The sequence below is a fragment of the Carcharhinus amblyrhynchos genome, chromosome 15 (genome assembly GCF_965287045.1).
Source record: "Carcharhinus amblyrhynchos chromosome 15, sCarAmb.v2.hapA, whole genome shotgun sequence".
Lineage (NCBI taxonomy): Eukaryota > Metazoa > Chordata > Chondrichthyes > Carcharhiniformes > Carcharhinidae > Carcharhinus > Carcharhinus amblyrhynchos.
This window is the reverse complement of record NC_137338.1, coordinates 78153647-78224911: the sequence shown is the minus strand read 5'-3', so window position 1 is coordinate 78224911 and position 71265 is coordinate 78153647. Positions and strand designations below refer to the sequence as shown.

The 71265-nt window shown below is 49.7% G+C and overlaps 3 protein-coding genes across 7 annotated transcripts in view; all 3 read right to left on the bottom strand.

The window, feature by feature from the left end:
• The window catches only part of slc35a2 (solute carrier family 35 member 2), a 15228-nt gene extending 9537 nt beyond the window's left edge, over positions 1–5691 (bottom strand). The window contains exons 1-3 of one of the 3 annotated variants that reach the window (XM_080204304.1): positions 5584–5691; positions 3110–3292; positions 584–735 (exon numbers count right to left, since the gene is read on the bottom strand). In XM_080204304.1, coding sequence (XP_080060430.1) covers positions 584–735; positions 3110–3292; positions 5584–5647 — 399 coding nt within the window. In that variant the 5' untranslated portion in view covers positions 5648–5691. Of the gene's footprint in view, positions 1–583; positions 736–3109; positions 3293–4500; positions 5136–5434; positions 5562–5583 lie in introns of those variants that run through there. The other 2 variants (XM_080204305.1, XM_080204306.1) reach the window with 2 other exon arrangements.
• A 2935-nt stretch (positions 5692–8626) lies between these two features.
• Positions 8627–13928, bottom strand: LOC145353496 (serine/threonine-protein kinase pim-3-like). The gene is made up of 6 exons (XM_080204303.1): positions 13781–13928; positions 13021–13127; positions 12612–12662; positions 10784–11150; positions 9923–10099; positions 8627–9056 (listed from the first exon to the last, which is right to left on the bottom strand). The coding sequence occupies exons 1-6, from the start codon at positions 13839–13841 to the stop codon at positions 8884–8886; spliced, it is 936 nt and encodes a 311-aa protein (XP_080060429.1). The 5' UTR covers positions 13842–13928; the 3' UTR covers positions 8627–8883.
• A 4592-nt stretch (positions 13929–18520) lies between these two features.
• On the bottom strand, positions 18521–56421 carry otud5a (OTU deubiquitinase 5a). Of its 3 annotated transcripts, none has more exons than XM_080204300.1 (9): positions 55471–56421; positions 37224–37317; positions 28776–28840; positions 28500–28674; positions 27376–27524; positions 26516–26704; positions 25873–26080; positions 24875–24982; positions 18521–18878 (listed from the first exon to the last, which is right to left on the bottom strand). In XM_080204300.1, the coding sequence occupies exons 1-9, from the start codon at positions 56272–56274 to the stop codon at positions 18754–18756; spliced, it is 1917 nt and encodes a 638-aa protein (XP_080060426.1). In that variant the 5' UTR covers positions 56275–56421; the 3' UTR covers positions 18521–18753. The 3 variants fall into 3 exon arrangements, with proteins under 3 accessions (XP_080060426.1, XP_080060427.1, XP_080060428.1); XM_080204301.1 differs by having other exon boundaries at positions 37224–37314; positions 55471–56420; XM_080204302.1 differs by lacking the exon at positions 24875–24982.
• Positions 56422–71265: the final 14844 nt, after the last annotated feature.

Below are 71265 nucleotides of genomic sequence, written 5' to 3'. Positions count from 1 at the left end.
GGAACGCAACGTCTTTTCACACCAATAATCTAACACACGGATTCTTGCCCACATGGAGGAGGATTCAGCGATGGGAGGCCAGCGCAGTTTCAATTCCCTCCCTCCTGGCCCAAAGTTCCTATCTAGTGGAGTGGAAGCGATGCCTCATGCGTCACAGTACAGAAGGAGGCCATTCAGCCCATCGAGTCTGCACCAACCACAATCCCACCCAGGTCCTAGCCTTGTAACCCCACACATTTACCCTAGCTAATCCTTCTGACACCAAGGGACAATTTATCATGGCCAATCAACCTAACCTCCACATCTTTTGGACTGAGAAGGGAAACCGGAGCACCCGGAGGAAACCCGCGCAGACACGGGGAGAATGCGCAGACTCCACACAGACAGTGACCCGAGGCTGGGAATCAAACCCAGGTCCCTGGCGCTGTGAGTGCTCACCACTGTGTCACATCAAAGTGCCAGCAGGTGAAGGCTCTTTGGGGGAATGAGGGGGAGGGGGGTAAAAATAGGTCAGCAGAGGATCTAACCGGCGGTGGGGGAGGTGTGAAAACCGAGCACCGCTGGTGAAATGCCTACAGCGTACCTGGAATGTGGCGGCTGGGAGGTTGGAGATGGCCACGTACTGTAGGTTGTTCTGCAGAGTGTAGATCAGCGATGGGACCGCCATTTTCAACATGTCCACATACTGCACGACAAGACCATTGTACAGGTAGATTACGAGCTCCTTCACGTTTCCTGGAAGATGGAAAGACCTTTTTGTTAACCCCCATTCCTCCATCCAATCCTACAGCTCCCCTGGAAACAGGCCATTCGGTCCCTCTGCTCCATACCGGCGTTTCTGCCCCACACCCATACCCCCTAATTTATCCCCCCTCCAGCATCCTCCATATTCCTTTCTCCCTCGTGTGTTTATCCAACTGTCCCACCCCCACTTACACACATCAACATGCTATCGTTAAGAAAACCCACCAACGCCCCTACTTTCTCAGAAGACGAAGGAAATTTGGCATGTCCATTAGGACTCTCACCAATTTTTACAGATGCACCATAGAAAGCATTCTTTCCGGTTGTATCACAGCTCGGTATACCCCCTGCTCTGCCCTTGCTACCTTTTGTAGCAAGGAACTACAAAAGGTCTTGAATGAAGCCCAGTCCATCACACAAACCAGCCTCCCATCCATTGACTCTGTCTACACTTCCCGCTGCCTCAGCAAAGCAGCCAGCATAACTGAGGTCCCAATGCACCCCAGACATGCTCTCTTCCACCTCCTTTCATTGGGAAAAAGATTAAGTCTGCATCGACCACAATCCCCATCCAGGCCCTTTCCCTGTAACCCCTGCCAATCTTCTGACATTCGGGTCAATTTTAGCATGGCTAGTCAACCTAACCTGCACATCTTTGGACTGTGGGAGGAGACCGGAGCACCCGGAGGAAACCCACACAGACACAGGGAGAACGCGCAAACTCCATACAGACAGTGACCCAAGCCAGGAATCAAACCTGGGTCCCTGGCACTGTGAGGTAGCAATGCCAACCACTGTGCCACCCCAGTGTTGTGAGGGAAAGGGTACACAAGTTGGAGACTCTTCTTGCTGGAATTTGGAAGAATGCAAGATGATCTCATCGAGATGTAGAGAATTCTTAAGGGGCTTGGCAGAGTAAATGCTGAGAAGATGTTTCCCTTCCTCATGGGAAAGTCTAGGCCCAGGGGGCACAGTCTCAGAATAAAGAGGCTCCAAGTTAAAACTGAGATGAGATATTTTATTCTCTTGAGAGTTGAGAGCCTTCGGAACCTCTTGTCACAGAGAGCTGTGGGGCAGAATCATTGTGTATGTTTAAGGCTGAGATAGATGGACTTTTGATCAGTAAGGGAATCGAGGGTTACAGGGAAAGGACAGGAGAGTGGATGTGTACAGTATGGGTGAGACCACATCTGGAGTATTGTATACACTATATATGAGACCATATCTGGAGTATTGTGTACAGTACGGGTGAGACCACATCTGGAGTATTGTGTACAGTATGGGTGAGACCACATCTGGAGTATTGTGTACACTATATATGACACCATATCTGGAGTATTTTGTACAGTATTGTTAAGACCACATCTGGAGTATTGTGTACAGTACGGGGTCTCCTTATTTAAGGAAGGATGTAAATGTGTTGGGAGTGGTTGAGAGAAGGTTTCCCAGACCCATCCCTGGAATGGGCGGGTTGTCTGATGAGGAAAGGTCGGACAGGTTAGGCTTGTATCTGCTGCAGTTTAGAAGAGTAAGAGGCAACTCGATCCAAACCTTTAAGATCCTGAGGGGGTTTCTTGACAGGGTGGATGTGGAGAGGATGTTTCCTCTTGTGGGAGAATCTAGAAGTAGGAGGGGGTGGGAATGAGTCTTTAAAAACAAGGGAGTCACCCATTTAAAATAGAGATCAGGCTTTTGCTCAGAGGGTGGTGTGTCTCTGGAACTCTCTTCCTCAGAAGGAAGAGGGGGAAGAAGTAGAGTCTTTGAATATTTTACGGCAGAGGTGGATAGATTCTGGATTAGCGAGGAGGTATGAAAGGTTATGGGGGAGGGGAGACTGGGTTGCAGACTTGAGGTTATAATCATATCAGCCACGATTTTATTAAACGGCAGAACAGGCCCCAGGGACTGAGTGGCCTCCTCCTGACTCTTGTTCATATCCCACCACCTTCAATGATTCGTGCACATCTGCCCCGGGTCCCTTTGCTCCTGAGCCCCTCTTTGGGGCTTGTCCTCTTCCCCCCTTGGGCGAAGGTTGGGTCATTCTACACCTGGCCATTCATCATCGCAATGGCAATTATGCTCCAGATGACCTTGAGGTGGGCCGAAAAGAACTCTGGTGCTTGCAGGGAGACAGATGGCAATTTCGCTGTAAGTGACCACAACATGCAGCATGGCACCGAACTTAAGCTTGGACAGAATTTTGGCAACAGAACCTCATACCCGAGAGGTGGAGGGGGAAGAGTTAGCGCCACCTGCGCGGCAGAATGATTGGTCCCTTACACACAGTGTAAACACTCTAATGGGGAGCAACGCCATGGGACAGATGAGAGAGTGTGCAGACAAAAAAAACGTGGCGACGGCTCACCTCTTTTCTGCCCGAGAATCAGAATCAGGCAAGTTCCGAGCTTGACGAGTTCCACCATCACCACGGCAGAGGTGGAAAAGAATTTGTTCCCGGGAATGGTGCGAACATAGCGGATGCACAGGATGACCGAAGCGTTCTGGATCACCAGGACGGCCAGGCTGGCGTACTTCAATTTCTCATTGGCTGCAGGAGAGGAAGAATACAACGGCGAGGCATTAGTGAAGGGTTGAGTACCAATCTTCCCAGCTGGTCGTCAAACATACTGCTGCTCACGGGATCTTCCTGTGTGGCAGATGACCTCCCATGTAACGAAGGCCACCCAGGCTCCACAGCTGTGGAATGCTTCAGGTAATTTTTTTACACCATTTGCCTTTGGAGTGACAATTACGCTCCGGATGACCCCGGGAGAAGTTGACACTCGGAGACAAAAGGCAACAGAATGCAGAATGTGATATGGCAAGGCCAGCCCTAATTGCCCTTTGAAGAGGGATTCGCATGAGGGTCCATTTCAGGGTACGATTAAGAGTCCACACATTACTGTGTGTTGGGGGCTGGGACTCAACTGGAGTCACGTGAAGACCAGTCTGGAATAAGGGTGGCAGATTTCCTTTCCCCTAAAGGGAACATTAGTGAACCAGATGATTTTTTTTACAAACTGATGATAGTTTCACGGTCATTGTTACTGAGACAAGCTTCATAATTCAAGATTTCATTAACTACATTTAAATTCCACCAGCTCTGCTCAGCAATCTTTCTCCAGTATTCATCATTTAACAGGCCATCTAACCCCGTGCTGTACCTGTCCTAGGAGTGTTTGCTGGGACAATGTAGAGGGAGCTTTATTCTGTATCTAACCCTGTGCTGTACCTGTCCTGGAAATATTTGATGGGGTCAGTGTAGAGGGAGCTTTACTCTGTATCTAACCCTGTGCTGTACCTGTCCTGGGAGTATTTGATGGGGACAGTGTAGAGGGAGCTTTACTCTGTATCTAACCCTATGCTGTACCTGTCCTGGGAGTATTTGATGGGGACAGTGTAGAGGGAGCTTTACTCTGTATCTAACCCTGTGCTGTACCTGTCCTGGGAGTATTTGATGGGGACAGTGTAGAGGGAGCTTTACTCTGTATCTAACCCCATGCTGTACCTGTCCTGGGAGTATTTGATGGGGACAGTGTAGAGTGAGCTTTACTCTGTATCTAACCCCATGCTGTACCTGTCCTGGGAGTGTTTTATGGGGACAGTGTAGAGGGAGCTTTATTCTGTATCTACGCTATGCTGTGAATAATGCAGGAACATCAGATTTGTTTGCCATTGAGTAGTACTTAGGTGTGTTCCATTCTATTGTAATTCAGATATCATCATGTCATCTTAAAGCTATTATTAACCATTTACCAGAAACTAAATTTTCACTGCTGATCTTCAAGATCTCTGCACTCCTTTAATTCGAGCCTCTTGAACATCCCGCGATTCTCATCACTCCACCATTAGCAGCAGTGCCTTTAGCTGCCGCGGATTCCCCAAGTTCTGGGATTCCCTCTCTCACCTGTCTCTCTCTACGAAGACTGTTTTGAGCCAGTACATTTTATGATATGTGATGATGACATTGGTTTGATTCCTGACACACCCTCAGACATGGCTTATGGGATCTTATTGAGCAACCTGCTGGATGGAAAACTGCCGCTTCTCCTATTCCGTCCTCCCATACGCAGAAAACATCAGTACGGTCAGTCAGTCAGTCGCAAACAATGTTAACACAGGCCACCCCCACATCCTCCATTGTTAAATACAACATTACCATGGGATCTTACTGTGCCAACAACCACCCACCAAAAATATAAAAAGGCTGGACTCCTATCGATTTGTAACACCGCCCTTGGGATTATCACTGGGCATCTCTGACCCTTCCCAGCACCCCCCATTAAAAAAGGCTGCACACCCATTCCTTACCCTGCGCGTGGGATCTTACTGTGTAAATCCAATACACTTCCTTTCCAAAATAAAACACCTCCCCACCCATCCATTGGGACATTGCTGTGTATCTACAACATCCTTACCCCACCCCCCCAGCAAATGTCAACTCCTCACCCACGCATCCCTTACCCTGCCACTGGAATCGTGTGAATCTCCAGCATCCTCCCATTCCGTTACCCTGCCTGTGGGATCTTACTCTGCAACTCCAGCACACCCGCATTCCTTTACCCTGCCTGTGGGATCTTACTCTGCAAGTCCAACATTCCCTGCCTGTGGAATCTTATTCTGCAACTCCAGTATTCCCCCCATTCCCATACTCTGCATCTCCAGCATCCCCGCCCCCAAAATCCCTTACCCTGCCACTGGGATCTTGCTGTGCACCAAGGGGACATCACCAGGGTAGAGGAGGAGGAGGAGGACTAAAAGTGGTCCCAATTGCCGGAAAATGGATTGGAATGTCGTGAAGACGACATTCGCCCCCCGTGCCCTTTGACCTCCCCTCACCCGTCAGCCGCCGAGACGCCGGCTCGCCGCTCTCCACCGCCTTCTCCACCTCGGCACCTGCCATGCTGGCGACTGGCAACTTCCTCCACCTCGGTCCCTTCCCTTTCCTTCCCCTCCCTTTCCCGTCCCCGTATTCCCTTCCTTCTCTCCTCCCAGTTCCGGGAGAGGCGGGCCCAGAACCGGAACCAGTCCGATGCGCGACGACGGCAGCAGCGCCACCACCAGGCTGGGAGTGTCGAAAAGTAGATGCTCAGGCTGCTCAGTCCGCATGCGCGACAATGGCAGCAGCGCCACCACCAGGCTGGGAGGGTCGAATAGTAGCTGCCGAGGCTGTCCAGTCCACAGGCGCAGAGGCTTCCGGCAGGCATGGAGGGGCTAACAGCAGGTACACTGAATTGTCGAATCCGCATGCGTGGCGCCGACGGCAGCGCCTCCGGCAGGCCGGAATGGATAACAACAGGCAGCCTTGTCTGCCTAGTGCGCATGCGCAAAGTCCGGCGGCTCTGGCTGCGTAGTCCGCATGTGCAGTAGTGCCTGCAGCGCCCTCCAGTGTACAGGAGGAGTCATCAATATGCTCAAAACAAACGCCAATGTCTCCCGGCACTACGAACGCACTGAACTAACCACAGCGCCGCCTGCCGACCAGGATGAGCAAATTTAAACATCAGTGAACCTCCCGTGGCGTTGCTCATCGCGAGGCAGTGGCAAATGTTACCTTGAGTCTCGAAGTGGGTTGGGAGCAGCAGCAGGGGGGTAGAAGGGTGGGTGCAGAGGCAGAATTGTCGGAGTGTTTGGTGTCCATTTTTGACCCTACCATTACCTGTCGCAATCCAACTCTACCTTTTGCTCAACGCTTTGATCACATTTCCCTCTCTCCCCCTCCCTCTCTCCCTCTCAGGAGGAAATGTTGAACCCCAGGCCCCCAGCTCCCCTTTTGAGTGCATGTAAAAGATCCCACAGCAACTACTGGAAGAAGAGCGACTGTTTGGGGGGGGGGGGGTGCATGGAGACTCTTCCTCACATTGGCTGTTTGGGAGCTTGCTGTGCACAAAATGGCAGCCACTTTTCCTGTGTTACAACAGTGGCTGCCCTCCAAAAGATAGCTCATTGGCTGCGAGGTAGTTTGAGATGTTCACTGGTCATAAAAGGTGCTAAGGAAATGCACATCTTCCAGTCAATTTGTCAGTTATTCGCATTCCCTTCTCTGGGAAACATTCAGGGTGGGACTTATTACAGAGCTCTTTCAAAGGGGGAGCCTGGGCTCGATGGGCTGAATGGCCTCCTAAGCTGTGCCATTCTGTGTTGATAGGGACAGCTCCCCCTTCATTGCTGGCCTCCTGTTCCTCCAACCTCTGCCTTGACTGCGTCCGAGTCACTGTTGCTGAGCCGAGATTTAGGTGACACTGTTTGCCAGCAATTTGTACTGGGCATGACACAGGAGAAAGGCATTCAACCCTCAAGGCTTGAGAGGGGCTGAATGGCCTCTTCCTGTTCCTCTAACAGTCTCAAGAGGGGCTGAATGGTCCTCTTCCTGTTCCTGTGTAACACGCTCGAAAGAGAGGGGCTGAATGGCCTCCTCCTGTTCCTGTGTAACAGGCTTGAGAGGGGCTAAATGGCCTCCTCCTGTTCCTGTGTAACAGACTTGAGGGGCTGAATGGCCTCCTCCACTTCCTGTGTACACACACACACTCACACACACACATCATACCGCAGATTGAAATATAAACTAGTGTTTAATTGTATTAAGCATGTACAAAGCACCATAAATACACGTGTAGTTCATTTGGCAGGTGATCGATGGGCTGAATGGCCTCCTTCAGTGCTGGGAGGACTCTGAGTACTCAAACCGACACGGTAATTCAGAGTTAGTCTCGGCACCAACGACCGCCTCGTACCGACGGTCCCCGGGTGTGTGCCCCACCATCGTGCTGACCCCCGGCCATCCAGCAGAACCCGCAGCCCGCCTCAGATCCCCCGAAGATGCAGCCCCAGCGAGCACTCACACCCACTCTGTCCCTCCACCACCACTTCTTCCTCGGCCATTCAACCACAGGGTGCATCACAGTGTGATCGAACCACTGCGCTGTCACCCCCCTCGAATCTGTAAACCTGCCCAAATCAGTGCAGGCGAGGAGAGAAATCGCCCAACGTTCCCCCCTCCCCCCCCACCACTGCCTCCAGAACTGTAATACAAGTGGGGATAGGGGGAGATAAGAGGATACAGAGGGCAGAGAAGGGGGTAATTTTAAACAGTATATTTTCTCCCAAATTGGGAACCGTGCCTCAGAGTCACCACTCAACAGTTACAATATTTCGTAAGTTAGATATACATTTAAAGAGACATATTTCTGATTGGATGGATGGTGATGGCTGATCAGCCATGGGAGGCGGTCAGTTAAAGTAACTTCTCATTATCTCTGTCCCTGCAAATTCATCAAACTGCACTTAAACCCCCAGTCATGCCACACTGTGGGAGGGTCAGTGCCGAGGGAGCGCCACACTGTGGGAGGGTCAGTGCCGAGGGAGCGCCACACTGCAGGAGGGTCAGTGCCGAGGGAGCGCCACACTGCGGGAGGGTCAGTGCTGAGGGAGCGCCGCACTGCGGGAGGGTCAGTGCTGAGGGAGCGCCGCACTGCGGGAGGGTCAGTGCCGAGGGAGCGCCGCACTGTGGGAGGGTCAGTGCTGAGGGAGCGCCGCACTGTGGGAGGGTCAGTGCTGAGGGAGCGCCGCACTGTGGGAGGGTCGGTGCCGAGGGAGTGCCGCACTGCGGGAGGGTCAGTGCCGAGGAAGCACCGCACTGCGGGAGGGTCAGTGCTGAGGGAGCGCCGCACTGCGGGAGGGTTAGTGCCGAGGGAGCGCCGCACTGTGGGAGGGTCAGTGCTGAGGGAGCGCCGCACTGTGGGAGGGTCAGTGCTGAGGGAGCGCCGCACTGTGGGAGGGTCGGTGCCGAGGGAGTGCCGCACTGTGGGAGGGTCAGTGCTGAGGGAGCGCCGCACTGTGGGAGGGTCAGTGCCGAGGGAGCGCCGCACTGCAGGAGGGGTCAGTGCTGAGGGAGCGCCGCACTGTTGGAGACACCACCTTTTGAGACAAGACATTAAACCCGAGACGCAGACCTGTCTCCTCTCAGTCAGAGATGTAAGATCCCAGGCACCATGAAGTGCCATTTCAGGGACCATCAGTCACTATCGACGCCTCGTTCTCTCACTGGGAATCTGGCGAGCCCATTCTCAGTGTCTTCCTGCTCCTTATGCACAGAGGCGAGAGCAACATGGGAGTGTCCGTGTCCAGCCCTTCTGCTCCCTACGGGCTCTCCTCGCTGGAGTTGCTCTCCGACTCTCCCCCGGGCACCCACACGCCCAGGGCTTTGTGCCTGGCTGACTCCCTCTGCAGCCACGGGTGACAAAGTATCTGCTCGAGGCTGGGCCGTTTGGAAGGTTGCTTGGACAGGCACCACCTTACCAGCTCCTGGCACTCTGCGGAAGCAAGCAGCGAGAGAAACAGAAAATAGCCGTTAAAAAAAAAGGAAAAATCTCATCGTGGTCAAGAAATGATGGCGAAACAAAGGGAGGGAATGTGAAACTCTGCGGTGCAGAGGGACCTGGGTGTCCTGGTGCATGAATCCCAAAGGTGTTATCACACCGATACAGTAAGTGATGAGAAAACAAATGGGAATTTTGTCCTTTATTGCGAGGGGGGATGGAGTATAAAAGTTGGGAAGTCTTGTTCTAGCTGTACAGGGAGTTGGTGTTTCTGCAGCTGGAGTACTGCAAACAGTTCTGGTCTCCTTACTGAAGGAGGGATCTACTCGCATCGGAGGCCATTCAGAGAAGGTTCACTGGGCCGATTCCTGGGGTGAAGGGGGGTTTTTTTTGTCTTATGGGGAAAAAGTTGAGTAGATCAGGGCCTGAACCCATTGGAGTTTAGAAGAATGAGAGGGGATCTTAGTGAAACATCTCAGATTCTGAGGGGGTGGTTTAACAGGGTGGATTCTGAGAGGATGATTCCCTCCCCCTCGTGTGGGGGAATCTAGTACAGAGGACACAGTTTGAGAATGAGGGGGTCTCCCATTGAAGAGGAAGGTGAGGAGGAATTTCTTCTCTTAGAGGGTGGTCAGTCTGTGGAATGCTCCCCCTCCCCCTCCGTCCCAGAGGGGGCTGCGGCTCACTGAATATATCCAAGGCCAAGTTACTCACAGCAACAAGGGGGGTGGGGGGGAGGTGGGCAAGGGGCTAGATGGGGAGCTGGTGCTGTGGAGACAGGATGTGATAGAATGGGGGAGCAGGCCTGAATGGCCTCCTGATCCAGCAAACCGCTGTCACCCACCCTGCCAGCCACTTACCATGCGAGACACCAGCAGGGAAATGGACCTCCCCTGCCAGGATTTCCTCATCTCGTTCGAAGGGGATGTCACCACAAATCATATCGTAGAGCAGTATCCCCAGGGACCACACGGTGGCAGAGCGAGCATGATAGTGATGCTGGCTGATGTACTCCGGGGGGCTGTACACTCTGGTGCCTGTCATTCCAGTTAGAGAGAGAGAGGCAAAGAGGAGATGAGATTAAAATCAAACAAGGTTCACCCTGAAACTATTTACCCCACTCTGTATTGTTTAATCCTCAACTTGCCCCAAAAAAATCCAGCACTGACACCCACCCCCAACCCAATCCCCCACCACGATGTCAGCACTGAGGGAGCGCCTCCATTTTCCCTCAGCACCGACCCACAGTGCGGCTCTCCCTCAGCACTGACCCTCCCGCAGTGCGGCGCTCCCTCAGCACTGACCCTCCCACAGTGCGGCGCTCCCTCAGCACTGACCCTCCCACAGTGCGGCGCTCCCTCAGCACTGACCCTCCCCACAGTGCGGCGCTCCCTCAGCACTGACCCTCCCACAGTGCGGCGCTCCCTCAGCACTGACCCACCCACAGTGCGGCACTCCCTCAGCACTGACCCTCCCACAGTGCGGCGCTCCCTCAGCACTGACCCACCCACAGTGCGGCGCTCCCTCAGCACCGACCCTCCCGCAGCACTGATCCTCCCACAGTGCGGCGCTCCCTCAGCACCGACCCTCCCACAGTGCGGCGCTCCCTCAGCACTGACCCACCCACAGTGCGGCGCTCCCTCAGCACTGACCCTCCCACAGTGCGGCGCTCCCTCAGCACTGACCCTCCCACAGTGCGGCGCTCCCTCAGGGAGACTCACCGTTGAAGTTGGTGCAGACGGTGTCCCGCAGGAAAGCCCCGGAGCCGAAGTCAATGAGTTTCACCTCGCCGGTGCGGAGGTCGACCAGGAGGTTCTCGTCCTTGACGTCGCAGTGGGTGACCCCGCAGGCATGGCAGTGCCGCAGTGCCTCAATGGTCTGACGGAGGAGGGTGCGTGACCGCTCCTCGCCCAGCGGACCCTGCTCCGTGATGAGGTCAAACAGGTCCTTGGAGCAGGCTGGCCGTTCCATCACCAGCAGGAAGCCGTCAGGCCGGGTGAACCAGTCCAGCAGTCGGATCACTCCACGGTGTTCCGGGAACGCCACCTTCTTCATCAGGACAATCTCCAACGGCACGGGAATGTCGTTCTGTGGACGGAAAAGCATGGAGACGGTCAGCACAGGAGGCCCCTGGATAATCCCACCCTCTACCGTCCCAAATCATTGCTGCCAACATGGATAATCAAGGTGCCCACATCCTCACAGTGGGTGCTAAGGGAGTGCCGCACTGTGGGAGGGTCAGTGCCGAGGGAGCACCGCACTGTGGGAGGGTCAGTGCTGAGGGAGCGCCGCACTGTGGGAGGGTCAGTGCTGAGGGAGCGCCGCACTGCGGGAGGGTCAGTGCTGAGGGAGCGCCGCACTGCGGGAGGGTCAGTGCTGAGGGAGCGCCGCACTGCGGGAGGGTCAGTGCTGAGGGAGCGCCGCACTGCGGGAGGGTCAGTGCTGAGGGAGCGCCGCACTGCGGGAGGGTCAGTGCTGAGGGAGCGCCGCACTGCGGGAGGGTCAGTGCTGAGGGAGCGCCGCACTGCGGGAGGGTCAGTGCTGAGGGAGCGCCGCACTGTGGGAGGGTCAGTGCTGAGGGAGCGCCGCACTGTGGGAGGGTCAGTGCTGAGGGAGCGCCGCACTGCGGGAGGGTCAGTGCTGAGGGAGCGCCGCACTGCGGGAGGGTCAGTGCTGAGGGAGCGCCGCACTGCGGGAGGGTCAGTGCTGAGGGAGCGCCGCACTGCGGGAGGGTCAGTGCTGAGGGAGTGCAGCAGTGTCATGCTAACTCTATTTTGGCACCTTTCCCAGTGTTTCCATGATCCCTTTTAATATATTGGGAACGAGAACTGTCAGTGGGACTGTCAATCTGAGACAATCAGTAATAAATCCAATGGGGTGGGAGGGGGGATTGAGGAGAAAGCTCTTTCCCAGAGAGTGGGGAGAGTGTGGAAGTCACTCCCACTGGGAGTGGTTGAGGTGAATTGTGTCAATGTGTTTAAAGGGGGGAAGCTGGATAAACACACGGGGGGAGAAAGGAATAGAAGGATCTGGGGAATGGGGAGGGGGGGCGTTGGTGAGATGAAGCAGGCAGTGTGGGAGGGGGCAGAAACACAGTGAGGTGTGAGAATTGAACAGGAAAAAGTACCCAACATTACAGCCCAGCTCCAGCTGCAGGGGATGCCCCGGGCGGTGGGTTCACCTTTAACTATGATATTTTTTGTTGTGTATCAATTTCCCGGGGTTTTCCCTCCGGACAGACGTCACGGAAGTAAAAACAAAGCAAATGTCAAGAATATTGTGATCGGAGGGTGGGAAATACAACTCCAAAACACAGAAAAACACTGAATGCTAAACAGACAGACTCACACTGCATTGAATTACAAACTCTGATCAGGACATCACATCTCACACTGACACACACACACTATCTCATACTGACACTGACACACACACACACACACACAGACGCACTCACTAATACACACATACACAGACACACTGACACTCACACTCACACTGACACAGAGTCAGTTTCACAAACCCTGACTGATGTTATTGGAAACTTACCAGACGCCCCCATGTTATCACCTTCTCCCTGGCCACATATTTAACTGCCACCTGTCAGTGAAACAGGATCCCAGGTTAACCAAGCGAGCTGATTTTAAACATTCCTTCAATGTTTCAACATTTTAAATCAAGTTTCATTTACAATCAGCCCTCACTCCGACCTCCAACCCACAGACAAACCTCCACCAGACCCAAACATTTCCTTCTGCTAATTGCAGCAGCTCTCTCTCTCACTCCTCCCACCGCACTCGGAGTGCGACACTTGTGTTTACTAAATGATTGCACTAAAATGAAAGCTCGTAGATGATTGTATGTGTGTGAGAGAGAGCATGCATGTGTGTATGTGTGTATATGTGTATGTGTGTGCTTGCATTCATGTCGTTACTTAAAGAAGATCCCTGGGTCTCACCGGTGTCCCGTCGGAGATCCTGACCGCGGAGTAAACTGTTCCAAAACCACCACTGCCCAGCTGAATGCCCAGTCTGTACAGCTTGTCGAAAGGTTCTCTGCCCTTCACTGCAGGAGGCAAGTCAGAGAGAGAGAGAGAGAGGGAATTACATTCTACTCAATAATCCCAGCCTCAGTTTAACAACATCATTAAAATACAGAAATCCAAACTGTACCAATATGAAGTTATTCATTCACAAATACTGCTCCCTCTGCCTAACCCCTAAAACCTAATGAGAATTAACTCCTACTTTTCCAGCACCATACACATTTAGTCTGTGTCCCTTTCACTGTCTGTCTTTATTTCACTTACTCTGTCTCCCCCTCTGTCTCTCTCTCCCTCTGTCTCTTTCTCTCTCACTGTCTTCCCCTCTGTCTGTCTCTCTCCCCTCTTTCTCTACACTGCTTTTTTCTCCTTCCCTTCTCTTGGATTTTCTACATGATCATCCATTCCCTCCACATCTCTCTACCTCCTCCCCCCCCTCCCCCCCTGCCTGGCCACAACAGCCTCCCCGAGTCCATCTCTTGGCCGGTGCCCCTCGCCTTCTCTTCCTGTGCATCCATCCCACTATCTGTGACAATTCCTGTTCCACCCCACCCTCCACCCCATTCCCACATCACAATCCCCACTTACGTCCCAAATACCAACTAGCAGTGGAAAACACCCCACCACCCCCAGGTGAGTGCTTGGGGGAACACACAATACAAATGGTGGTTGGTACCTGGGTGCGGGTTAATAGCAGTCGGCTGACAACACACTGTCCTGAACTTGGTAGGTAGCATAGCTTCGGAGAGACAGGGCAGCTAGAGGTTCTCTGTGAGGCAGGAAAAGCAGAGCGAGAGATGTCAACCCTTGCCGTAAGTGCGAAGGTTTCCGATAGCGAGTGGATCCTTGTGCGAAGGTTCCCGATACGAGCGAGACTCGAGGTAAGTTCCCCTCGGTTGTTGAGTTTGAGTTGTGAGTTCCCCTCGACTGTGTTGTTGACTTTAGGTGGAGCCCCTCGGTTTCCCTCCGCGTGTATCAAAATTCCGGCCAATCAGGAGCCTCCTCCCTTGTCTTTTGAAATGACGCTCAGACCAATCACAGCGCTCGCCTGTGCCGCAAAATTCTAAGAACTCGTTGTGGTGAATTCCAGATACAGGACCAGAAATTCGACCCTGTGCGTGTGTCCCTCTGTGTCCTTCCCCGTTCTGTATCCCTCTCTCTCTGCCTGTCTCTTTCTCTCTCACTCTATCCCTGTTCTCTGTGTCCCTCTATCTCTGGGGCTGGATTTTGATTTGATTTATTATTGTCACATGTATTAACATATTGTGAAAAGTATTGTTTCTTGAGCACTATACAGCAAAATATACCGTTCATAGAGAAGAAAACGAGAGAGTGCAGAATGTAGTGTTACGGTCATAGCTAGGGTGTAGAGAAAGATCAACTTAATGCAAGGTAGGTCCATTCAAAAGTCTGCCAGCAACAGGGAAGAAGCTGTTCTTGAGTCAGTTGGTACATGACCTCAGACTTTTACAGAGATAGGGAGGGTTGTAGAGGCTGGAGGAGGTTACAGAGATAGGGTTGTAGGGGCTGGATGAGGTTGGAGAGATAGGAAGGGTTATTGGGGCTTGGAGGATGTTAGAGATAGAGAAGGTTGTCAGGGGTTGGAGGTGGTTACAGAGATAGGGAGGGTCACAGGGGCTGGAAGGTCACAGAGTTAGGGAAGGTTGGAGGAGGTTAGAGAGAATAAGGGAGTCATATGGGCTGGAGGAGGTGACAGAGAGAGGGGGTTAGGCCATACAGCCCATTGAGTCTGCTGCACCATTCAATCATGGCTGATATTATTCCCATCCCCATTCTCCTGCCTCCTCCCTGTAACCCTTGATCCCCTTATTAATCAAGAACCTATCTGTCTTAAAGACACTCAGTGACTTGGCCTCCACAGCCTTCTACGGCAATGAGTTCCACAGATTCACCACTCTCTGGCTGAAGAAATTCCTCCTCATCTTTGTTTTAAAGGATCGTCCCTTTCACCTGAGGTTGTGCTCTCGAGTTCTGGTCTCTCCCATTAGTGAAACATCCGTTCCACGTTCACTCTTTCCAGGCCTCGCAGTATTCTGTACATTGCAATTAGATCCACCCTCATCCTTCTAAACTCCATCAAGTACGGACCCAAGTTCATTAACCGCTCCTCATACAACAAGTTCTTCACTCCTGGGATCATTCTTGTGAACCTTCTCTGGATCCTTTCCAAAGCCAGCCTCAGGTATGGGGTTCAAAATTTAGGTTGCAAATGAGATCTGACCAGAGCCTTATACAGCCTCAGAAGTACATCCCTGCTCTTGTATTCTCACCCTCTTGACATGAACGCTAACATTGCATTTGCCTTCCTAACTTCCAACTGAACCTGTAGGTTAACCTTAAGAGAATCTCAAAAATGACTCCCAAGTCCCTTTGATTTCTGATTTCCTAAGCCTTTCCCCAGTTAGAAAATAGTCTATGCCTCCATTCTTCTTACCAAAGTGCATAACCTCACACTTTTCCACATTGTATTCCATCTGCCACTTCATTTTCTCACTCTCTGAACCTGTCCAAATCTGCAGCCTCCCCAATCTGTAATCTCTAAGACTCGGGACTGGAGAAGGTTAGAGATAGGGAGGGTCAAAGGGGCTGGAAGAGGTTAGAGAGATAGGGAGGGTTGTAGGGGCTGGAAGAGGTTACAGAGATAGGGAGAGTTTTAGGGGCTGATGGTGGCTTTTGAGATAGGGAGGGTTGTAGAGGTTGGACAAGGATACAGAGATGGGGAGGATTGTAGGGGCTGGAAGAGGTCAAAGATAGGGAGGGCTGGAGGAGGTTACAGAGATAGGGAGGGTTGTAGGGGCTGGAGGAGGTTACTGAAATTGTTGAGGACCCCAGAAGGATTTGAAAATGAGGACGTCAATTTTAAAACAAGAGTCTTTTCCAGACTGGGCGTCAGTGCAAGTTTGTGAAGTCAGGGGCGCTGATGGGTGAACGGGAGTTAGGACATCACGGGGAAACAACAGGGATTTATCTTAAATATCAGGTGGTGGGTGGAGGAAGCGGGCAGGAGCACACTGGAAGGGATAAGTGTCGAGGGAACACAGGGATCGGAGGGACAGGTGGTGAGAGATTAAATTTAGAGAGGGGTCCATGGAGTTTGATGCTGGACAGGGGTTTGGGGATGGAATCAGGGGCAATGAGAGATTTCAACCCCAAGCACTAGATTCTTTTGTTGGGGACTCGTATCCAGGGAGAGAGAATTGAGGCGGCTTAGGGAGTGTTGAGTGCGAGGGGCTGAATGGCCTCGCCAACCCTGAGAGATGTGTGAAAATCAACACAGCGACAACCAGCCCAGAGCTGAAGAGTTTATTGCAATAGGAGATGGCGAGATGGGGAAGACACTTCAGAATCATTAACCTGGGGCGCTGGCGATTGTTCGATAAATTCCTGGTGGCAGCAGGAACTGCCTAACTCATCCTGGAGTCCCCCACCCCCTCCAGCATGGTCCGCAATTTAGGGATGCCATGTGCAAGAAGGGAGCCCTCCCAGTACTCCTCCCCCCCCCCCCCCCAAACACAAAAAAGGTTCTGATTACATCTCCCAGGGTGCTAACAGACCTCGACACAGCTTGGCTATTGACCAGCGCGTGTGTCACACACAGATGCTGCTCCCTTGCCCGTGTGCTGAGGGGAAGCAGGGTAGGAGTCATGACCAATTGATGGCAGCTTTGTAAATCATCCTGTTATACTCCAGCACCAGAAATATCCCTTCAAAGAAGAAACTTCAACCCCTGCTCATGGTGCTCCGGTATAAACCTGGCACAAAGACAACACCCTCCCGCAAAGTCAAAACATCACTGTCCCCTTGCTGCGTACCTGGCAACATGTGCACAGCAAGCTCCCACATACAGCAGTGATTTTACAATTCACTTCCAGGGACAGGGCGATGGAAATAGTCTAGCTCATGTTTACCTGATGTTTGTAGGTGAGGGCCCTATGGAGAGAATTCTCATCCCCCTCACCCCCGCTACTCAAAGCTCTGGGAACTCTCATCCACCTATGAGGGTAGGAATTAAGGACTCATCCCCAAAGACAGGCTCCCCAACTGTGCGGCCCTCCCTCTCGGTGCCGACCCTCCCGCAAGTGCGGCCCCCCCCTCTCGGCACCGACCCCCCCCCCCCCCCCCCCCAACAAGTGCGGCCCCCCCCCTCTCGGCGCCAACCCCCCCCCCCGCACTGTGGCACTCCCTCTCGGCGCCGACCCCCCCGCAAGTGCGGCCCTCCCTCTCGGCGCTGACCCTCCCGCACTGCGGCGCTCCTTCTCGGCACCGACCCCCCCGCACTGCGGCGCTCCCTCTCAGCACCGACCCTCCCGCAGTTCGGTGCTTGTGTGGGGATACTCGATGTGAGGGGGGGGCTGCAAGGAAGGAGAGACGGATTCCGCTGATGTTTCTGATCCACCATTCACGCACTGCAAACTGTGAATCCCACCGTGATGGACGATTCATCTCCAACCAACAGAAAATAACGATGTGATGCCCACAAACAATTTTGATAATCAGTCAGAGCAACAACAGTTAATTCAGAGCCTCTCAAACATTGAGCCTTTCCATTCCTCTCGCTGGTTGAAGCAGAGTCGGGAGATATCCATTCAGGTGTTAACACACGGCTGGAATTCCTGTTCCGTCTCACCAATGCATTACGGATTTGCATTGCACGCCACCTGAACCTCAGCCGCAGTCCCCCACGACATTCAGACATCGGCCTCCCGTCGCTCAGGAGCTGGGAGAGTTCGGGAGATCGGGGAATGCAGAGATGGTGGGTGGACATTTCTCAACCGAGCAAACCGGCTCACAGCCACACACAGAAACCGCTCGCTCACCCACCCTCCCGGAGACGCCGACAGGTGCCATTGCCCTGTAACCCCCACCGGAGAGCCCACACCTCAGGGAGACACACCTGCCTGGGGGCGGGGGCACACATTGGGAAATGAGCCAGTGCTGGGAACAGCAAGCACCAGTCTCAGCCTGGAAACAGCTGGAATACCCAGCTTCAACTTCATTGGTTGCCCCCTCCCCACCGTTGCCCCTTTTTAGCGGACTGGGGCAGGGGGGGTGGGTCGGTGGGAAGGGAGGACAGTGGAAAGAAAGAGGCGGGGGGGTAAGAGGGTGAAGGGAAGAGAGAAGGGCAGGAGGGAGAAAGCAGGAGATCCGGGGGAGGGAGGAGAGGTTACATGATCTCTCTCAACCCTGAACATTCAACATGGGGAGCTGGGGTCAGATCCCTCGGCTATGGGGAAGGGCTAAAGGGGTCAGCGCTGAACCCCACACCCTGGTCACCCTGCAGCCGGGGTGATTTCTCACAGCACATCTGGAACCCATGCCCCATTTCCCTCCCCACCGCAGACCACTGTACCCCCCGCACTTACCGGAGAGACACCAGAACTGGAGCGGCCGAAAATAAACAAAAAAAATTATATTTTCTAAGACCGAACGTCAGTATTATGGTGGGTGCAACATTATTACATCATCATTTTCTGTTATTTAAGTTCCATACATGCATCTAATTTGAGAAAGAAAAGGGGACAGTCTGTGTTTGTGTGTGTCTAGCACAGGATGGGGAGGGGGTCTGGTCAATGTGGGCGACGGCAGAGCCAAGGGGAGCAAGGTGGGGAGGCAAGAGGAAGCTGTCCATCAGCTCTTGTCCGGTGAAGGGGCTCTGTATGAGTCTCTGCCCATCTTCATACTGTCCAAGTACTCCTGCTGTGACACAGCCAGCACCGAGGCAAGAATTTCATCATCTTCCCAGTCAGCCAGGCCTGCGACGGAAGGCGGTTTGGGTGAGGAGGGAGTGAGGAGGGAGTGGGGGGGGTGGGGGAGGAGGGCGAGAGAGAGAGTGGGGGAAAAGAGAGAGAGAGAGTGGGGGAAAAGAGAGAAAGGGAGTGTGGGGGAAAGAGAGAGAGACAGAAGAAACCCAGTGAAAAGGACAGAATTTGAGAAAGACAAAGCATTGGGGTCGGGGGGGGGGGGGGGGTGGGGGGAGGATAGAGACAAAGTTGACATTAAAAACAGCATTGAAGATTCGTGTCTCAAACAGAATCAATTTCTGATCTGATTCCCAGTTACCTTCCATTCAAACCCCCCAGCCTCCCCTCTGCTCCAACTGGAAGGTTGAAACATCGATACAGCACATCCACAGGTTCCCCTTCGCCTGTGTTACTGATTACTCAAAGTACCCTGATAAATTCATCAGGCATGATTTCTCTTTCACTACACCCTGTTGACCCTGCCTGATCGCTGAGAGATTTTCCTGTAAGTTGCCTTTTTTGGGTTAGGGGGCTCACGTTTGTAATGTGTAATTCTGCAAATCAATGCTTTGAAGCATAATAAGCTGCAGTTTTATCCTTCAGCGCCTAGCTGGGTGCTGTATTTATTGCCCATTCATAAATGCCCCTAGAGGCAGTGATGGGAGGGGCACCTTCTTGAATTCAACTCAGTGGCTTGCTCGGCCATTTCCGAGAGGCAGTTAAGAGTCAATCACATCACTGTGTGGAGGTCTGAAGTCACGTGTTGGCCAGACTGGGGTAAGGATGGCAGATTTCCTTTTCCCTAAAGGGGAACATTAGTTAAAGAGATGGGTTTTTTCTGACAATCGACGATAGTTTTACGCTCACCGTTACCGAGGCTAGCTTTCAATTGCAGACTAATTCAGGGTTCAATCCAATGCCTTTCCCCAACCCACAGCAAGAGCATTAGTCAGCGATATCACCACTATGTCACCATCTCATGTTACTCTGTTCCTTTTAATCATTGCTATCCGTTTTTATATTTTTAACCTATCTTTCTCTCGTACTCTAATTTACTTTTTAGTCATTCTTTGTAAATTATGTCCAATCTTCTGAACCTTTGTTATGACGGAGGTTAATCCCCCTTTGAGATGTAACACTGAGTCCCCCAAAGAGAGACCCCTCGCCTGTATTCTGTTAAAAGTGCGTGGGAAGGTGTGACCTGTCCTTCAGTAACATTTAGCGGGTAACTAACAAAAATCTCCGATATTCACTTTAAAATAAACCTTGAGTAATTCATTTATTTACCTAACCAGGAACTTTAACTAAACAAGTAACATACCGAATAAAATAAGGTTCTACTAGAATGCTGTTCAAATAAATACAAAGCCCATTCATTAACCAAAAATATAATAATAGGATTTAGTCACAAAAAATACAACCAGGTTTTGTCTCTTTCGGAACCTTTTGGAGTTACTCAGTTGATTTCTCTGTCTGTTGAGTTATTTTTGATTTGATACCTTTCGCTGGTTAGATGATACGTTCTCTTAAGAGATGTATAATGCTGGCAGAGTGGAGAGGTGCGCTCTCTCTTGCTCTTGAGTCTTGAGCGGTGGCAGTTCTCCTGTTTTCCCTCCTTTCACTCTCTTTTATACTTGTGATGACCTATCAATTTTCCTACAACAGGATTGGTCCACTGTTGTCAACAAACTCATTAAAATCTAACAGGTTCCTTGGTAGCTGAGTGCCTGTTTAAATTGATTGGGCAAAATTTAAACACAAACAGGTTGTCTTGTCAAGACGAGTGCTTGACTTTCCGACAGAGATGTTTCAGCTTGGACTCTGGATGTACTTTAAACCTCTTCACACTGAAACAAAACACCAGCTTTTAAAGGGACACTGCAATGTTTATTTTTCCCACTCGCATTTTTACAATTTTATTTACCTACAACCAATTCTAACTTCACAAACTCAACTTTGCAAAATCTTTGAATCGCACTTTTTCTTTCCATTTGAAACTACACTCTGCCACGGATCGTGCAATTGCCTCCTGATTTCTCTCTCATTGGAATGCATCTTTGCTGAACACTTATGAAATATCTCAAAACATCTGCCCACTGCATCTCTACTGATCCATCCTTTACCTCATTTCCTGGTCCACTGTAGCCAGCTCTGTCTTCAATCCCTTATACTTGTCTTTATTCAAGTTGGAAACACAAGTCCTGGATCCACTCTTCTCATCCTCAAAACTGAATGTGAAATCCCAGAATGTTATGGTCACTGATACCGAGGGGCCCCTTTACTATGAGGTCATTAATTTATCCAGTCTCACTGCACATTACCAAGTCTCAAACAGCTCGCACAAGTTATTCCGAAAAACACAAGAAGAATTCATCCTTCCTGGCTACATTTATCAATTTGATTTGTCCAATTCATATGCAGGTTAAAACCACCCACGATAACTGTAGTGCCTTTCCTACACAACCTCATTATTTCTTCCTGTATACCCTGTCCCATTGTCTTAGGGAGGCCTAAAAATCACTCCAACAACAACTTATCATTGCTGTTTCTTATCTCGACCCCAACTGATTTCACATCTTGACCTTTAGAACCAAGACCAGCGAAAGGTATCGAGGGGTATGGGGAGAGAGTGTGGTATTGAGATAGGGGGATCAGCTATGACCACACTAAGTAATCTCACAACATCAGGTTAAAGTCCAGCAGTTTTATCTGGCAGCACGAGCTTTCAGAGCACTGCCCCTTCATCAGGTGACTGCAGGATTTGTTTCACAAACAGGGCATATATAGATACAAACTCAATTACAAGATAACAGTTGGAGTCTTTACAGGGAATCAAGTCTTTACAGGTACAGGCAATGTGAGCAGAGAGAGGATAAGCACAGGTTAAAGAGATGTGCGTTGCCTCCAGCCAGGACAGTTAGTGGGATTTTGCAAGCCCAGGCAAGTCGTGGGGGTCTTGGGTTTGCAAAATCTCACTAACTGTCCCGGCTGGAGACAATACACATCTCTTTAACCTGTGATTAACCCTCTCTCCACTCAGACTGTCTGTACCTGTAAAAACTTGATTACCTGTAAAGACTCGCATTCCAACCATTATTTTGTAATTGAGTGACTATATATGCCTTGCTTGTGAACCCTACTCCCACTCACCTGACGAAGGAGCAGAGCTCCGAAAGCTCATGCTACCAAATAAACCTGCTGGATTTTAACCTGGTTTTGTGGGACTACTTACTGTGCCCACCCCAGTCCAAAACAAGCATCTCCACATCATGTCCGTATTGAATGGTGGAGGAGGCTTAGACCAGAAGGTATAGGAGCAGAATTTGGCCATTCAGCCCTTCAAGCCTGCTCCTCCATTCAATCATGGCTGAAAAGTTTCTCAACCCCATTCTCCCACCTTTTTCCTTTAACCTTTGACTCCCTCACCAACCAAAAACCCATCTATCTCTGCTTGATGGGAAATGACCTACTCCTGTTCCTATTTCCCGTTTCCAAAGTGTCATGTGTCCTTATGCAGGGGCCAACCTTGGTCACCCAGCAGACACGTCTCTGTAATGGCCCTCAGATCGTACACAACGTGTCTCTGTGCTGACAATTCGCCTGTTTTGTGAGGAATGCTATATTCAGATAGCGGCCTGGCTCCCACTGGCCCCCCAGCAGAATTCAAATGACAAAGCACAGTACAGTACAGCACAGCACAGGAACAGGCCCTTCGGCCCACTGAGCCTGTGCTGATCATGACGCCTGTCTAAACTGAAACCATATGCACTTACGGAATCCGTATTCTTCCATTCCCACCCTATTCATGTATTCATCTAGTTGTCCCTTTAAAGCCACTATCGTACCCGCTCCTGCCATTTTTAAAATCTTTTATAATAATAAATAAAATTATAAATTTTTTAATAAGAATAACTTCTTTTCAATTGAATAGTGTCCAGAGGGGCATCCCCCCCCACCAAACTTTGCCCAGCACTGGTGCCAGAGCTCCAGGAATCAAACCCATTTCTCCAATGCACTTTAACTCACTAATCCAATTTGCTCACAGCTCAGGTATAATTTAGCCCCTGGCTACTTGTATCCACCCCCCTCTTCAACAGATCCTTTCCTGGTCTGTCAGCAATACCCAGATAGGCCATGACACCCACCCTCTGGGTCGGCATGCCCACTCTACCCCTGACTGAGAGCCAAATCAGAAGACCCTGTCCTCAGGGGTATCACTGCTTCCTGGTACAAAGCGCCCAGGTCTCCATCCCGCAACCTCATGTGTCTGCGGCTCAGCCTCCAACTCAAAGGCTCCCTAGTCGAAGCTCCGTGAGCTGCAGACACCCTAGTACAGGCATGTTTGCCCCGGATCACACGGGCATCCAGGAGTTCCCACATACCACAGCTGCAGAACATCACCAGCCCTGCCAGCATTATTCAGTTTTACTTAACTGATATTTTCTAAAATTAAATTCTCAAGTCATACGTCTAGTCTTGCTTGTGTTTTATTTTTATTATTTTAATAAATGCTCAATTTATTGAAGTTCCCACATTTTGGTGAGATAATCACCTGCTTCCCTGTGACTTCAGTCGCATCTATATTGTTCTGTTCCTGAATGTGGCTCATGTGACAATCCACAGACAAAGGCAGATAGTCCGCTCACTAAACTCTGACCCTTGCCCCCTCACCAAACACTAACCCTCACCCTTATCCCTCTCGTCAAACTCTCACCCTTTCTCTGCTCCCATTCACTGAGGATCTCGCTGCCATTGCTGCCCCAGTTGCTCAACTCCCACCACTTTTGACACGGCAGCAGCAAGGCACTTTGACATCGAGGCCTGGGGGACGCACTCTTCCAAAGCTGCAAGGCCTACCCCACAGCCCACCATCCAAAACTGGCAGGAGGCCAGCCCTGAAGAGGGGAGGGAAAGCGATGGAGGAAAATTAAAAAGACAGGCGCCCGTCTCCGGAGCTCTTTGCCGCACCCCCCTCCCCCCCCGCCCCCCCACAGGGCTGACGTCAGTGGAGGTGAGTCTCAGAATCACCTACCACCACCACACCACCTGCCCACCCCCCAAAAGCTTTTAGCTCAGAAATGTCACCCTCCTGCACATACACAAACTCTGCCGCCTAACCGTCAGCAACACAGTGACGGGCCTGTTCCCCTCCCTATTCCAAAAGGGAAGAGCAATCAGCCTGAATGAAGGTTTATAGCCTTTGGCCCAACTTGTCCATGCTGCCCCTTTTTTTTTAACCCCTTAGTCCCAATTGCCCGCATTTGGCCCATATCTCTCTATACCCATCTTACCCATGTAACTATCTAAGTGCTTTTTAAACAACAAAATTGTACCTGCCTCTACTATTGCCTCTGGCAGCTTGTTCCAGAGGCTCACCACCCGCCGTGAGAAAAAAATTGCCCCTCTGGACCCTTTTGTATCTCTCCCCTCTCACCTCAAACCTATGCCCTCAAGTTTTAGACTCCGCTACCTTTGGGAAAAGATATTGACTATCTAGCTGATCTGTGCCCCTCATTATTTTATAGGCCTCTATAAGGTCACCCCTCAGCCTCCTACACTCCAGAGAAAAAAGTCCCAGTCTATCCAGCCTCTCCTTAACCCAATCCATCAAGTCCTGGGAGCATCCAAGTAAATCTTTTCTGCACTCTTTTAATTTAATAATATCCTTTCTATAATAGGGGGGACCAGAATTGCACACAGTATCCCAGTACCAGGAAAGAGCATGTGAGGGGTGTCTGGGGTGGGGGGGGGGGGATAGGTTACTGATCTGGGGGGCGAAAAGTTGGGGGGGGGGGTTTCCCACTCACGGAGAGCGCTGCGTAGGTTGAGCTGCAATGGCTCACGCAGTCGATACTGTACCCATCGTTGGCAGGGGACAGAGTCCATGCAACGGTCCAACAAGCGGCTAATGCCCTGGTGGAGGTGTTTGGAGTTGGGCGGGAGGGTCCGGTTGGCACAAGTCCGGCGCTCACGGTGCAACGCAATGGCGGCCGCAGCACGAGACTTACCGAACGCGGTGGGCGACATCTGCTGCATGATTGCTCGGCAGTCAAGGGCAGGGCGGAACGAGAGCGCTGGAGACAGGGCTCGGTCGCCAAGCGTCTGGTTGCTCGTACCTGAGGCAGCCAAAGAGGGGGAAAACAAACAGGAGACACACGTGTCAGCAGAGTTTGTGCACGCTTCCTCACGGGGCAGCCAGAGTAACCAAAACCAACAGATGGAGGGTAAATCGAAGGGTGCGTGTCCCCCATTCCCCCACCCACCCACACCCAAAAGGGGACCCTGCAGCAAACAGGATCTGAAGGGAAACTTAGTAAAACTAAAGGTGATTAAGGGGGTTGATTAAGCAGCCCATTCACCGCAGGGTATGGGAACGTCTCGATCACACTTACAGACACCACACGTCCGCTCTTCCGGGACAGCCGGTGGTGAACATGACTGCGGGGGTAGCCAGGACATGTGACCCCCTCCCCTCTCCTGGCCAGCTACAGCCTGGATCTTGCGGTGGCCAGTGTGGCCGTGCCCACGAGAAGAGCCTTCACTCTCCTCCCTCCGTCTGCACTGGGCTCCCGAAGAGCTCAATGATAAGGAAAGCGACAGGTTTCTCAGGAAGTTAAGATAAAGAAGCGTGGGGCTCAGATACGGACACCTCGGAGACGCCACTGAGGGGGCGCAGAGGGCATTGCTATGAGGCGGTGATGCAGGCCTTGGGGCACTGCAGCCTGAGGGAGGGAGGGAGGGCTCGGTACTTCACACGAGGGGGAGAAAGGGGGAGACGCCACGGGGGGCAACTGGAGGAGATGGGAGATAATGTTGTCGGCACATGACAGGGGGCTACAGGGGGAGTCATGGTTGTATGTGAAGGGCAATGGTAAATGGCATGGGGGGGCACAGCAGCAGCTCCCCCCCGCGAGGCAGACGGGGAGGAGGCGCGAGCGGGATGGGAGAACATGTGCTGGCAGCCTGTGGGGGGGTCACAATCGAAGGTAACACTTTAGATGCTGACCTGGTGCACAGGGCGAGGGGGGCTTTCCGAGGACGAGCGCCGCGGCACTGCCGGGCGATGGGGGCTTCCCTGCGCCATCTGGGTGGAGGTCGGAATGTTCCGGTGAAGAGGCCAGGCTCCGCTGCCTGGGCGAGCGTCCGGTCCATTCTTCCAGTCCGCTGCTCGCTGCTGCTGTTGCAGAACTACACGTCGCTGAGGCTTTCCGGGGCTGCAAGACACAAGACAGGGTTCCACATTTAGTGAACTCTGCATAGTTACGCAGCGAACCATCCTCACCCTGCTGAATACGCAGCGAACCATCCTCACCCTGCTGAATACGCAGCAAACCATCCTCACATAAGAACATAAGAAATAGGAGCAGGAGTTGGCCATCTAGCCCTTCGAGCCTGCCCCGCCATTCAATAAGATCATGGCTGATCTGTTGCTGCTCAGTTCCACTTTCCCGCCCTCTCCCCATAACCCTTAATCCCCTCTAGCGTACGATCCTTACCCTGCTGATGACACTGCCACTTTGCATGATTACACAAGTGAATGATCCTTACCCTGCTGAATACACGGCTACTCTGCACAGTTACGCAGTGAACGCTGTGTTCTGCTGAATAAAAACTAGAAGTTATTTTATCTTGCGTACACTCCTCCTCACCTGTCGGGCCTGTTTCTCTTGGTCACGCAGCCACTGCAGATACGACTCGCGGGCCACCTGCTCCTCGATGGCCTCGTTCGTGGCCTCCCAGTCTGTGGCCCGCTTTTTGTCTTCCAGCATTTGCTGCTCGATCCATGACTCCTCCGAGGTTTTGATGGCGTTGTTCTTCATCAGCGACTGGTCGGCGGACTGCAGAGAGAGGGGGGATCAGCATGAAGTTAGCTACAGTAGCCCCAGAATTGAAGGCAGGAGGTGGGGGGAGGTAGAGGGAGAAAGGATGGCAGCACAGAACAAGAGACAAACCAGTCGTCGCACACTGAGGTTTGAGCAGGAACTGCAAATTTGTTGCAATTGCACTCTAGGTGACCTCAGTAATGCAGTGATGAGATTTTTGGTAGCTTTAAAAGAGAGGGGAGGGTGCTGAATTGCTGTGTTCTACACTGCATTCCCAAGGGGTATAACAGTGAACTGTGATACAGCTTGGACATGATTCAGGTAGACTGATTGGAGCTGGTGAAATGACAGCAGGGAATCGAGTGCAGAATGACTCACGTTTCTATGGCGACTTGTTTTTTTGGTGGCGACAAAACACCCCTGAAGGGGCTTTAGGGAGCCCAGATGTGGTGGCAGGAAGCGGCCACCTCTCATTCTTAACTCTGGGAGATTGGGGTGAACTGAATGTCTTTGGCCCAGGTGCGGCCAGGTGGAATGGCCTCAAACCACACTGGGTGATTCCATTTGTAGCACGATAGGCGGGGGGGGGGGGGGGGGGGGGGGGGTTTCCAATCAGTAATGTGGTGGCAGCGGGGGAATGGGCGACAATGTTCCAGGGAGGGAGCAAGCGACGGGGCTATACTCACGCCAGGTTTGAAGGCTGGGAGGCCGAGGCCCACCCCGATGGTGGCCTTGTTGGGGTTGACCACGGAGTTGTAGTGGATGTTGCGGTGGTAGCTCACCCTGATGGGCTCATCCTCCGTCTGGTGAATGCCGTGAAAAGTGTTTATTGGTTCTGCGGACGTGAGAAAGAGGAGGCATGAGGAGGGGGGTGGCGATGCCTGAAGGACAGGGGCTTCCCGCGTGCCTCTGCTGGAGCCTTTGCTCACTGCAGGGCCGACCCACCCTTCACACCCAATGTGATGTTTTGTTTCTGCCCCAGGGCACAGCGTGATCCCGTAAACCGCAGCACAATAAGTCGCTCAGGTCACCCGCTTTTCCCTTAAACAGAAAAATAATGTTGATTGAGGGGTGAAGATTAGTTAACCCCCCCACCCAGGGCACGGTTCCACATCTTATCCAGAAAAGTGGCACCTCCAGCAGCGCAGAAAGGGCAGTGGTTTTTACACAGCAAGATCCCAGCCAAACCGTCAGGGGACTTGACCGGTTTATTTTAGTGGCGGGGCAGAGTGTGGGAGGCAAGGGAAGAGATGGGAGATGCGGTTTTGAGAGCTTAGACAGGAGGCGCGGAGCAAGTGAGCACCAGGCAGAGAATAGAGAAGGGGACAAGAGAGGCTGAAGATAAAGAGGGTCAAAAAGGGAGGCTTGCAAGGGGGGTGGTGCGGCGGGGCGGTAAGAGGGGGAGGGAGACAGACAAGAGAGAAAGAATTAACGGCGAGAGTAATGGTTGCGGGGAGGGGTGTAATTACAGAATAGGTGGTTAAGACGCCACGTTCTACATTAAAGATGGCCATTAAACTACAACAGGAGTAATTTGCAGTTGCTTGTGTGTGGGTGTTTGTGTGAACAGACAAAATTCAATACACCTGAACATCTGGCAAACAGAGAAATTTGCCTGCAGTGCTGAGGGACACCAAACTGCGGCACTACACTGCCACTGGTGGCCTGAGGATGTCAATACGGTGTGACGTTTACATAGCAAACTCACATCACAATCGTTCCCACAGCAAAGGCTCATTGTGCAAGATAACAGAGACCCCAACAGACTGGGAGGGAAAAGGGGAGGGGGGATTCCGCGCCGAGCCCGTACCGAGATTCTCCTCCCCGGCCAGGCTGTACTGGTACACCTCGACAGGCCGGTTGTACATCTCCGCCATGGCCTGCATCTCGATGTGGTTGCCGTGGCAGCTGCTCATCCGTTTGCGGTTGACGTAGGTGGTGAAATCCTCCGTCACGTAGTTGGAGAAGTAGTCGGCGTTCTTCACCTGCAGCCAGAGATTCAGACAGAGGGAGGGGGTCAGGCAAGGGGGCAGCGAGGGGGAGGTGGAGAAAGCGGAACATGGAAAAAGGGACATCAAGCTCTTACCAGGTAATCCATGCAGTGCTTCCTCACCACATCGTGCATGTCCTGATCACCGTAAACCTGGTCGGCTGGAGAACACAGAGGGGTCAAAGTTCAGAGGTCAGACAGATACGTCAATCAAGTTTGCTGCAGGCAATACATTGCCTCTTCTGCGTCAGCACGAGTTCACCAAGAAATACAGGAAGGGTGATAGGCCAGTGGCACCCCGTAACAACAGTATACTCACAGCACCCTGCCAACCCCTCTCCACCCAGGGAATGCTCCGCCCAGGAGCTGGCTCCAGCACGCACCCCTCCCGCAGACCCCTGAAAGTACTGACACACTCCCCGGGGGGCCCCCGTAAGTACTGACACACTCCCCGGGACTCCCCCCTGTAAATACTGACACACTCCCCGGGACTCCCCCCTGTAAATATTGACGCACTCTCCGGGGGGCTCCTGTAAATATTGACGCACTCCCCGGGGGGCTCCTGTAAATATTGACGCAGAGTGGTAATACCGATACACCCCTCATTCAGCAGAGATCGGGACATAAACCCTGCATGCTTGCCAACCCCGTCATCTGGAACCTCGAGTTCCAGGTAAAGATGAAGCCTGTTCAAAGACTGAAGATAAAACACACACATACACAAACCATAATGAACAGAGCTCAGGACAGGCCAGTGCTGAGTTCAGAGAGATGGAAGAGTTTGGGGGGGGGTGGTGCCACTGCAAAAGCATACTGGGTCTTAGGCACAGAATAATACAATTAATAAACTTGGCTTTGGCTGGACAGCATCCTGTTCTGAGCACCTGCCACACTTACTGGAGGATGTGGAGGCCTTGGGAGAGGGGAGATTTGCCCATGGTTCCTCAGGGATATGGGGTGTTTAGTTCATGCAGAGAGAGACTGACTGGGAGAATCCTGGAATCCTTACAGTGCAGAATGTGACCATTCGGCCCATTGAGCCTGCACCAACCACAATCCCATCCAGATCCTATTCTCGTAACCCACACATTCTCCCTGCTAATCCCCCCGACATTAAAGGGCAATTTAGGATGGCCAATCAACCCAACCGCACATCTTTGGACAACAAACCCACCCAGGCCCTATCCCAATATCCCGACATATTTACCAGCTAATCCCTTTAACCTACGCATCTCAGGACATTAAGGGCCAATCAACCTAACCTGCACATCTTTGGACTGTGGGAAGAAACCAGAGCATCCAGAGGAAACCCACTCAGACACGAGGAGAATGTGCAAACTCCACACAGACAGTGACCCAAACTGGGAATTGAACCCAGTCCCCTGGTGCTGAGAGGCAGCAGTGCCAACCACTGTGCCACCCAGAAGCTGGGATCATTCTCCTTTACAGCAGAGACAAGGTTTTGGGGGGGGGGGAGGTGGGAAGAGTTGTTCGGATCAAGGCATGGACGGAAAGAGGGAAGGATTGGAGGAGGAGAAAGAGAAATGGGGAAAATCAAGAGAGGCAGAAAGAAGGTAATTGGGGAGGGAGAGAGAGAGAGAAGGGAAGTGATCAGGGAAAAGGGGAAGGAAAAAGGCGGCAATCGGAGGAGCAAATGGGGTGAAGTGGAAAAGAGGAAGGGGAGGTGAGGGAGTGAGGAACAACCCTGAAATGGGCGATGAGAGTCGGGGCAGGAGGTGCAAGGACCGGGGAGAATGAGGTGCAGGGAGTATGATGGCCCATGGTTCAGCAATGAGTCAGCATTAACAAACCGAGTAGCAGTTTCAGAGTGTCACCTCGCTGAGGCAGCTTGCCAAGGAGGGGTAGGGGAGGGAGGAAGGGGCAGAACCACCCATGCAAATGAGGCCCAAAACTGTTCAGCTTCCAGTTACCCACGTGACTTTCCACAACAGCAGCTGCTTTTACAAACTATTTCAAAGAATTTCTCACCACATCCTCTAGCTCCCCCTCCTCCACCGTTAACACATGCACACCACACTGGACACACTGGATTCTGACAACTGACCATACAATAAGGTGTTATATAAACACTGGGTTTCTCCAGCTTTAATATAGAAAACAGACTATTAAAAACACAAAACAAAATGTAGCAAAATCAACCATAGCAGAGTGAATCAGAGTCTGACCCCATGTCACATAAGGGGACTTTAGGAGCAGGCAATTAAAATTCGGTCAGAAAGGTTGGTTTTTAAGGAGCATCTCAGAGGAGGAGAAAGGCAATTCCAGAACTTACAGCACCCCCCAGACAGCTAAAGGAACGGCCGCCAATGGTGGAGCGATGGGAATTGGGGGATGCTCAAGGGGCCAGAACTGGAGGAGCGCAGAGATCTCAGAGGGTGTTAGGAGCTACAGAGATAGGGAGGGTTGTAGGGGTCGGAGGAGGTTACAGATGAGGAGGATTGTAGGAGGTTGCAGAGATAGGGAAGGTGGTAGGGGCTGGAGGATGTTACAGATAGGGAAGGCGGTAGGGGCTGGAGGATGTTACAGATAGGGAAGGTGGTAGGGGCTGGATGAGATCTAACATACTCCAGCCCCTAGAGCCCTCCTCAGCTGCCCACGCTCCACACTGTGAATTCTCTCGGGGCCTGTGAGTCAGCACTTTGGCCAGATGCTGACACAGCCACCCTGGCGCTGTTCACTCCCTCACCCTCCCCCTCCCACCCCCATTTCTGACACAGCAAATTTGCAACCAGGGAAAACTGCCTGTCACCCTCTGATATCTTATCTCCCGGCTTGGACACCTCCCGCTACCCAGTACAACACCAAGTATCACCTACTCCACCTCCATTGCTCCAAGCTCCGTCAAGCCTGTGTGCAGCCTTTGACAATCTGCCCATCTCTTGATGTCCAATTCCAGGGAGAGGGAGGGACACTGCAGAATGCTGTCTCAACTCGATAATGCACAGTCACGTCTCGCTGCGGTCGAGGGCACATGGCTGTGAGAGACCATGATGCAACACAGACTCCTGAAGCCTCTGCACTGCCTCTGAGGCTGAGTGGAGGAGAGGCTCGCTGAGGGAATAGCTTTTATAGAACATAGAACATTACAGCGCAGAACAGGCCCTTCGGCCCACGATGTTGCGCCGACCAGTTAAAAAGCAATGACCCTCTAACCTAAACCAATCCCTTTCCATCCATAAACCTATCCACGGATCTCTTAAATGCCCCCAAACTAGGCGCATTTACAACTGCAGCAGGCAGGGCATTCCAATCCCTCACCACCCTCTGGGTAAAGAACCTACCCCTGACATCCGTTATTATGCTCATGTCCAACAGAACACATGCACGTTTTGCCTGGGCGGGAAGAGATGGGGGAGGGGTGGGGGGAGGGAAAGAGAGATGGGAAGAGATTGGGGGCTGGGGGGTGGCATTCGGCCCATCACATCTGCACCGACAACTATCCCACCCAGGCCCTTTCTCCATGACCCCATGCATTTAACCTAGCTAGCTCCCCCCGACACTAAGGGGCAATTTAGCAAGGCCAATGCACCTAATCTGCACATCTTTAGAGTGTGGGAGGAAACCCACGCAGACAGAGGGAGAACGTGCAGTGACCCAAGCTGGGAATCGAACCCAGGTCCCTGGTACTGAAGCAGCAGTGCTAACCACTGTGCCTACCCCCTGACACTGAGGGGCAATTTAGAATGGCCAATGCACCTAACCCACATGTCTTTGGACTGTGGGAGGAAACCTGCTGTGGGATCCTCGGTATGGTTTGCTTCAGTTAAACGACTCCATTCTAAGATATTTCTGCCTGCATAAGTAACTGTGCCGAGGGTCAAAACTAACAACCACATTTTAAATTAAGCTGGGAATGCTGGGATGAGCTTGGAAAGTTGACTGCATTCTTGGAAAGTAATCCTGCAAGTAAGGCTCTCTCACAACTAGAACAGAAGCTTTCACACAGCTGCCAATTTTTAAAGAAAGTTAGGGACAGTTTTTAACCAGCAATTTCAATAACATGGATTAACAATAAGATATATCGTGCATTTCAGTATGTGTGTTGAATTCAGTGATTATTCAAGATTAGCACAGGGAGCTGGCATGAAGAAACCAGTTTCTCCAAGTTACCTTTCCTCCTTTTCATTTCTGTAGTTTTAATTTTAAGTTTTATTCGATCAAGGAAATCATTTTTAAAAATTGTCCTATGTGCTGCCTACGTCTATTCTAAGGAATGAATGGAGCCTGCACCCATGCAGACACGGGGTGAAGTGGAAAAGTTCACACAGAGTGAGCCAAGTCGGGAATCAAACCTGGGTCCCTGGCGCTGAGACAGCGGTGCTGACCAGTGCCTCCGTGAGGCCCCCCCCCCACCCCAAATAATGGCTTCCAACGTAGGACACAAACCCACTGCGGAGATTATATAGAGTTTTTGGGACCAGACAGCCATACACACCTTAAACCCCTCCCCCTCCTCTGCTCCCATCAACCAATTAGACCAGTTTCTCTCCATCGATCCCCATCGAGTCCTTTAATCATCTAAATGCTCCCCCACACCCATGGAAATCTTCAATACTCAAAGTAGTATAAGCTCAGACCTGGAACTCAACTGTTGTTAGCATTGCTGCTTCACGATGCCAGAGACCTGGGTTCGATTCCCGGCTTGGGTCACCTTCTGTGTGGAGTCTGCATGGGTTTCCTCTGGGTGCTCCAGTTTCCTCCCACAGTCCAAAGATGTGTGGGTTAAGTTGATTGGCCATGCTAAATTTCCCCTTCGTGTCAGTGGGACTAGCTAGGGTAAATGCATGGGGGTTATGGAAATAGGACCTGGGTAGGATTGTGATCGGTGCAGACTCGATGAGCTGAGTGGCCTCCTTCTGCAAAGTAGGATTCTATAACCCGGGATGCTTCTGAATCAGCACTCACTCTGATACAGATATATCCATTCCAGCCAATGCCTTACCTCACCCCCACTTCCCATAGCTTCTGTATGAAATAGTCCCCCACCTCAGCACTCCCCCCACCCCACCCCCCAGAACACCGATGTAGACGGCAGCAGGGTGACATTTTGCACGTGTGCACTCATAGGTAGAACCGTGTTGTTTCTTCCCCAGCCCCCTCAGTGACTCATGGTATTTTTTTGTTCATGATGTTTTCCTCTATACGCCTTGCGGTTCAAAGTTTTGCAAAAAATAAAAGGAAAACAACCTCTTGCGGTTTTGCAACTCAGCCCACGTGTCTTGCAAACTGTTTCCCTCAGTTCCTGACTCCCCCCCCCCCCCCAACCACCTCAGACAGGTGGGTTGGTAGGACCCCCCCACCCCAGTGCTTGGAACAGCACCCCCACCCTGCGCTCGGGGGGTTGCGCCTTGGCCAGGCCGGCTGGCAGAATTCCCACCACCACCCCCCCCTCCCCCAACACCAAGCTGGGCCTCAGAGCCTCTCTTCCCAGCTGGCACGTGTTCGTACAACTCTTAGGTGGCACACAGTGGTTAGCACGGCTGCCGCACAGCGCCAGGGACCCAGATTTGATCCTGGCTTGGGTCACTGCGCAGAGTCTGTACATTCTCCCCCCCGTGTCTGCGTGGGTTTCCTCCCACAGTCCAAAGATGTGCGAATTAGGTGGATTGGCCAGGCTAAACTCAGTGTTACAGGGATAGAGCGGAGGGGGAGAGGGGAGTGAGTCGAGGCTGGGTAAGATCTTCCTTTGGAGAGTTGGCATAGACTCAATGGGCTGAATGGCCTCCTTATGCGCTGTAGGGATTCTATTCCATGGTAAACAGAAGCTTGGGGAGCCTACGACGGGAGGTAATGATTAAATGTGGGTTAGGCATCCCCCAAGCTCGGTATTATGGGCTTTTCGGGAATGCTCAAAGTGCTGTGGAAGGTGCCGTGCAGAAATAACTGGGGGCGGGGGGGGCTGGTGTCCGTGTGGGGAAGGGAGCGAGGGTGGGGGGGGTGCTGGGATTGTTCTCCTCTTGAGCAGAGGTGGTTAAAGGGTGAGTTAATCGAGGGCATCACTCTCACGAGGGGTGTTTGATTGAGTGAAGGGGGAGAAAAAGTGTTGCCCCAGCAACAGGAGGGTCGGTATCCAGAGGAATGATTGGGGAGGAGGGATACAGATTGCAGAGAATCAATAAAAGATCTGTCGCTTTTTGGGGTGGGGAGTGTGCGTGCCAAGACGGTGAGTGATCTCAATCACCTCCTGCAGTGTAACTGAGCATTGAGAGTGGAGCTGTGTGTCGGACTGGAGGGTGGGCATGGTTAATATGAACATGCTTTCTGAAGGATTGCACGAGCAGGGATTTGGGAAGATATTGCTGCACTCGGAACTCTGTGATGGCAGGATGGCCCCGGGTGGGGAGCAGGACCTTTACCCCCTCCCCCCCTCCAAGCCCTGTGCAGGGTCGATGTGAACAAGGGTGCATTGCCGAGAAATAGCTCCGTGCCGCAGCTGCACCTCTTCAAGAAAGGACAAGCTGAGGTTTTACTTTGAAAGATTAACCACGGCCTCAGGTCGATGGATTTCCTGAAACCCCAACACCCCCCACCCCCCAATTCGAGGAAGTGAGAGAAACGGGGCCGATGGTTTTTAACCCCTCAATGTCCGGTGTGAGTTAGCAGGTACCAGCTACTGCAGCTGGACGGACACCACTCCTTTCAACCTCTCCCACAGCCAATCAAGAAGGGCAGTCACTGTTCTAATGGTGGAAGCCTGGCAGCCATTTTGCACACAGCGAGATCCCACTAACCTCAACACAAACTGCTCAAGGACGTGGAGATGCAAACCTTTACCATGGCCAGTTCTGGAATATGGATTGGCTCCATTACCCTCCCGCACAGCGCGGCGCTCCCTCGGCACCGACCCTCCGACAGAGCAGCGCTCCCTCGGCGCTGATATTGGGGGAGGATTCACTCAGGTTTGGGTTGGGGGGGGACCTTCTGTCTGTGGAGTGCGGATGAAACCCACGACCTTTAGTGTCTCACAGGCGAGGGTGCCGTGGATAGCACTCTAGCCTCCCAGTGACTGCCTCAGGCAGCAGAAACTCACACTCTGACCACAAGCATCCTGCCTCTGGACAGCCACTCTTCAACCACCCGACCGAGTTTCTGTCTTACACGCACACATTTCTGGTAAAAAGAGAGAAAGAGAGAGCTCCTTCTCAATCGTCTGGCTGTCCATAAATAAACACGTGTCACACGAAAGATACCCCAGTGACGAAAGTCAGCAGCAGCCATTCTCACATTAGCCTGAGTTCACTGGGTTACTGATATGACGAGAATAGGAACAGCAGACCACTCGGCCCTCTGAGCCCTGCTCCCCCATTCCTCCTCATCTCCGTCTTCAATGGGAGACCCCCTCATTCTGAAACTGTGAGCCCCCCTTCCCCAGTTCTAGATCTCCCCCTCCATGAGAGGTGGCGGACATCCTCTCAGCATCCACCCGTCAAACTAAGATCCCCTCTCATTCTTCTAAACTCCAATGGTTCAGACCCCGACCTGCTCAACCCTTTCCTCATAAGACAACACCCCCCCCCCAAGGCCCCCAACCCACTTCACCCCAGGAATCAGCCCAGTGAACCTTCTCTGAACGGCCTCCGATGCGAGTAAATCCCTCCTTCAGTAAGGGTGAGGAGACCAGAACTGTTCGCAGTACTCCAGCTGCAGAAACACCAACGGGTGCCACAGCTCAAACCAACAGACTTCTCATCGAAGGGGTTTTGTCTTATGAGGAAAAGGTTGAGCAGGTCGGGGCCTGAACCCACTGGAGTTTAGAACAATGAGAGGGGGATCTGATTGAACCATCTCACATTCTGAGGGGAGGGTTTGACAGGATAGATGCTAAGATCCCCCCCGCCCACCTCGTTGAGGGATCTAGAACTCGGGGGAGGGCACAGTTTCAGAATGAGGGCATCTCCCATCGAAGACAGAGATGAGGAGGAATGGGGGAGCAGGGCTCAGAGGGCCAAGTGGTCTGCTGTATCAGTAACCCAGTGAACTCAGGCTAATGCGAGAATGGCTGCTGCTGACTTTTGTCGCTGGGGCACCTTTCTTGTGACGTGTGTTTATTTACGGACAGCCAGACGATTACGAGAAGGATCTCTCTCTTTACCAGAGGGGTGTATGTGTGTGTGTGACAGGAACTTGGTCAGGCGGTTGAAGACTGGCCACTTGGAAATGAACCTGCCTTGGCAGGATTTTGCTGGGCACAAGATGGCTGGTGTGCTCTTGGCACAGAGGTGGCGACCATCCCTCAAACACCCTGGCTGTGTCACAACCGGAGATCTGTGCCCTTGGAGGGAGGGGAGAAGGGAGGGAGGGATCGTGCCCACTCAAAGTGGTGATGGTGGGGGTGGTTTGGTGGTAAAGTGGAACAGAAGGAACATGGCTGCCGAGGGGGTTTGGGAAGGAAGTTTATGAGGAAGCCTGCCTGGAAGAGAGGAATTTTTGTCAAGTTTGCAGTGGGGTGAACACTGCTGCCCAGTGCCTCCAACAAGACCCCAATCCAAAACCACTGCCCCCCAGAGGATGGCATCAACTCACCGACTGCCCGGAAGAGGCAGGCTCCGTCCTCCTTCATCTTCTTGATGACAAAACCTTTTTTCTCGCTGAGGGCCTTCTCGAACCAGTGTTCCTGCTGCAGATGAAGTGGGAAGGGAGGGAGGGAGGGAGGGATGGAGAATGAGGGTGGGGGGGGGGAGGGAGGGAGGGAGGAAAGAAGATGGGGAGGTAGAGAGATCAGTCACTCTGTAACAAGGCAGCAAGTCCCTTCCACAAACAACAGCTCAATCTGTCCATACCCAGCGCGCATATCGGGGAGCACATTTCACCCCCCACCGTCCCCCCCATGGCTGGCAGCATTCAAATTCGCCTCACACTGCCTTTAACTTCACCAACCACTGAGAATGTGTGTGGAACCCCACCTCCTCTGGCTATAATTCTCCTAATACTGGGAAATCCTCAAAAGCCCCTCGGGGTTTTGTGAATTAAATCTCCCCCTTAACCTTCACTACTCCAAGAAGAATCCCTCTTGTACCTGTGCGCTCCATCACCGCCCTGCCAAAACCTCAGGGTACACGAGCCTGCATCTCCCCCCCCACCCCCACCAATCAGCGCATGCACCAGTGTCATTCAGGGAGGCGCACCCTCCAGTGGAAGGAGACACACACTTAGGATGTGAATTAACCTCTCTGCCTTGGTTCATTCCGGCAAGCGAGAAGAGCCAGAGGGATCAGATGCCTAATGGACAACACGCTCCCCGTGTGGTGGGGCACCATCGATGATTCCCATGCCCAGTGGGAGTCGCGGGGACTGGGGTGTTTTACTCTTTGTTTCGATATTTGAAGTTTCCTGTGCAATTCTGTTGACATTCACACAGCACCCTTTAAAGAGTTGTCAGTTTAATAGACCAGGAGTTTGTGGATCTGGTTCATTTGGTTAACAAATATTAAACACTGCCCCCCAGTGGCACCATCTCCACATCGCTGCTCCACAACCAGGCTGCAGCACCCTCTGGTGGCCCGGCACCTCTCCTGCACCCACTCAAACCCAGGGTCCTCACCTCGAAAACCCAATCCCAATCCTTTCTCAACGCGCAGAGACAGAGGACTGACGGGAGAGCCGACAGACTGAGTTTTGCATCGGAGGGAGCAGCTGCACACAGAGAGCAAGGTTACACTGACAGTGGTTTGATTAGAGTCTGCCCGGATGAGCGTGGCTCCGACAACACTCAAGAAGCTCAACACCATCCAGAACAAAGCTTAATCGACACGCTAACCACCCACCCTTGACATTCACTCCCTCCCCCACCTACGCACAGCGGCAGCAGTGTGTACCATCTACAAGATGCACCGCAGCGACTCACCAAGGCTCCTTCAACAGTGCCACCCAAACCCGCCACCCCTACCCCCTAGAAGGACGAGGGCAGCAAATCATAGAAACCCTACAGTGCAGAAAGAGGCCATTGGACCCATCAGGTCTGCACTGACCACAATCCTACCTAGGCCCTACCCCCATATCCCTACATATTCCCTCTAACCTATGCATCTCAGGACACCAAGGGGCAATTTTAGCATAGCCAATCAACCTAACCCACACATCATTGGAGAGTGGGAGGAAACAGGAGCACCCAGAAAAAACCCATGCAGACACAAGGAGGACATGCAAACTCCACACAGACAGTGACCCAAGCCAGGAATCTAACCCTGGTCTAGGGAGCTGTGAAGCAGCAGTGCTAACCACTATACCACCATGCCATGGGGAACATCCACCTCCTGCAAGTTCCACCTCCAAGCATCCCACTCCCCCCAACCACACACCATCCCGGCTTGGAAATATATCAGCCATTCATTCACTGTACCTACACCACACAGAACTGCAGCAAGTTTAAGATGGAGGCTCACCCACCACTTTCTCAAGGGGCAATTAGGGATGGGGGGCTAAATGCTGGGTCTGGCCAGCGACACCCACAGAGGGCCATTTTTGGGTTGGTGGACTGTTGACGTGGAGCCATCACACTCAACAGCTGAGGGGGCAAAGTTCCCACGTTTACTGACATACAAATAAGGAGGAGGCCATATGGCCCTCCCTGCCTGCTCTGCCATTCTGTATGATCGTCTGACTGTGGCTTCAACTCTACAGTCCCAAGCTACCTCCCTGCCAAGCTGATAACCTTCCAGTCCCTCATCAGTCACACATCCACCTCGGCTATGCAAAATCTTCACCGACCCTGCTGCCTCTGCTCCCCGGGGAAGGGAGGTCCAAATATCCACAACCCTCAGCTCCACCAGGAATCACCAAGAAAAGGGGAGGGAGAGCAAGAGAGTGGGAATGCAGAACAGGTAAAAGCGGGGCTGCTGTAAAGGCAGTAGAGGACTGTATTGATATTGGAAGGGTAGCACAGGTTGGAGGAGGTTACAGAGATCAGGAACATTATAGGGGCTGGAGGGAGATTACAGAAATGGGGGGGTTGTTGGGGCTGGAGGAGGTTACAGAAATAGGGAGGGTTGTCGGAGCTGGAGGAGGTTACAGAGATAAGGAGGGTTGTCGCGGCTGGAGGACATTAGAGATAGAGAGGGTTGTAGGAGATTTTAGAAATAGATAGGGCATTACACACAGATCCTCAGTTCAGGGTCAACCTCATATTTGGACAGGTGTTGGTGGAGTGATGCTGTTGGTTGGCAGGAAACAGAGTTGGTGGCTCAGTTCTCTCTGCACAATTAGTCCCCAGGACCCATAGCAGAACTGGTTCACCCAGATTATTCCCAGTCACAACACAGGGAGAATATAACCAACACATTGACATCAACAGCACTTAATTCACCAAGGAGATTTCCAACTCGCTGTCGAGACAGATTCCAGTCTGTAACTCCTCACTCACAGGACTCTTATTCTATATATAAATCCCCCCAAAGCCCTCGATTACATTCCAGTCTGTAACTCACTCCCGGTATCTGTTACTCTGTGTATAAGCCACGCCACTCTTCCATGAGGAAACAGAGTACAGAAATTGGGCATAGCAAGATCCCACTAACTGCAACAAGGTAACAACCAAATCTGTTTTCTTGTCAAGTTGATTCAGTGCAACTTAATGGCCCAAGAATACAAGAGAGCACATCAGATCCTGACCGCGCAGTGCCCCCTCTGCGCCAGCCCCCCGACCGCGCGGTGCCCCCCCGCGCCAGCCCCCCGACCACACGGTGCCCCGTCCGCGCCAGCCCCCCAACCACACGGTGCCCCCTCCGCGCCAGCCCCCCCGACCACGCAGTGCCCCCTCCCTATGCCTTGGAGTGTCAGCTTTGATTATCCCATAGAATATATGCACCGTGTAGCAGACTGCCCTCGCAACACTTACTACACAATTAGATCACCTATAGTATATATACACTTAGGATTAGGTTTATATACAATATATGAATGAATAGTCATCTCACCATCAACCTCTGATTTGAGTATTTATATTAGTTGACATATTTGGTCCTTTGGATTAGATAACACTATCTGCATTAGCTGATATCGCTCCTCAGCTCTGACTATATATAAAATATATTATGAGTGCTGTGGGAATCCTGAATTACAATAGTTATAATATATACTACCTGAGATAATCTATCTGCGGCAGTGTGTTTAGCACTGCTGCCTCACAGCACCAGGGACCTGGGTTCAATTCCGACCTCAGGTCACTGTCTGTGTGGAGTCTGCACGTTCCCCCCGTGGATTTCCTCCGGGTGCTCCGGTTTCCCCCACAGTCTAAAGATGTGCGGGTTAGGTGGTCTGGCCACGCTAAATTGTGTTCCAAGATGTGTAGGTTAAGGGGATTAGTTGGGTAAATATGTGGGGTTAAGGGGATAGGGTCTAGGTGCAATGCTCTGTCGGAGACTTGATGCTGAGTCTGTTGGTGCAGACTCAATGGGCTGACTAGCCACCTGAATTACACAATCTCTGGGATATTTAACCTCTGCATTACATATAGAAGCTAATCTGCAATGATCTGACCACCCCCCCACCGAGAATACATTCAATATATGCATTATGTAATGCCTAACCCTTCCTGAAGTGGATGTATTGAATGTGTCCCCCCTGGATGAAATACCTCTAACATACATACCCTGGATTATATTACCCATGCAATACATGTCCCTGGATTAACCTACCTATACAATACACACCCCAGGACAACTTGCCTATAAAATCTATACTCCTGGAGTAGGTTACTGTAGAAAGGAGTACAGATACCCCTAGGGTTTTTGAAGACTACTAAAACAAAGTAGACTTGTTTAGAACAGTGATCACAGTGTGCCTTATATATACAACAAGGAATCACAGTGCCTCACACACTCATATAATGCACAGATATTGTCTGCATTGACACATTCAATCACTGGAAGTGAATCTTGACTTAGTAGATTTAAAATGCATTTTCAAATTTCTTGTAAGCTTTGGCCAAGATGCAGCCTGCCCCAAAGCACGATGGGAAGCAAGCAGAACCAGACGGACCACATTCCTTGGAAACAATAAGGTATAGAATATACTCACTATTACCAGTCTGCAGCTGCAAGCTATCGAGGTTTAAAATGAATACAGGTGTTCAGCTTGTGGCTGCAGTGAACAGACTTGTTCAGCTTTTGCTGATGAGGTCACTGGCAGGCAGAGTAAAATGACCCCTGTCCACTCCCATGGTTTGCAGGTGGTGAGGGTGACCCTTGATCCCACCAGATTTGCATAGGTTAGGTTGCTAGGCAATTGGTGGTTGGGGGGGGGGGGTGCGCGCGCGCACGCGACAGGGACCTCCAGGTCCAGTTGATCAAAGAATTCCTGATTCTGCTAAAAGGTACAAGAACAAAGAACAGGCCCTTCCGCCCTCCAAACCTGCACTGATCATGATGCCTGCCTAAACTAAAACCATATGTACTGCCAGAGTCCATATCCTTCCATTCCCATCCTATTCATGTATTTGCCTAGATGCCTCTTAAATGCTGCTACCATACCTGCTCCCACCACCTCCCTGGGCAGCACGTCTCCAGACGTTCACCACTCTGTAAAAAAAAACTTGCCTTGCACATCTCCTCTAAACTTTTCCCCACACACCTTAAACCTATGTCGAGTACTTGACTTTTCTACCCTTGGAAAGAACATCTGACTGTCCACGCCACTCAATCTTGTAAACCTTTATCAGATCGGTCCTCAACCTCCGTTGCTCCAGTGAGAGCAAACCGAGCTTATCCAACCTCTCCTCATAGCTAATATCGTCCAGACCAGGCAACATCCTGGTAAGCCTCTTCTGTACCCTCTCCAAAGCACCCACATCCTTCTGGTAGTGTGGCAACCAGAATTGTGCACAATATTCTAAATGAGGCCTAACTAAGGTTCTATAAAGCTGCAACATGACCTGCCAATTTTGAAACTCAATGCCCCGGCCAATGAAGGTAAGCATGCCGTAAGCCTTCTTGACTACAATGTAGAATGCTATTGGCCAAGGCGAAAAATGTATATTAATGTAATTGGATCATCCAGTCTGGACGACAGGTTGGGCTGCAGAAACAAGCCTTCGAAAAGTTATATCTGTTTTACAAACGTAGTATAAGGTCAAGAGAAGCTGGAATCCTCCAACTGTTTCTCTCCTAATACATACTGGTCAGATAAAGAATATATTTTACTGTGCACTGTCTTTCGCAGGTCTTTGTATTAGCTGAGTTCAAGCAGAGGGCAGCCCCCTGGAAAACCACCTCAACAGTTACCTATACAATACGTACATTATCTGAGACCTAAGGCAGTTGATTACATATGATATTTACATTACCTGAGATATCTAACCCATTGGATTTGATTATCTACATAATATATACACCCTGGATAAGATTTCCCTTGTGATATATACATCTGCCATATCCAAACCTCCCCCCCACCACAGCAGTGCACCTGTATGTATTCCTCCTAGATTATCCTTGCGCACCTGCGCAAGGATATTTTGGCCCTGGAGGGAGTGCAGAGGAGGTTTACTAGGCTGATACCGGAGTTGAGGGGATTGAGCTATGAGGAGAGGCTGAATAAACTAGGCTTGTACTCGTTAGAGTTTAGAAGAATGAGGGGAGATCTCATTGAGACGTATAAGATGATGAATGGGATGGATAGGATAGAGGTGGAGAGACTCTTCCCGCTCAAAAAAGACAGTAGGACTAGGGGGCACAGCCTCAAGATAAAGGGGAGGCGGTTTAGAACGGAGTTGAGAAGGAACTTCTTCACTCAAAGGGTGGTGAATCTCTGGAATTCTCTGCCCGTTGAAGTGGTGGAGGCTGCCTCGCTAAATATTTTTAAGAAGCGGGTTGATGGGTTCTTGATAAGAGAGGGGATTAAGGGTTATGGGGAGAGGGCGGGAAAGTGGAACTGAGCCACGACAGATCAGCCATGATCTTATTGAATGGCGGGGCAGGCTCGAAGGGCTAGATGGCCTACTCCTGCTCCTATTTCTTATGTTCTTATGTTCTTATTATATTACCCACAAGTTCTATACATTAACTGACCTATCTAATCTCAGAATTCGATTATGTGCCCATTAGATAAGATTACGTACATGATATATACATTATCTGACTCCCTGGATTAATTACCTATAGAATATATATTCTCAGCTCTAGAGTATATGCACTCTGAGATTGGGTAACCGATAGCAAATATGCCCCCAGATTATGTTACATATATAATCTACAAATAATTAGAAATACAACTCCAAGATTAGGTCATTTATGGAATGTATATCCTAAAATTAGATTAGATATATGACATTTACCTCTCTGGATAATATTACCTGTTGGTAACCCCTAGGATTACGGAGTACATCTACAATGTAAACCCCTGGATTAGATCACACAATATACACTCCTGGATTAGATATATAACCTGCAAGCTATGAAAAACCTAACCTTTAATTACTTCTAGAACATATAGCCCCTGGGTTAGATTACTTATTGAATAAATAACATCCCAATTATATTACATATATAATCTACAAATTGAGAAATCAACCCCCCCCCCCTTTATTAGATCACCTCTGTAGGTATATGCCCTGAATTAGATTACACACAATATATACATTATCTGGCATTACCATCACCCTGAACTAGAATGTACACATAATACACATCTTGAATTAGAGTAGATTTATGATATGTACCCCCTTTAAGGATATAATACACATCCCCTAGATTATATTACACGTATAGAATCCCTACAGCGCATAAAGCAGCCGTTTTGGCCCATCAAGTTTTCACTAACTCTCCGGAACAGTATCCCATCTGCGCCCTCCACATTTACCCATGCCCAATCCATCCAACCTCCATATCTTGGACACTAAAGGGCAATTTAGCATGGCCAGCCCCCTAACCAGAACATGCTTGGATACTAAGGGGAAATTTAGCATGGCCAATACACCTAATACAATATACACCTCCTGGATTATTTTACACACAATACCCCTGGTTTACATTATACAATATATACTTGCTGGATTAGCGCACATATCTAATATATACCTACTAGGTTCAGTCACATATATAATCTGCACACTGAGAATGTAACTCCCTGAATTAGATGATCTATGAAATATATATTGCTGGATTAGGTCATCTATAGAATATATACCCACTGGATTCGATTACACTTATATACCCCCTGGTTTAAGTGCATATATAATACAGAACACAAGGGAGAAACATAGAAAATAGGAGTAGGCCACTGGGCTCTTCGAGCCTGCTCCACCATTCATTATTACGACTGATCTTCCAACTCAATAGCCTGACCCTGCTTTTCCTCCTATATCCTTTGATCCCCTTCGCCCCAAATACTTTATTGAACTGCTTCTTGAAAACATTCAACATTTTGGCCTCAACTGCTTTGTGATATGAATTCCACAGGCTGACCACTCTCTGGATTAAGAAATTTCTCCTCCTCTCAATCCATTTGTGAGACATGAACATCAGTGGTTGGCTAGCATTTACTGTCCATCCCTAGTTGACCTTGAAGGGCAATTAAGAGTCAATCACGTTGCTGTGGCTCTGCAGTCACATGTATGCCAGACCAGATAAGGATGGCAGATTTCCTTCCCTAAAGGACATTAGTGAACCAGATGGTATTTTCTGGTACTTCACAATGGTTTCATGGTCATCAGTAGATTCTTAATTCCAGATATTTTTTATTGAATTCAAATTCCACCATCTGCTGTGGTGGGATTTGAACCTGGGTCCCCAGAACATTAGCTGAGTTTCTGGATTAATAGTTTAGCGATAACACTATTAGGCCGTCACCTTCGCTCATCTTTTGTCTTTTTATTCCGCAGGTGGAGGTCCACCTCGTTGTCAAACGAGGGGCATGCACACGGTGGGTCGTGCGTGGGCTGCTCTTGGAGGTTCCGGGAGTGGCCTAGTACTTCGTGTCGGTGTGTGTGCTTGATCCTGGACCGGTAGACAGGAGCCGCAACAGCTCGGTGACTAGCACTGCTGGCTGTGCAGATACATGGATTTGGGCCTGTGTCTGTGGGAGTTTGTGCATTCTCCCTGTGGTTGCGTGGGTTTCCTCCGGGCGCTCCTGTTTCCTCCCACACCCCAAAGATGTGCTCTTAGGCTGATTGGTTTACCAAATTGACACTATTCTCCCCTGAATCTGGCTAAGTTAGGGGTTCCATTCGTAGACACGCAGGGTAGAATAGGTGGAGGGTGATGCGGCGGCGCAGGCTCGTTGGGCCGAAGGGCCTGTTTCCTGTGCTGGGTTGTTCTTTGTTATCTCAGTCCTAAAACGTTTACTCCATCTCCTCAGACTGTGACCCCTAGTTCCGGACTCCCCCCCGCCCCCCAGAGGGCCTTCCTACCTCTACACTATCTAGTCCTGTTACAATTTTATAGGTTTCTGCAAGATCCCCCTCATTCTTCTGAACTCCAATGAATACAATCAGTCTCTCCTCATTCGTCAGTCCCAACATCCCAGGAATCAGTCTGGTAAACCTTTGCTGCACTCCCCCGATCACAAGAACATCCTTCCTCAGAAAAGAAGACCAAAACAGCACACAATATTCCAGCTGTGGCCTCACCAAGGCTCTGTATAATTGCAGCAAGACACCCCTGCTCAAATCCTCTATGGAGGCCAACATACCACTTGCCTTGCCTGGCCTGCTGCACCTGCATGCTTACCTTCCCTCTCTCAATTTATAGCCAGATAATAATCTGCCTTCACTACTGAAGTGGATAACCTCACATTTATCCACAATGTACTGCAAGTGGTGGTATTTGACTTAATTTTAGGGACTAAAGCCAGTCAGGTGGTAGATGTGTCAGTGGGGGGAGCATTCTGGCGATACCAACCATAACTCAGTAAGATTTATAGTTGTTTTGGCAAAGAACAAAGATAGAGCGAACATAACAGTTCTGAATTGAGGGAAGGCTGATTTTAATAGGATAAGACAAGATCTGGCCAAAATAGACAAGGAGCAGCTACTCGTAGGAAAATCCACATCAGATCAGTGAGAGTCATTCAAAAAGGGATAGAGTACAAAGTCAACATGTTCCTGTAAAGGGTGGGACCAACAAGTCCAGAGAACCCTGGGTGTCAAGGAGGCTTATGGCAGATTCAGAGAGTCCAAATTATGCCTTAGAGTATGGAAAATGCAGGGGAGTGCTTTAAAAAACCACAACCCCAAAGAGGGGGCTTGAAAACATACTGGCAGGCAAAATAAAGGAAAATTTCAGGGTGTTTTATAAGCATAGTAAGGGCAAGAGGGTAACCAGGGGGAAAAGAGTAGGATCTATTAGTGACCAAAGTGGCAATGTGTGTATGGAGATGAAAGATGTAGGTGAGGTTTGAAATGAGTGTTTTGATCATTATGGAGAAAGATGATGTAAATATAGAAAGGTTGGAAAGGGACTGTGATATAATTGAACAAATTAACAATGAGAGGGAGGAAATATTTGCAGTTTAACGGGCTTAAAAGTTAGTTAGGCCTCATCTAGAAAATTGTGTACAATTCTGATCACTACACGGCCAGAAGGATGTGGATGTTTTGGAGGGGGAACGGAGAGGTTTACCATGATGCTGCCTGGTCTGCAGGATGTTAGCTATGAGGTTGGGGAAACTTAACTTGTTCCCACAGGAATGATGGAGACTGAGAATGACCCGATAGAAACCTACAAGATTATGAGGGTAATGGATAATCAGTTGCATTTTCCTAGGATAAAAAAGTGAAATACTAGGGAACATAGGTTTAAGGTGCGTGGGAAATGGTTCAAGGAAGATGTGCGAGGCGAGATTTTTTTTTACACAGAGGGTGGTGAATATCTGGAACGCGCTGCCTGGGGAGGTGGTGGGTGCAGGTATAATAGCAGCACTTAAAAGACAACTCAACAAATGCATGAATAGGATGGGAATAGAAGGATACGGACTCCGTTGGCACATACAGTTTTAGTCTAGGCAGGCATCACTATCAACGCAGGCTTGCAGGGCAGAAGGGCCTGTTCCTGTGCTGTACTGTTCTTTGGAGAAATCCCCAAGCCCAGATGAGATGTATCCTGGGCTGCTGTGTCAGGCAAGGGACTGCAGGGGCTCTTGCACTAATTTGCGCAACCTTTCTGGCTACAGGAGAGGTGCCAGAGAACTGGTATCATTATCCAAGAAGGAAAGTAGAGATAAACCAGGGAATTACAGGCCAGTGAGTCTAACATCAGTGGCAGGGAAATTATTAGAAAAAACTCAAGGACAAAATTAGTCTCCACTTGGAGAGGGAAAGATTAATCAAGGATAGTAAGAATAGGAGACGATCACATCTCAAGCTTGATAGAATTTTTTTTGAGTGGTGACTTGGTGTGTAGATGAGGGTAATGCAGTTATGTAGTCCACACGGACTTCAATAAGGCTTTTGATCCAGGGCAAATTGGATCCAAAGTTGACTTAGTGGCAGGAGGCAAAGGGTGTTGGTTAAAGGTTATTTTTGTGACTGGAAGACTATGTCTGATGGTGTAGGGAGCTGCAGGGAATGGCACTGCTAATTGTAGCGTACATTAATGATCTAGATAGGAATGTGGGGAGTATGATCATTAAGTTTGTAGATTATACAAAAATTGGTCTTGTAAATAGGAAGGATTGTAAATTGCTGGATTGTATAGGCGAGCTATTCTGATGGCAGAACATGGGCAAATGGAATTTAACCTCGACAAGTGTGAAGTGAAGCATTTTGGGAGGACTAACAAGGCAAGGAAATACACAATGAATGGTAGGATGATAGGAAGTACGGAGAGAACTTGGAACGCACGTCCATGGATCCCTCACGGCAGCGGTACAGGTAGATAAGATGATGAAGGCGGCGTATGGGATACTTGCCTTTATTAGTCAAGGTATAGAATGCAAGTGCAGTGTGCTTGTGATGGTGCTGTATAAAACACTGGCTAGGCCACAGCTAGAGGACTGTGTGCAGTTCTGGTCTTCACACTATAGCAAGGATGTGATTGCACTGGAGAGGGTGGAGAAGATTCACCGGGTGGGTAGATTTAAGGTAAAGAACAAGAGCTTTAGAGGAAATTTGAGGGAAGTCTCTTTCATCCAGAGGAATGAAAGAATGGTAGAGGCGGGACCTCTCTCTCAGCATTTAAAAAGCATTTAGATGAGCACTTAAAATGCCATAGAACACAAGGCTACGGAGCAAGTGCTGGAAAATGGGATTAGAATAGATAGGGGAGGCGGTGGTATTGTCACTGTACTAGCAATCCTGAGAGCCAGGGTAATGCTCTGGGACCTGGGTTCGAATCCCACTGAGGCAGATGGTGATATTTGAATTCAAGAGATGAAAATCTGGAATTAAAAATCTAATGATGACCACGAAACCAGAATCAATGGTCCTAAAGATCCACATGGTTCATTAATGTACTGCAAAATGCTATGACTCTACATACATAATATATAGCCTGCACGTAGCTGTGTATAGTACAATTTATATGGATAGCACGCAAAACAATAATTTTCAGTGCATCATCATGTGACAATAATAAATCAGATCAAATAAGTAATCTTATCCAGGGGGATTAGGGTACATATAAAGACCCCTAGAGTAGGATAATATAGAATACATAGCCCCTGGGTTAGATTATCCATAAACTATAGTTATATAATACATACCCCAGGTTTAAATTACCTATAGAATATATACGCATTGAAACAGAGTGCCCACTGGATCAGAACATATACACTTTGGACTATATTTCCTGCAGAATATATATCCCTAGTTAGGCTACCCATAGAATATATAGTTCCTGGTTTAGATTCCGTATAGAATATATAAACCCTAGGGTATAACAGCTGTGGAATAAATATCCCCTGATTAAATCAGCTACAGGATCTATACATTCTGACATCTCTCTCTCTCTGGGTTATAGTATTTGTACAATATATAAAGTATATCTGATAGCTAACCACATTGTTTCAAGTGCATATATCCCCTCAATTAGTTTACACTTATAATATTAGTTACGATGATACATAATATGTATATATCATGTTTCTAGAAACGGGTGTGTTTAGAATTCAGATCTGTTTTCCCAGGTGCCGATTTGTCTACCAAAACCTTTCAATTTAAAATTATAGGATAGAATCCCAACAGCGCAGAAGGGGGCCATTCTGCTCACCAGGTCCGCACTGTCTCTCTGTCAGAGTGTCTTACCCAAGCCCTTTCCCCGTAATCCCACACATTTACCCTCCATCTAACCCACACATCATGGGACACTAAGGAGCAATTTAGTGTGGCAAATGCACACGGGGGAAGACGGGTGGGCACAGTGGCTAGCACTACTGCCTCATCGCCGGGGACCCAGGCTCAATTCCTGGCTTGGCTGACTAGCTGTGCAGAGACCACACGTTCTCCCCATGGATTTCCTCCGGGTGCACCAGTTTGTTCCCACAGTCCAAATGATGTGTTGGTTAGATGCATTGGCCATGCTAAATTCTCCCTCAGTGTACCCGAACAGGCGCCGGAGTATGGTGACTAGGGGATTTTCACAGTTAATGTAAGCCTACATATGACAACTAAAAATTTTAAAACAAAACTTAAAAAAACTAACCTGCACATCTTTGGACTGTGGAATGGATCAGAGCACCCAGAGGAAACCCACGCAGACACAAGGAAAATTTGTAAACTCTGCAGAGTCACTCAAGGCCGGAACTGAACCCAGGTCCCTGGCGCTGAGGCAGCAGTGCTAAATTGAGCACAGGATAAGACCTAGCATGTTTGTTTTAAACTGAGTTAATGCATTTGTGTTTGCTCGGGTCTCCCTGGGGGGTTTTAATGTGGAGCTTTGATTGACAGGGACAGTCATGTGTTTAATGGAAAGAGCTAAACTTGCAGTGAAGAAACACTTTCAGTTTCATTTTTTAAAAATACAAGCAGTTGCTGTTTGGACTGCCAGAAGAAATAGATATCACTCTCCTGAGATGTTCTGAAAGCTCTAGGACTGTTAACCTGAGATAGCAAGTAAGCCTGTTTTGCTGACAAATTTTAAAGAGGGGTTTAAGTCTATAAGAGGAATATCATTCTCGAGAGGTTAAGAACTGTATCTTGTCTTGTTCAAGTATTATCCAATTGTTAAAGTTAAGCTAATTAATCTGTTATAGTTAAACTGTGTTGTTAATTAAAGTTTGTTTTGATAAAAGCTTCTCAGTGGGTCAATAGAATCACACCTGGAGTGAAATACAACCTCACACTAATGGCAAAATAGAAAACTGTTGGAGGTCTAGCCTGACTTCATAATATACCTTGGGGGTTCTGATGTGGTATTCTATCATTGCACGTATGGAATTCTCTGCCCGTTGAGGTGGTGGAGGCTGCCTCGCTAAATATTTTTAAGACGCGGGTTGATGGGTTTTTGATAAGAGAGGGGATTAAGGGTTATGGGGAGAGGGCGGGAATGTGGAACTGAGCCACGACAGATCAGCCATGATCTTATTGAATGGCGGGGCAGGCTCGAAGGGCCAGATGGCCTACTCCTGCTCCTATTTCTTATGTTCTTATGTATAACCCATGGATGTGATTATAAATGTGCATCCATGAATTACAGTACATGTACAATTTATACCCCTGGATTAGATTACAATTATATACCCTGGGATTAATTACATAGATAACATACACCCCCGGGTTAGGGTACAAATATGATAAACACCCTCTGGATTAGATTATAGAAAGTGTACCCCCGTATTAGATTGCACATAGAATCTTTACCATGGATCAAATTGCTTATAGAATATATAATCCTGTGGAAAGTTTGCCCCTTGAATTAAATGCCCATACAATATACAATCCCATGGATTAGATTACCCATAGAATATATACTCCCGGATGAGATCATATATAGAGAAACCCCCTTAGATTAGACCACTTATAGAACATACGAGCCTGGGATTAGATCACCCATAGGATGTATATTCACCAGATTAGACTGCCCATAGTATAGATCAGGTATGGAATACATACCCCCTACAATGATCACCATAGAATATATTCTCTGGATTAGCTCCAGTATATCCGATGGATTCGACTGACTATATAAAATCTATTTTTATACATACATATACTGTCAATTCGATGATCTATAGAACATATACACCCAAGATCAGATTATCCATAGAATATATAAACTCAGGGTTTTGGGGTCAGACTGAGAGAGGACATGTCCCTTCTTCTTTTAGCTCTGCCACTTATCATTCAGCTCATTCCAATCCTTGTAATGACTTGTGGCATGATGACAGTGGTTAGCACTGCTGCCTCAACGCCAGTTCAATTCCCGGCTTGGGTCACTGTCTGTGTGGAGTCTGCACGTTCACCCTGTGTCTGTGTGGGTTTCCTCTGGATGCTCTGATTTCCTTCCACAGTCCAAAAGACGTGCTGGTTAGGTGGATTGGTCACGCTAAATTCTCCCTCAGTGTACCCGAACAGGCACCAGAGTGTGGCAACTAGGGGAATTTCACAGCAACTTCATTGCAGTGTAAACGTAAACCTACTTATGATACTAATAAACAAATATCGTGACTTGTCTTCTTATCCCCTGGAACTTTTCCCATTGTTATCCATGTTAGTCTTTTTTGTGCAGAATGGTAGATGCAGGATACAGGGGCAATTGTGTGGTTGGGGGAAAGGAAAATGGGGTGTTCTTTTGTTCAGGAGGGGGAGGGAAGAGGAGAAATTGGAGGAAATGACGAGGGGAGCTGAGGAAGGGGGCTCGTGTACTACATTGGGTAGAATCCTAAAACTTTCTGTAAATGCCTAGAATGGTAGTGGTTAACATGGGTGATGTTCAGGCTCATTGAGGACCGGGAAGGGAGAGGAGGGTATCCATGTGAGAGGGTGCACGAGGTATGGGAGGGTGATGATCCAGTACTTCTGTTTTGGATTTCCCTCAGGGATATGATCAATATTCTAGAGAATAAATGCCCTGGGATATACATCCCCGGATTAAATTATCTATAGAATATATATGCCATAGACTAAATGGCCAATCAAATATATGCCCCATGGATTAAGTTGCATCAAAGGGAAACTTCTTGGATTAGATCACCTGCAGAACATATACCCCTGGGATTAGATCACCTATAAAATGTATACCCCCTGGATAAATTTAATTTTAGAATATACACCCCATGAATTTGATTACTTCTGGTATACTCCCTGAAATAAATAGTCCGGAATAATATCCTGCAAAAAATTTAACCTCTGGAGTAGATGACCTATAAAATATTTACCCCCAGATTAGGTTATTTATGCAATATTTATTGCAGGATTAAATGACCTAAATAATCTATAACCCTTCTGGATTAGATTATTTATGGAATAAATACTCTCTGGATTAGATTATGTATAGAACGTCTATCCCTTGGGTTAGATGATCTATAGAACATTTACCTCTTGGTTACGATGACCTATATAGTCTACTTCACTGGATAATCTTCTCCATAGAATGTATAGCCCCTTGGTTAGACTATCAAGGGAATATTTGTCCCTGGATTTGATGACCTTTAGAAATACATACCCTGGATTAGGTATCTATCTAATACTTACGTGCAAATTGGATAACAAATAGAATATATGACCCTGGATTAGATTACCAACAGAATATACACCCCTTGGATTAGATTGCCTGTAGAATATGTACCACCCTGATTATCTATAGAATATATACTCCTGGGTTAGGTGACCTATAGATATTTACCTGGTGGATTAAATGATCAGGAGAATACTTAATCCGTGGGTTAGATTATCCAAACAATATTTATCCTTTGGATTAAATGACCAATATAATCAATATCCCTGGATTAGATTCTCTGTGGATTATATTCAACGCAAGTATATAACGTATGTTGAGGTTTGGGGGAATTAACCCCTCCCGGTTATGCAGTCTGAGATCCGACTGCGGAACAACTCACAGCTGCAATAAGGAACACCTAATGTTGAAAAAACTAAGCCTACCAGGTGTTTCTTTATGCGCCCCCAGTCAATAGGGGCACACATAATAAGAAGAAAATTTGGCCTGTCCACTACAACTCTTGCCAAATTTTACAGATGCATCATAGAAAGCATTCCTTCTGGTTGAATCACAGCTTGGTATGGCTCTTGTTCTGCCCAAGACCACAAGAAACTACAAAGGATCATGAACAAAGCCCAGTTCATCACTCAAACCAGCGTCCCATCCATTGACACTGCCTACACTTCCTGCTGCCTCGGAAAAGCAGCCAGCATAATTAAGGACCCCATGCACCCTGGATATTCTCTCTTCCACCTTCTCCCATTAGGAAAAAGATACAAAAGTCCAACATCACATACCAACCGACTCAAAAACAGCTTCTTCCTTGCTACCATCAGACTTTTGAACAGGCCTACCTCTCACTGAGTTGATCTTTCTCTGCACCCTAGCTATGACTGTAACATTACATTCTTTCCTTCTCTATGAATGGTATGCTTTGTCTGTATAGCGTGCAAGAAACAATACTTTTCACTGTATACCAATACGTGTAACAATAATAGATCAAATGCAAATTAAAAATATCTTTAGATGATATTATCTATGGAATGTTTACCCTGGATTAGATAACCTTCAGAATATATGACCCCAGGATTAGATAATGCACAATATACATACCCCAGATTAGAATATTTATCCCTTGATTTAAATTATCTATGGAATATTTACCCATGGATAAAATGACCTATAGAATATATGCTCACTGGATTCATTTATTTATATAATAGTTCCCCATGTTAGATGACTTAAAGAACACATACCCACTGGATTAGAGTACCTATAGATATTTACCCTCCAGATTAGAATATCTGTAGAATGTTCACACTTGGATAAGATGACCTATAGAATACAAACTCCCTGGTTAAATTATCTATGGAATATAAGCCTCCAGGGTAGATTATTTACCTCCTGGATTATATATGTATACAATACATAGCCCTGGATTAGATGATCTAAAGAATATATACACCTGAATGAGATTCATTATGGAAAATATACTCTAGATTAGATTATATTATACATAACCCTGGATTAGATTACCTATGGAATATAAACCCTGAATTAGATTGTCTATAGAACATTTACCTCCCTGGATTAGAAGAGCTATAGAATATATAGATTTAGTTGATATAGAATATCTACCTTCCTGGATTATATTATCTATAGAATGTTTACCCCTGGATTAGATGACCTACAGAATATATAACCCCTGGATTAAATTGTATAGGAAATATTCCCTGGGTAATATGATCTATAGAACATATAGTCCCTGGATTAGATTGTCTACAGAATATTCACCCCTGGATTAGTTTATCTATGGAATATATAGTCCTGGGTTAGATTGTCTACCCTATATTTATCCCCTGACTAGATGACATGTAAAACACTCCTGGATTAGTTTATCCATGGAATATTTATCCCATGGATTAGATTATCTATGGAATATTTACGTCCTAGGTTAAATTATTAAGTACGTTTATCCCCAGGTTATGTTGTCTACAATATATTTACCCCACTGGATGAGATGACAGTCTATATATACCCTGCTGCATTAGATTATCTATGGGATATTTACCCCCTGGATGAGATGACAGTCTATACCCCCCAGATTAGATTACCTACAGTGTATCTACCCCCCCCCCCCGGATTAGATTACCTACAGTATATCCACCTCCTGGTGGAGGTGACAAAGCCTCTAAACCCTGCTGTATCTATAGGATATGTTGGCTCTCTGTTGGCTGTCTACCCCTCACCTGCTCCACCTTGGCCGGGTCCTGGAGCTGCTCCCTGGCCGCTGTCTCGTACTCGTCCTCGCTGTTGTAGCCGGCTCCCTCTTCCTGAGGCCCTCCGGGGCTGCCGGAGGGCGGCATGATGCCCCCTCCTCCTCCGCCTGTCCCTCCTCCCGGGCCGGAGGCCTGCATGCCCAGGCCGGGCCCACTCTGCGGAGGGGCGGAGGAGGAGGAGGCGGCGGTGGGGGGAGGCAGGCGGTGGTGGTGGTGGCGGTGCCGGTGGTACTGGAGGACGTGGTGGAGGCCGAGGCCGAGCGAGGGCGGCGGAGGCGGCGGCGGTGGGGGAGGCAGGTGCTGGTGGTGCCGGTGGTGATGCCGGTGGCTGCGGCGGCCGCTGCGGTGGGGCGAGGCCCGGTGCCGCCGCTTGGCGAGCAGCAGCAGGCCGTGCGCTCCTCCCCCGCCGCCTCCTCCTCCACCGCCCCCCGGCCCCGCCGCCAGCCCGTCCCGCTGCTGCAGCCAGTGCGAGGCGGGTGCCGGGCCCTGCGAGCCGCCCGAGCCCGGCCCCGAGGAGGGACACGAGGAGGAGGAGGAGGCCGAGGAGGAGCCCGAGCAGGAGCCTGAGGAGGAAGGGGCCAGAGGCAGAGACGAGCAGCCTCCCGGCCCGCCGCCTGAGGCGGACGACGAGGAACAAGAGGAGGACGAGGAGGAGGGCCCGGCTGCCGGCAGCGGCGGCGGTGGAGTGGGCGAGGCTCGAGGCCTGGAGCCGGGCCCCGGCCTCCCCTCGGAATCGTCGCCGCGCTCGGCCTGCGGCTTGGGGAGGATGGTCATGGCTGGGGCGGGGGGTTAATGCTGCGGCTGGGGGAGAAGCTCCTCAGACGGTAGTGGCGGCGGCAGCCTCCTTCCTCCCCGCCCCCTCTCTCTCTCTTCACAACAAACAGCCGCCGCCACCTCCCCCACCACTCGCTCGCTCAGGCCTCACTTCCGCCCCGCACACGCCGTCTCACTTCCGGTGCCACGCAGACAGGCCGTCCGGGACAGCGACTGCCCCGCACTGACGTCACCACGCCCTAGGCCACGCCTTCTCACAGTGACGTCACCGCGATCGTCCACACAGCCTCAAACTCCAGTCCACCTGGCAGCAACCCCTGACATCACCGCGCGCTGACGTCTCGCTCCTTTGCTCTGCAGCGACGTCACCGCGCACTGGCGTCTCGCCCCCTTTGCCCCGCACTGACGTCACCGCGCACTGACTTCTCACCCCCTTTGCCCCGCACTGACGTCACCACGCACTGGCGTCTCGCCCACTTTGCCCCGCACTGACGTCACCGCGCAACTGCGTGTTGCCCCCTTTGCCACGCACTGACGTCACGCACGTCGTATCGTCTCCTTTCCCCAACACTGATGTCACCGCGCGCCGATGCCCCTCTCCCCCCTCCGATGCGTCGCACTGACGTCACCGCGCGCTGGCGTTTCGCCCCTTTTGCCCCTCACTAATGTCACTGCGCGCTTTAGTCTCGCCTGTTGCCCCGCAACGACGTCACCACACGCAAACTTCTCCGCCTTGCCCGAGTGATGTCACCACGCTCTGGCGCCTCAGCCCCGTTGCACCGCACTGACGTCACCACGTGCTGACTTTTTCCCGTTTGCCCCGCAATGATGTCACCGCATCGCCTGTTCACACTCCGCGCCTGCGCGATAACGTAACCGCGCACTTTCAGCCACCGCGCTGACGGCTTCCCACTAGATGAGGTCACTGCCTCGCAATGACGTCAGCGCAAAACGCGCCGCGCCCCTGCCGTCAATGAAGTCACCGCGCCCCCTCACGTTGCTCCTCCCCACTCAGTCCATCCTCCAAAAGGCGAACCAGTCGCCCAGTTTCCCGCTGCGCTCTTCGCCACAACAATTGCTAAAGTAATTATTCACATTGCCCCACAAGGCGGTTACTTTGTTGTTGCACCCTCTCCTACCCAGATGCTTTAATCGGAGATGAAGTCACCCAGCTTCCCCACCCCCCCCGTCACAGGAACAGAGACTGCCCCGTCGTGACGTCAGCACGCTGCGGCTGATGATTTGTTGTGACGTCAGCGCGCCGGGCCCCCATGCCCCGCCGTGACGTCAGCGCGCAAAATCTCACGGCCCGCCGTCTTTCGAGAAGCGTCGACGCGCCGCCAGATGTTTGCTTTCCGACGAAGGAAATTCAGTTCCCTTTATCGTTTCACGGTGCCGCTCAGGTTTTATATACATACATATGGTTTTGTTGTTTTACTAGCTCGTTTCCATTTGTTAGTTTTACAGTGGTGAATGATTGCGACTCTTACTTCCCCTCCCCCTGCCTCTTCTCCCTTGGTGAACCCAAATCAACATCAGATAACGGTCAGGCTTTACTTCCGGTGCCCCGCAATGAGCTCACATCGGCCACATTAAAAACCGTTACACCTTCCCTTCATCTCAGACTGGCGGGGGAGACATTTTTGTAGGGGAACAAAGGCTCAAGGTGATTTTTGAGGGCGGCTAGTTCGGCTTCCAGGAAGGAAAGGCGACCTCAGGCAACGAGAGAATCCCTGCAGTGCAGAAAGAGGCCATTCGGTTCATCGAGCCTGTACTGACTCTGTGAAAGAGTTTTGTACTCAGGTCCAGCCCATCCCTGTAACACCGCACATTTACCCTGGCCAATTCCCCCTAACCTCACACATCATTGGACATTAAGTGTGTGGTATTGGGGAGGGGAGAGAAGAGGGGGGAAAAATAAAGTTTAAAGTTTATTTATTAGTCACAAGTAGACATACATTCACACTGCAATGAAGTTACTGTGAGAGTACCCTGGTCGCCACACTCTGATGCCTGTTCAGGTACACTGAAGGAGAATTTAGCATAGCCAATGCACCTAACCAGCATGACTTTCGGACTGCGGGAGGAAATTGGAGGAAATCCACGCAGAAACGGAGCGAACATGTAAACTCCACACAGACAGTGACCCAAGCCAGGAATCAAACCCAGGTCTCTGGCACTCTGAGGCAGTGCTAATCACTGTGCCACTGCCCAGGATAGGAGGGAGAGGGGATGGGGGGACGGGAGGTGGAGGGGGGGCGGGAGGTGGAGGGGGGAGAGGGGATGGGGGGACGGGAGGTGGAGGGGGGAGAGGGAATGGGGGGACGGGAGGTGGAGGAGGGAGAGGGGATGGGGGGACGGTAGGTGGAGGGGGGAGAGGGGATGGGGGGACGGTAGGTGGAGGGGGGAGAGGGGATGGGGGGCCGGATGAAGGGGAGGGAGTAAGTGCCTGGCACTGCATAGCAGCAGTACTGACCACTGTGCTGTACAAGATTCAGGGGTTTTACAGGGTGGGCTCAGAGAGATTGTCTCTGCTGGATGGGGAATCTAAAACACGGAGGGGAGGGGAAGGCACAGTCTCTGGATGTGGCAGGAGGGTGTTGATCATTTGGGACTGAGATGAGAAGAAATTCCTTTGCTCAAAGAGTTGCGAATCTCTGGAATTCTCAATGGTAGAAGGTTGTGGATCCTTCGTTGCCACAGACGTTTATGGCTGAGATTGGACAGAGTTTTGGTCTCTCAGGGAAATGAAGGCAGCGAGCTGGGAAAGGGTAGTGAAAGCCCATGGTCAGGCAAAAACAATATTGGATTCGGGGTGTGGGGGTGGGGGGCTAGCTGCCTCGGACAGTCGACCCCTGCTCTGATTATTTTCTGATGTGCCTGTAACCTCTGACTAAAAATTAACCGGTATCATTCATGAACCTGAGCCTCACCCACTCCTGAGTCCACATGTCAGTCCCATCAGAGACCAAACGCAGACTGGGTGACCGCTTTGCAGAACATCTTTGGCCCATCCACAAACAGGACCCATTTGCCATTTCAGTATGCCACCCTGCTCTCCTGTCCACATTCTGTCCTTGGCCTGTTGCAATGTTCTGGTGAAATCCAATGCAAACTAGAAGAATCATAGAGTATCTACAGTGCAGAAAGACGACATTCAGGTCAGTGAGTCTGCACCAACAACAATCTCATCCAGGTTCTATCCCCGTAACCACCCCCCCCCAACATATTTATCCAGCGAATCCCCCTGACATCTTCCCAACACTAAGGAGCAATTTAGTATGGCCAATCAACCTAAGCCGCACTCGGAGGAAACCCCACGGAGACATGAGGAAAACATTCAGACTCCACACAGACATTGACCTGAGACTGGAATCAAACCCGGATCCCTGGCACTGTGAGGCAGCTACTATGCATCACAGAACAGCAGCTCATCTTTCAGTTGGGCACTTTACAGCTGTCCAGAGTGAGCATTGAGTTCAACAACTTCAAAGCAAGAACTCTGTCTTCACCACCACTCCCATTTCCATTTATTTTACTACATTTCTTTATCTTATTAATCCATTTTTATTACTTTATATTCTTATTATTCAATTTTCATTTCTTCCATTGTTTCATTTGTCCTCTTAAAAATCTAGCTTTCCACCTTATTCCCTCTAGGGCAACATTCCTCAGGTAGTCCTTTGACGTTCTGCACCTTTGTTCGGCCATTTCCACATTCTGATCTCTTAACACTATCAGCTCCATTCTCAACCTTTATCACCACCATTTACATTCCTTTGTCTCTTTATCCATGACAACTTTGTCAGTTACATCCCCTCCCCACCCCTAGAGTATAAATCACATCCTCTTTTCTTTGCCTTCAGCTCTAGCGAAGGGTCACCCTGACTCGAAACATTGGCTCCATTCTCTCTCCACAGATGCTGTCAGACCTGTTGAGATTTTCCAGCATTTTATTTCTTTGTATTAGTCCTGTGCTATCGTGCCTGGAACTGAGTGTGATGCTCCCAGATGGAGGCTGACCAGAGAGCTCTGCATTAACAGGGTATAACACTCACCTCTTTGTTGTACCTGCTCGCTAACTTTTCACGATTTTTCATACCCTCAATCTCTCTCTGCTCCTTCCTGACTTTTAAATTCATTCATGGGAATGTCGCTGAGTGGTCCAGCATTTTTCCCTATCCCTTGCCACCTTCAGAGGGTTGTGGGTGAGCCGCCATCTTGAACTTGTTGCAGTCCCTTATGGTGTAAGTACACCCATAGTGCTGTTAGGGAGGGAGCTCCATGATTTTGAATTTTAGTTTATTTATTAGTGTCATAAGTAGGTTTATATTAACACTGCAGTGAAATTACTGTGAAAATTCCCTTGTCGCCACACTCTGGCGCCTGTTTGAATACTCTGAGGAAGAATTTAGCGTGGCCAATGCACTCTAACCTGCACGTCTTTCAGACCCAGTCACTGTTAAGGAACGGCCGATATATTCCCAAGTTGGGATGGTGTGTGTGGAGGAAGGATCAGAGGGGGAAACTTGCAGGTGGTATGCGTTCCCCATGGCGTCTGCTGCCCTTGTCCTTCTAGGAGGTAGAGGTGGCAGGTTTGAGTGGTGCTGTCGTAGGAGCCTTGGTGAGTTGCTGCAGTGCATCTTGTACACACTGTTGTTGCTGTGCGTTGGTAGTGGAGAGAGTGAATGTTGAAGATGGGTGGTTAGAGGGTTGATCGAGCAGAGGGCTGCTTTGTCCCGGATGGTGTCAAGGTTCTCGAGTGTTGTTGGAGCCACGCTTGTCCAGGCAAGTGGGAGAGAATTCCATCACACTCCTGAGTTGTGCCTTGTAGATTTCACAATTTGAGATTGTTACCTTAATTTCATTTGCCTTAATACATAAAAAAAAATTTCTTTAATCCTTGGACGGTCGGGAAGGAAGTATTTGCATTGCTGTTAGGCCTTGGAACAACGATTTTAATTATTCATTTCATGCAACATAAGTGTCCCTAACTGCCCTCCATTCCAGAGGGCATTGAGAGTCAACATTGCTGTGGCTCTGAAGTCACATGTAAGTCAGACTAGATAAGGATGGCAGATTTCCATCCCTAAAGGACATTCATGAACCAGATGGGTCTTTACAACACCCAATGATGGTTTCATGGTCATCAGTAGACTTTTCATTCCAGATTTCTTATATTGAATTCATATTTTACTATCTGCCATACTGGGGTTCAAACTCAGTTAGGGACCAGCGTCCCTAGCGCATTACCGTGGGTCCAATGACAATAGCACTTCACCACTGCCTCTCCAAGGAAGGTATAAACTGGTTTCCCAGGAGTCTGTTCTTGAATCATTGCTTCTCCTGATCTCTATCAATGTCCTGGACTTTGCACAGAATTGTTACAGTGCAGGTGGAGGCCATTCAAGTCCTCATGTTCATGCTGGTTCTGCTCCATAGTAATTTACTCGGTCCCCCACCCTTCCCCTACATATCTGCCCATTCTTCCTTTTCAGATAGTGATCCCAATTCCCCTTTGGGAAGCCTCGATTGAACCTGCCTCCCCCATGCTCTCAGGCGGCGCCTTCTAGATCCTAACCATTCGCTGCGTGAAAAACTCCCCGTACGTCCATTGCTTCTTTCTCCAATTGCCTCCAATCTGTGTCCCCCTCTGGTTCCCCATCTTCTTACCAATGGGAACAGTTTCTCCCTCTCTACTCTGTCCCGGACCCCAGTCCCCCCCCTCGTGATTTTGAACCCTTCGATCAAGTCTCCTCTCAACCTTCTCTTCTCCCAAGGAGAATGCTCCCAACTTCTCCCAATCTATCCATGGAGCTGAATTCCCTTCATCCCTGGAAACATTCTCCTCAATCTCTCTCTGTCACACTCTCTCTCTCTGTCACACTCTCTCTCTCTGTCACACACACTCTCTCTGTCACACACACTCTCACTGTCAGTCACACACTCTCTCTCTGTCATTGTCTCTCTCCCACTCTCTGTCATTCTTTTTCTCTCACTCGCTCTCTCTCCCTGTCACTCCCTCTCCCTGTCACTCCCTCTCCCTGTCACTCCCTCTCCCTGTCACTCCCTCTCCCTGTCACTCCCTCTCCCTGTCACTCCCTGTCTCTCTGTGACTCCCTGTCTCTGTCACTCTTTCTATGTTTCTCTCTGTGTCTCTCTCTCTATGTCTCTCCCTCTTTATGTCAGTCTCTCTATGTCACTCTCTGTCTCTCTCTATGTCACTCTCTCTATGTCACTCTGTCTCTCTCTTGCTCTCTCTCTGTCACTCAGTCTCTCTATATCACTTTTTCTCTCTATATCACTGTCTCTTCCTCTTCTTCCCTCCCTCTCCCACTCTCTCCATCCCTCTCTTCTGAAGCCTTCACATCCTTCCTAAAGTCTGTCGCCCAGAATGGACACAATACTCCTGTTGCGGCTGAAATGGTGTTTTATACAAGTTTAACACAAACTCTTTGCACTTATACTCTGCGCTCCAATTAATAAAGCGTATAGTATTCTAGCGTTATTAACTGCTCTCTTCACCTGTCCTTAATAAAGTCCCTGTGTACAGTGCACAATTTCAAAATCTGCAGCAGACACAAAGGTATTGTGAGCTCTGAATTATACCCTTTGCTGAATAAATTCAACATCTTTACTCGAGTTTAGAAGAATGAGAAGCAACGCCAGAGATGAGAGTGACAGCCCTTGACGTCAAGGCTGCATTTGACCGAGTGTGGCATCAAAGAGCCCGAGCGAAACTGGAATCATTGGGAATCAGGGGGCAAACTCTCCGCTGGTGAGTCATTCCTGGCACAAAGGAAGATGGTTGGGGTGGTTGGAGTTTAAGCATGTCAGCTCCAGGATATCCCTGCAGGAGTTCCTCAGGGTCGTGTCCAAGGCCCCAGCCACCTTCAGCTTCATCAATGACCTTCCCTCCATTATAAGGTCAGAAGTGGGGATGTTCGCTGATGACTGCACAATGTTCAGCACCATTCGCCACTCCTCAGATCCTGAAGCAGCCCGTGTCCAAATGCAGCAAGACCTGGACAATATCCAGGCTCGGGCTGACAAGTGGCGAGTAACATTGGCACCACACAAGCACCAGGCAATGTCCATCTCCAACAAGAGAGGATCTAACCATCTCCCCTTGACATTCAATGGCATTCCCATCGCTGAATCCACACCCCACTATCAACATCCTGGGGGTTACCATTGACCAGAAACTGAACTGGACCCAGCCATATAAATACTGTGGCTCCCAGAGCAGGTCAGAGGCTGGGAATCGTGCAGAGAGTAACTCACCTCCTGACTCTCTCTCTCTCTCTCTCTCTCTCTCCCCCCCCCCCCGCCCAAAAGCCTGTCCACCATTTACAAGTACAAGTCAGGAGTGTGATGGAAAACTTGTCCACTCGCCTGGGTGAGGGCGGCTCCAACAACACTTGAGAAGCTTGACACCATCCGGGACAAAGCAGCCCCCCTCCGCCCCCGCCTCCGGCCCACTGGATCGACACGCTAACCACCCACCCTCGACATTCACTCCCTCCACCACCAACGCACAGCGGCAGCAGTGTGTCCTGTCTACGAGATGCACTGCAGTGACTTGTCAAAGCTCCTCCAATAGCGCCACCCAAACCCGCCACCTCTACCCCACTAGAAGGATAAGAGCAGCAGACGACATGGGGAACACTCATCCTCTCTGAACCCCACACCATTCAGAGTTGGAACTATATCAGCCGTTTGTTCAATTTTACACTGTGGCTTTGATTTAGGGCAACTTGTCAGCTACTATGGAGAGACAGACAGCCCCTACAAGCCTCCCTATCTCTGTAACCTGGGGGACTTTAGCGACGGTAATGCCATCGAATGTCAAGAGGCAATGTTAGTTCTTGTTGGAGATGGTCATGGAGACTGGTTCAAAGATGAAAACAGTAAGCCCTCCATCTTCAAAGCAACAAGCAGCCTCTCCCCATATGATCAGGGAGGGGCTTAGCAGTTTAGCTCGGACCCTGCTGTGACTGAGTCTCCTCATGGTGAGCAGGAGACTGGGGAAAGTTGTCCATCGGAGTGCAGTTGAAGGACTGGCCACCAGATGGTGCCAGGCCTCCACCGGGACATTTCAGGGGGCTGAGCTCATGGAAAGAGGGCAGACTTCAAATTATTCTCTCATTTCCCCCTCCAAACCCAGCACCAACCCAGGGAACCGAATCAAAGAGAGACCCTCAGGAAACTTGTGCTGCCCATCCCTCCACAAACGACAATTCCAACACTTCCCATCTCTCACTGTCCATCACCCTCAGCTCAAACTCCAAATTCAGACTCCCCATCTCTGCTGTGCTGCACTGGCTCCTCATCTGGCAACGCCTCCATTTTAAAACATCATGCCCTCCTTTTCAAATCTTTCCATTTCCCTCTGCCCATCTCTGTAACGTCCAGCCCCTACAACCCTCCCTATCTCTGTAACCTCTTCCAGCCCCTACAACCCTCCCTATCTCTGTAACCTCCTCCAGCCCCTACAACCCTCCCTATCTCTGTAACCTCCTCCAGCCCCTACAACCCTCCCTATCTCTGTAACCTCCTCCAGCCCCTACAACCCTCCCTATCTCTGTAACCTCCAGCCCCTACAACCCTCCCTATCTCTGTAACCTCCTCCAGCCCCTACAACCCTCCCTATCTCTGTAACCTCCAGCCCCTACAACCCTCCCTATCTCTGTAACCTCCAGCCCCTACAACCCTCCCTATCTCTGTAACCTCCTCCAGCCCCTACAGCCCTTCTTATCTTTGTAATCTCCTCCAGCCCCTACAACCCTCCCTATCCCTGTAACCTTCTCCAGCCCCTACAACCCTCCCTATCTCTGTAACCTCCTCCAGTCCCTACAACCCTCCCTGTCTCTGTAACCTCATCTACTCCATACAACCCTCCCTGTCTCTGTAACCTCCTCCAGCCCCTTCAACCCTCCCTATCTCTGTAACCTCCTCCAGTCCCTACAACCCTCCCTATCTCTGTAACCTCATCTACTCCATACAATCCTCCCTATTTCTGTAACCTCCTCCAGCCCCTATAACCCTCCCTATCTCTGTAACCTCCTCCAGTCCCTACAACCCTCCCTATCTCTGTAACCTCCTCCAGCCCCTACAACCCTCCTTCTGCCTCCCACCCCTCCCACTTTTCCCAACTTTCCCACCTTTCCCACTTTTCCCACTTTCATAATAGAAACCTGATAGCAGAAAGTAGAGGTTCAAATTATCAGAAAAGTTTGATTGGCAGGGAGACTTTATCCTCCAACAATCCAGGCATAAACCATTCGGCCCCTCTGCTCTGTGCTTCTACACAGTAAAAAGTCTGACAACACCAGGTTTTAGTCCAACCTATTTATTTGATAATATACTCACAAGCTTTCAAGGGACACCCTCTTCGTCAGCTGACGAAGAGGGTGTCCCTCGAAAGCTTGTGAGTATATTATCAAATAAATAGGTTGGACTAAAACCTGGTGTTGTCAGACTTTTTACTGTGTTTACGCCAGTCCAACGCCGGCATACCCACATCATGACTGTGCTTCTACAGCAGCCTTTTCCCATGCCCATTTCATCCCTGCCCAGCTTCACTGTATTCCCCTCCTTAAACATATTGATATGATTCCCCTCAGCCATTCCCTGTGCGAGCAACTCCCACATTCTGCCCACTCTCTGGATAAAGAGCTTTCTTCTCAATTCCCTGATTGAATATAAACAGAGGCAGTATTGCTTATTCGCCCCTCGAGCTTACTCTGCCATTCAATGGATCAATGCTGAACTGCTTGTGTTATGAATTTCACATCCCCGTCAAACATAAGCATAACATCCTTACCTTCGCCTTCAATTCCTCTTGCGATAAAGGAGAGCAATCCATTAGCCTTCCTGATTACTTGCTGTCCTTACATGCTAACTAGAACAACCAGATCCCTCTGCACCTCAGAATTCTATAGTTGTTCTCTGTTTAAGTAATATTCTGCTTTTTTATTCCTCCCACCAAAGAATTCCTTCACATTTCCCCACTCCATCTGCCAGATTCTTGCCTGCTCACTTAATCTATCTGCATCTGTCTGCAACCTCCTTACGTCTTCTTCATAATATACTGTCCTACCTATCTTTGTGTTGTCTGGAAGTTTAGCTACCATGCTTTCACTCCCCTCATCTAAATAATTGAAGTAAAATGTTGAAGTCCCATTTACAGATCCCTGGGGGACCCCATTTGTCACATCCTGCCAATCAGACAAATGCACATGTATGCATACCCTCAACTTTCTGCCTGCCCTCCAATCTTCTATCCATGTGAATATATAATCTTTGATGCCTTCTGGAATTCCAGGTGCAGTACATCTACAGATTCCCCCCCATCCACAATACCTGTTACTTCATAAATAACTCCAATAAATTGGTTAAACGTGATTTCCCTTTCACGAAACTATGTTGACTCCACCCAATTCCCTTGAGTTTAGCAAAGTGCTCGACTATAGCATCCTTAATGATCGATTCTAACATCTTTCCCCATGACTGATGCAGGCTAACTGGCCAGTAGTTTCCTATTTTCTGCCTCCCTCCCTTCTTGAATAGAGGGATAATATTTTCTGCTTCCCAGTCTGATGGAATCTGTCCAGAATCTAGGGAGTTTTGGAAATTTTAACACCAACGTTGCTACTACCTCAGTAGCTACCTCTTTTGAAACTGTAAGATGAAGTCTCTCAGGACCCGGAGACTTGTCAGCCTTCTCCTAGTGATTGTGATTTCACCTAGTTCTTCTCTCCCCTCTATCTCCAGATTTACAGCTATTGCTGGATTTGTATCTTCTACGGTGAAGACAGAAGCAAAATCTTTGACTGTTCCATCTGCCATTTTCTTACTATCTACAATTGACTACCTGTTCTCGCGCTCCAGAGATCCGACTCTCATTTTACCAACGCCTTTCCTTTGTGAATACCTTAGAAACTCTTGCTATCCATTTTCCCATTTCCCGCTGTCACACAGACTTGTTATGGGTGCAGAAGTAGAGGCCATTTGGCCCATCATGGCTGCATCGGCTCTCCAACCGAGCAACATGACTTATTCTCATAACCCCTTGCACGCTGTTTCTCTTCAAATAAGCATCCAACACCCTCTCAGATGCCTCGATTGAATCTGCCTCCACATTCCAGACCCCGAACCATTCGCTGTGTGGAGAAGTTTTTCCTCACTTCGCATTTGCTGCTTTTGCAAATTTGTTTCAATCTGTTTGCCCTCGTTCCTGATCCTTTTACGAGGGGGAACAGTTTCTCTCTCTCTCTCTGTCCGGCTGCCCCTCATGATTTTGAACATCTCTATCAGATTTCTTCTTAGCCTTCTCCTCTCCAAGGAGAATAGTCCCAATCTCTCCAAATCTATCCTCGTAACTGAAGTTTCTCATCCTCTGATCATCTTCTGCACTCTCTGCAATGCGTTCACATCCTTGTGCCCAGAACTGTACACACGGTGGCACAACAGTTAGCACTGCTGCCTCATAGCGCCAAGGTCCCAGGTTCGATTCCCAACTTGGGTCACTGTATGGAGTTTGCACTTTCTCCCCGTGTGTCTGCGTGAGTTTCCCCCCCGGTGCTCCTGTTTCCTCCCACAGACTGAAAGATGTGCTGGTTAGGTGCATTGGTCCGAACAGGCGCTGGAATGTTGCGACTAGGGGAATTTCACAGTAATTTCATTGTAGTGTTAATGTAAGCCTTGCTTGTGACAATACATTTTTAAAAATTCCAGCTGAGGTCGAATAGTGTCTTGTATATGTTTAGCATAACCTTCTTGCTCTTGTATTCTGTGCCCCTATTAATAAAGCCCCAGAAATATAAACTCCTCTCTCTCTCTCTTTGCCATCTTCAGTGTTCTGTGCACAGAGACACCCAGCTCCTGCTGCCTCTGCACCCACTGTAAGCCAACTTCCTCAGACTCTAATTGTTTTCTCCTGATTAACCTTTTAGTCGTTGAGTTGAATTTATTAGTGAGTGTCTTGTTTGATGACCCCCGGGCGCTGGTCTCCCCACCTCCACTTGACACACACACATCTCTACGTCGACCCTATCAAGACCCCCTTCATCATCTTAAACTCCTGGGTCAGGTCACCCTGCCTCCCCCACCTCGCTCTTTTGTTTTCTAGAGAAAGAAGCCCCGACCTCGTCAATCTTCCCTGTCAGTTTTGAAGGGAGATGAGAGGGGTGGGGGAATAATAACCATGCAGAATTAAATTAGTGCCCAAGTTTCATTCTTTTTTAACAGTGACAGAGTCTGACATCAGCCTAATGAGTCTCCTGTTCTCAATGAGATCACCACAAACGGGGAGAGACTGCACAGGATGTCTCTCGTCGTAACTGTCCCTGTCTACCTTAACTCTTTCCTGCAACTGCTCCAGGAAGTTCCCACCCCCTCCCACAACACCAGCTCAACTGAAACTCTGCTACCCTGGTGTCCTAACTTGCCCTGGTTCTCGTCCCCCCATTCCGCCCACCCCCGCCCCGCTCCCGTGCACTTGCTAACCCACACCGGCTCCCGGCATCGCACCAGTTCCACTTTAATATTCTTGTCCTTGTTTTCAAATACTTCCACATTTCCTTCCTATCTCTGTAATCTCCTCCAGCCTCTACAACCTCCTCCAGCCACTACACCCCTCCCTATTTCTGTAATCTCCTCCAGCCCCTACAATCCTCCCTATCTCTACAACCTCCTCCAGCTGCTGCACCCCTCCCTATCTCTGTAACCTCCTCCAGCCCCTACAATCCTCCCTATCTCTATAACCCCCTACAGCCCTCCCTATCTCTCTCACCTCTTCCATAATGTGGAGATGCCAGTGTTGGACTCGGGTAAACACAGTAAGAAGTCTCACAACACCAGGTTAAAGTCCAACAGGTTTATTTGGTGGCAAAGCTAGTGGCATTTGCTACCAAATAAACCTGTTGGACTTTAACCTAGTGTTGTGAGACTTCTTACCTCTTCCAAAAGACATATAAGCAGAATTAGGCCACTCAGCCCATTGAGTCTGCTCTGCCATTCAATCATGGCTGATTTTTTTTTCATTCCCATTCTCCAGCATTTTCCCCATAACGCCTGATTCTCTTATTAATCAAGAACCTATCTATCTTTGTCTTAAAGACACTCAATGACCTGGCCCCCACAGCCTTCTGTGGCAAAGAGTTCCACAGATTCACCACTCTCTGGCTGAAGAAATTCCTCCTCATCTCTATTTTAAAGGATCATCTGAGATTGTGCCCTCTGATTCTAGTTTTTCCTACTAGTGGAAACAGCCTCTCCATGTCCACTCTATCCAGGCCTCGCAGTGTCCTGTAAGTTTCAATAATATCCCCCCTTCATCTTTCTAAACTCCAACGAGTACAGACCTAGAGTCCTCAACCGTTCCTGATATGACAAGTTCTTCATTCCAGGGATCAATCTTGTGAATCTCCTCTGTATCCTTTCCAAGGTCAGCACGTCCTTCCTTAGAGACGGGGCCCAAAACTGCTCACAGTACTCCAAATGGGGTCTGACCAGAGCCATATACAGAGTGAGAAGTACATCCCTGCTCTTGTATTCTCGCCCTCTCAACATGAACGCTAACAATGCATTTGCCTTCCTAACTGCTAACTGAACCTGCAAGTTAACCTTAAGAGAATCTTGAACAATGCCTCCCAAGTCCCTTTGTGTTTCTGATTTTCTAAGCATTTTCCCATTTAGAAAATAGTCTATGCCTCCATTCCTCCTTCCAAAGTGCATAACCTCACACTTTTCTACATTGTATTCCATCTGCCACTTCTTTGCCCACTCTCCTAACGTGTCCAAGTCCTTCTGCAGACCCCCTGCTTCCTCATTACTACCTGTTCCTTTACATATCTTTGTATCATCTGCAAACTTAGCAACTTCAGTCCCTCCCTCCAAATAATTAACATATATTTTATATCCAGCCTCTACACCTTCCCTGTCTCTGTAACCTCCTCCAGCCCCCTATAACCCTCCCTATCTCGGTAACCTCTTCCAGCTCCTACAACCCTCCCCATCTCTATAACCTCCTACAATCTCCAAAATCTCTATAATCATCTAATTCTAGCCTCTCGAGCATCCCCCGATTTTCATCGCTCCACCATTAACGGCTGTGCCTTCAGCTGGATGGGTGGGGGGTGGTGGGTGGGTGCGGGGAGGGATCCTAAGCTCTGGAATTTCCTCCCTAAACCTCTCCACCTCTCTCTCTCTCTCACTCTGGTGCTCTCTCTCTGTTTCTCTCTCTCTGTCTTTGTCTCTTTCTCTCTGACTCTCTCTCTCTCTCTGACTCTCTCTCTCTCTGACTTTCTCTCTCTGTCTCTGTCTCTCTCTCTCTCTTTGTCTCTCTCTCTTTCTCTCTCTCTTTGTCTCTCTCTCTCTTTCTCTCTCTCTCTCCTCCTTTCAGTTGCTCATTAAAAACACAACCTCTTTGATCAAGCTTTTGGTCGCCAGTCCCTAATATCTCCTCATGTGACTTGGGGTCAAAATCTGTCTGATTTACGCGGCTGTGAAGCGCTTCAGGGGATGTTTTACTTCAGTAAAGGTGCTATGTAAATGCAAGTTGGCATTGTTGTAACCCTCCTTTAATCTTTCCTCCCTTTGACCATTCTGTGGAATTGTTAGAGAGTGAGAGAGAGAGACAGAGCGAGGGACAGAGAGAGAGCGAGACGAGAGAGACAGCGAGACACAGCAAGAGAACTACAGTGAGAGAGAGAGAAAGTGAGACGAGAGAGAACAAGACAGTGAGAGAGGGACAGAGACAGCAAGAAAGAGAGAAACCCAAGAGAGAACGAGACAGCAAGAGAGAGAGACAGCGTGTGAGACAGAGAGAGAAAAAGGGAAAGAGAGAGACGGCGAGAGAGACAGAAAGACGGTGAGAGAGAGACGAAAGAGAGGGAGAGTGACAGTGAGAGAGAGAGACGGCAAGAGAGAGACAGTGAAAGAGAGAGAGCAACAGTGAGCGAGAGAAAGAGACAGCGAGTGAAACAG

What these genes read in the sequence shown, in the direction of transcription:
- LOC145353496 (XM_080204303.1), bottom strand. Translation starts at nt 13,841, where the DNA reads ATGCTACCTACCAAGTTCAGGACAGTGTGTTGTCAGCCGACTGCTATT. An exon ending in GGATCTCCGACGGGACACCG is followed by an intron (nt 12,663 to 13,020) that starts GTGAGACCCAGG and finishes TTTCACTGACAG; the next exon opens with GTGGCAGTTAAATATGTGGC. An exon ending in CGTCTGCACCAACTTCAACG is followed by an intron (nt 10,100 to 10,783) that starts GTGAGTCTCCCT and finishes CTGGAATGACAG; the next exon opens with GCACCAGAGTGTACAGCCCC.
- otud5a (XM_080204300.1), bottom strand. Translation starts at nt 56,274, where the DNA reads ATGACCATCCTCCCCAAGCCGCAGGCCGAGCGCGGCGACGATTCCGAG. An exon ending in AGCACTGCATGGATTACCTG is followed by an intron (nt 28,675 to 28,775) that starts GTAAGAGCTTGA and finishes CTCTGGCTGCAG; the next exon opens with GTGAAGAACGCCGACTACTT. An exon ending in GATGTCGCCCACCGCGTTCG is followed by an intron (nt 18,879 to 24,874) that starts GTAAGTCTCGTG and finishes CTTCCGTCGCAG; the next exon opens with GCCTGGCTGACTGGGAAGAT.